Source organism: Schistocerca nitens, chromosome 9 (genome assembly GCF_023898315.1).
Source record: "Schistocerca nitens isolate TAMUIC-IGC-003100 chromosome 9, iqSchNite1.1, whole genome shotgun sequence".
Lineage (NCBI taxonomy): Eukaryota > Metazoa > Arthropoda > Insecta > Orthoptera > Acrididae > Schistocerca > Schistocerca nitens.
In genome coordinates this window covers 386311706-386383794 of record NC_064622.1, presented here as the reverse complement: position 1 = coordinate 386383794, position 72089 = coordinate 386311706, and the positions used below count along the sequence as shown (strand labels likewise).

Genomic DNA, 72089 nt, shown 5'->3' with positions numbered 1-72089 from the left:
GTACATGTACATCTACATGGATAATCTGCAAATCACATTTAAGTGCCCGGCAGAGGGTTCATCGAACCACTTTCACAATTCTCTATTATTCAAATCTCGTACAGTGCGCGGAAAGAACGAACACCTGTATCTTTCCGTGCGAGCTCTGATTTCCTTATTTTATCGTGGTTATCGTTTCTCCTGATGTAGGTCGGTGTCAGCAAAATATTTTCGCATTCGGAGGAGAAAGTTGCTGATTGTAATTTCGTTAGACGATTCCGTCGCAACGAAAAATCCCTCAGGAAGACATCCAACAACTCTATCAATCAACGCAAAGACGAGTAACGTTTTTGTAAGTTCAGAAGCGGACCATAGCGTTATTGACTTGCTCAATTTATGAAGCTCTTTCTCTCGAATAAATCATCCAATTTTTCTAAAATTACAATCATTTGTTTTTCTGTACATGTACATCACATCTACTGATTTCCGTCCCATTCAGACAATTCCTTCGCGGTGCGCCATTTTTTTCTGTCTTAGAAGTGTATTATGGTGGAGAAGAGGGCCATCTCAGAAGAGATTACAATAAAACTCGACAAGTTGAAGTGCGAATGTCGTGCATCATGTAGAATTAGGGGGGAAAGTAGTACGGTGAACCAAAATGAGTATACACTGCTTGCTAACTAAATTTTGCTTATTATGCGTGTGTAGTGTAAAGTATACAAGATCAGTATTGGAGGTGATTTCGGGAGTACGCAGAGCGCGAAAACTGGTACGCAGGGCTGCCACTACTGACAGCAACAATAGCACTTATATGTTCTTCATGATACAAATCGTGTGTCCAATGATGTCGGGAATACCATTGTCGGCGTGCTTCTCTCTCGTCAAGGGTAGCTGCAATAATTGTCGCCGTGATTAACAGTCCGTGCTGCAGAAGTCGTCGCATCTGTCCGCGTGGATATCTTTACCGCTGCAAATAAGCTCAGTTACCGGCTCAAAGTATGTTACGTGGCTGTACTACCCGTGACTCCGCACAGTGTGTCTGTTCTCTCGAGCGCTAGTCACGTGGGATTGTAGATCTGTGTGTGTGTGTGTGTGTGTGTGTGTGTGTGTGTGTGTGTGTGTGTGTGTGTGTGTGTGTGTGTGTGTGTAGCATATGGACGATCAACGGCGAGGTTATTAGCGCCCTTACGCTCATTACAACAAGCGAAAGTGAATAAAATCTAAAAAATTGTTGCACACGAATGCCCTCAAACTGACCACACAATCACTCTACCTCACATGCGCTAAACTAACGGAGAAAAACTAAAAGTAGCTATACATGAAGTAAAAAGACAAAGGAGCTAAAAGAAAGGCACAGAGAAATGTCACTGGTTGATCAACAAAATGGTTCAAAATGGCTCTGAGCACTATGGGGCTTAACATCTGAGGTCATCAGTCTCCTAGAACTACTAACTAACCTAAGGACATCACACACATAGGATTCGAACCTGCGACCGTAGCAGTCGCGCGGTTCCAGACTGAAGCGCCTAGAACCGCTCGGCCACAGCGGCCGGCACTGGTTGATCACTTACAAAAAATATGGGTGAGCCAGTCACGCTGTTAACATATTAAAACCATCTCCCTAAAATCTTGGGAAAAATGTCGGACAATTCACAAATCTTTAAAACTTTTCACAAATCCACTTGCACCTGCTTTCTGTATTCATGGCTTGGTCTCCATCTGCAATTTTTATCCCCTACACTTCTCTCCGCTACCATATTAACTATTTCTCGATGGCTCAGGATGAGTCACATCATCATATCCATTTTTAAGGGTTTCGTTCTTCAATCGGTAAAAGCGGAATCCTTCTAGCATCACTTATTGTCACTCTTTTTCTCACGAACGGGTAATCGCATCAAGTCTAAATTTATATCGTGCTAATATCTGTAGTCAATTGGTGATGTAATACATGTAAGTCAATGCAACCTAAAGATACGGATATTTATGTCACATATTTTGTACCCGCAGACTCACTCATTAGAACCCATAGGGTACTTCGCATTGACCTACACTCACGAAATTTGTCAAGAAGCAAGGTTTCGCACTACAAGTAAAGGAAAAAAAACCGAAAAATGTTAATTGAAAGCATATTACACAAAATTTTTTTGATTTGTTATCAGATTGTCTGTCCGTCCGTCTGTTAAGCTGCTTTTTCCTCAGGAATGGAAATTTGTATCACATAATGAGGTCTATAGTCCTTTGGTGATGTATAAATGTTAAACTTTTAAATCGATTTATGTCACGTATTTTGACACTCGCAAACTCTCTCATTAAAACCTATAGGGTACTTCCCTTGACGTAGAAACATGTAATTTGGCAGCAAGAAAGGTTTCACAGTATAAGTAGAAAAGGAAAAAAATCAGAAAATTGTTAATTTGTAATTATAATGCAAGGAAAAACATTTCTTTTATCATTTGTACCCAGACTTCAACCTCGAAATTAAAACATTCTCGAAAATATTGGAATCCCTGGAATGTACGTCTTCCCGGTGTCCGTGACAACAAGAGGCGAAAACCATGGAAATTCACGATTCCTGGAATGGATGAACTGTTTGTACACGTGGTTAAATTTGCACGAGACCCTCAGTGCGCGGGTCCTACTCGCACCTGGCCAATCTTTTTTTTTAACCTAATTGGGCCATAAGATTCCTTTCTTTACAGTTTTTTTCAGTCTTCATTAGCCACTCTATATATCTGCCTAATTTCTGTTCTCTTCTTTAGCGCCATATGTCAAAAGCTTCTGTTCTCTTCTTCGCTGTAGGCCTACTGTTATCGCCCACGTTTCTCTTCCATACGAGGCTGCACACCAAACAAATACTTCCAGAAAAGACATCCTAACACTCAAATTTAAATACAGTTTAATTTATTTATCTTTATCGGAGAAGGTTTTCTTCGTCTTGACCGTCGACATTTTATATCCTCTTTGCTTCTGGCATCATCAGCTGTTCCGTAGCTTAAGGATGGATATGGTGTTACGGGCGCTCAACGGTGTAGTCTTTAGCGCCCGCAGTAGCTTAACACATTGTATACAGGGTGTTACAAAAAGGTACGGCCAAACTTTCAGGGAACGACCTCACACACAAATAAAGAAAAGATGTTAAGTGGACATGTGTCCGGAAACGCTTAATTTACATGTTAGAGCTCATTTTAGTTTCGTCAGTATGTACTGTACTTCCTCGATTCACCGCCAGTTGGCCCAATTAAAGGAAGGTAATGTTGACTTCGGTGCTTGTGTTGACATGCGACTCATTGCTCTGCAGTACTAGCATCAAGCACATCAATACGTAGCATCAACAGGTTAGTGTTCATCACGAACGTGGTTTTGCAGTCAGTGCAATATTTACAAATGCGGAGTTGGCAGATGCACATTTGATGTATGGATTAGCACGGGGTAATAGCCGTGGCGCGGTACGTTTGTATCGAGACAGATTTCCAGAACGAAGGTGTCCCGACAGGAAGACGTTCGAAGCAATTGATCGGCCTCTTAGGGAGCACGGAACATTCCAGCCTATGACTCGCGACTGGGGAAGACCTAGAACGACGAGGACACCTGCAATGGACGAGGCAATTCTTCGTGCAGTTGACGATAACCCTAATGTCAGCGTCAGAGAAGTTGCTGCTGTACAAGGTAACGTTGACCACGTCACTGTATGGAGAGTGCTACGGGAGAACCAGTTGCTTCCGTACCATGTACAGCGTGTGCAGGCACTATCAGCAGCTGATTGGCCTCCACTGGTACACTTCTGCGAATGGTTCATCCAACAATGTGTCAATCCTCATTTCAGTGCAAATGTTCTCTTTACGGATGAAGCTTCATTCCAACGTGATCAAATTGTAAATTTTCACAATCAACATGTGTGGGCTGATCAGAATCCGCACGCAATTGTGCAATCACGTCATCAACACAGATTTTCTGTGAACCTTTGGGCAGGCATTGTTGGTGATGTCTTGATTGGGGCCCATGTTCTTCCACCTACGCTCAGTGGAGCACATTATCATGATTTCATACGGGATACTCTACCTGTGCTGCTAGTACACGTGCCTTTACAAGTACGACACAATATGTGGTTCATGCACGATGGAGCTCCTGAGCATTTCAGTCGAAGTGTTCGTACGCTTCTCAACAGATTCGGTGACCGATGGATTGGTAGAGGCGGACCAATTCCATGGTCTCCACGCTCTCCTGACCTCAACCCTCTTGACTTTCATTTATGGGGGCATTTGAAAGCTCTTGTCTACGCAACCCCGGTACCAAATGTAGAGACTCTTCATGCTCATATTGTGGACGGCTGTGATACAACACGCCATTCTACAGGGCTGCATCAGGGATTCCATGCGACGGAGGGTGGATGCATGTATCCTCGCTAACGGAGGACTTTTTGAACATTTCCTGTAACGAAGTGTTGAAGTCACGCTGGTACGTTCTGTTGCTGTGTGTTTCCGCTCCGTGATTAATGTGATTTGAAGAGAAGTAATAAAATGAGCTCTAACATGGAAAGTAAGCGTTCCGGACACATGCCCACATAACATATTTTCTTTCTTTGTGTGTGAGGAATGTTTCCTGAAAGTTTGGCCGTACCTTTTTGTAACACCCTGTATAGAAAGGAGGCAGATAACCATAGCTGGCCACGAGACCGTTAATCCGTTAGTTAACGAAGTCTCTTGAAACGGATTAACAATTAATTTAAAAAACTTTAAAGGTTTCTCTCTAACTTCCGTTAACCTCCTTTTAATCCGTTAATCGCTAATTAGGTTCCTGGTATTTATCACTAAAAATACGCCACGCCACCCGCGTGCGAGCAAGAATAACTGGATGTTCGCTGTAAATTGTTGTTTATTGAGTTCCCATTTAGTACTATTTTTTGTTAGTGCATTACCTGTGGAAACAAAATCATGGAATCTGATTTTAACTCTGCAACCGATGAAAACCCGTGGCCACATTTGATTACGTTGAATTTGTATCCAGATCGGGCGAACAAATACTTTACGATTACAAACCGTGCTTGCCTACAAAATCAACTGTTACGGTTCACACTTCCAGCCTTAACAGTTTGAAACATCACATAGGGGAACGTAAAGTTGAAGAAACAGTGAAAGCAGGGTCCGGTCGAGGAGAGCCAAAAAGAAAAATCAATCCTGGGTATTCAGATATCGTTAGCAGAGCCAGTAGCAGTAATCCGGTTAAATGAATGCATAAAATTTGCTATTACGAGTACGTACGATATTTAGAACTGAAATAAATACGCAACAGAAAGACAGCATCGCATTTTAAAATGATGGCAAAATGAATGGGACTTCCAGCAGAGGCAGAAGAACGCACGAAATTCTCCCAAATATCAACAAGAAGTAAGGGTGAAATTCCTTCACTCTACTAACTGACTGGTCATGGCCAATGTCTAACGCGTTTGCGTATAAAAGCAGAACATAGTTGTGGCTTTGGGGCACTGCTGAACACACGTTTAGTGGGCTTGTGCGCTATACAGAGATACAGCGGATCGTGGTATGCAGGCATTGGGGGAGAGCTAGATTCTAAAGCACCACATTTTAGGCGATACTGTAGCTGCACTAACCAGGAGGGCCACCGAGGACTTCACAAGACATTCCACCACGTTACAGTATACTTCCTTCTCTGTCAACCAATGTTCCATGTACATGGATGGATGACAGTTGAGGATGTAACTACCGAAAGAACCGTATTACAAAGCCTAAACGGTGTGAATAAGGAATGTGGTTTCTTCGATACCTGTTCATTCAGAAATTGTAAAAAGAAAGTGAGAGTCATTAATTCGGTGAATATTGCTAACAACGCGATTCGGATTTCGGAGAAATACACGAAAAGTCCGGGTTTTTCTTAACGATGGATAACAAAATATATAAGTGCAATTGTTACTTTTCCGAACACAAAGACTTCAATGGAGCCAATATAAAGGCATTGCCAATTTCTAATAATGAAATAAAAAGGATGCGTTTTCTGCTTTGTCAAGTGTTTACAGGTCTTTTTGCTTTTGTGTTGGAGACGATTTTTTGGTTGGCTACGAAAACCCCTCGCCTTAATCATTCACATTTGAATAAAAACTACCAGTTTTGTTTTACAGACCATACAACTGCCTTTCAGAATTAATCTGTAGTGTAAGTATTATGCAGCATTTACGTTTAATAAAATTAACTGGCAATTGCACCACGAAGAATAAGAAGAAAAGAAGGAAGACTAGGGTTCAGCGTACTGCCGACATCGAAGTCATTAGAGAAGATGCACAAGTTCGGATTCCTTCTAGGATGGGGAAGGAAATCGACCGTGCTCTTTCAAAGGAACCGTCCCGGCATCTGCCTGGAGCAATATAGGCAGCTCACACAAAACCTAAATCAGGAGGGTCGGAAGCGAGTTTGAATAGTCGTCCTCTCGAATGCGAATCCATTGTGCTAAACACTGCACCGCCTCGTTCGGTTTGCACCAGGAACGAGACAACTTCCTCAACCTAGAAGTTCGTAAATCTTTTCAAGTCTTCAGAACTTGTTTCCAGATTGTGCGTGATTCGTTTCGTTTTCCATGGTTATTGTTAAAGTGCCAAGACAAATTACGGTCAAGCTAGCAGGCCGCAAGCATCAAACTTAAGACAATGCTAGCTTGAAACTTCCTTTCTCTGCAGTGGTCAGTGTAAAAGAAACTGAAAGGCATGTTATTCCGCTTAGAATCGTTGAAAATAAAGCATTTTGCCTCCATTAAAAAGACACTAGGCGGCCAAATAACCCCTCTGACTAATGATGAAGAAGAGAGCCTCAAAACAAGTCCTTGTCGTGTCTGTGGAAGCGGAGACTTCGAGATTTCATATAGTGAACAACTGACATAAGTTTTATTTCTCCAGCATATCTGGTGAAGATTTGCTCAACGTGCCAGACGTTGCATGTATAATTGATCCTCCTTACCGTGAAATAGGATTTTCTTTTAAGTTTGAAGTGTGTGAATTTAAAATAGCCTATTTTAATGTTTTGCATGTTTGTATGTACGCATCTTTTAAATAAAAAGTTTTTATAGAGTAAGTAATTTCTCTCTTGAATTTTTTTTATTTTAACCTCGTTAACATAGTTGCCTCATTCCTGAGGTAACTTTGCCATCGCCATGTTTAATATTTATAATGGAGAAATGTTTAATAATTTGTTGTTTCCACAAATTGTAAATCTCGAGATCAAGACTAATGGCCGTGAAGCATTTTCGTCGCATTTGAAAGAAAGGAAAGCAGTGACGATGTTGTTCCTGTTGCCGGTGTGCAGTTTAATGCCTGCCATAAAAGAAAGTCTTTCGCAATAATCGCGAGTCTTCCGACGGTGTTCCTTGTACAATACCTATGTATAGTACAGCACTGTTTGGCGTAAATGTCTCGAATTGTAACAGCGCAGCTCCTCTACCGCTTACTCAAATCACTATGAAAATGTGCGAATCTTTTTGAAGCATATGACGCTACGAACAAGTCTGTAGCGCGCTTTTAGTATTTAGCGATAAAAACCAGCGACTCTTCCCATGAAATAGCGATACTATTATAAAAAACTATACTATACTATTATAAGAAACATATGGACGTTTTCTTCGTCTGTTACTCGAACTACATCGGCAACAAACACGACCGCACATACACCGTGACCCAAAGTTGAGTAGAAAAGGAAGGCAGTATGGCTTATCTATTCCAAACGCTCTTCTTGCCGACAGCGGAATTAGTTTACGCGGCCTGCTGTGATTGGTCCGTTGGGCCACGTGGCTTTAACTGTTAAGACTCGCTGTAATCTCTTGTATAGCTCGTGAACATGTATCTCGTAGCTTTCCTTGGGTGACGCTATTTGCCGTAAGCCAAGACCATCATTTACGAATATGTACATCGTTACGATAAGATAAACGAAAGTCGTTTACTCGAGAGAGCATCTCCGTACAACGAAAGCTCTATTCCAACGTCTTCCCAACATCAAAATTACTGTTAATAAACGCCCTTACATTTAATACAACCGAGATTGAATGGGGAAACACTTCACTGCAATCACATAATAGCCAAGCCATTTAAAAATATTTCAAAACATTCACTGTCTGTTATCCAGCCGCTATGAATGCAGTAGATTCCACGAGACAGTTTTAAAAAACTAACTTACAATAGTATGGCTGTTTCATGTGAAGAGTCACTGAATACTGAAGGCACACTGCAAACTTCCCAAAAAGGCTTCATTTACCAGAGGTTGTGAACTAAGGATGGGAGTACTGAGCAAAAGGCATGAGAGATATCTTCTGCCCCCCCCCCTCCCCCCCCTTTCCCTCGCCGTTGCAAAAATTATCATAGCGAACCAAATTCACACTGTGCTCTACCACACAGACATACTAATTTATTGTCAGAACGAAGACAACAAGTACATGGCTAATGGCTGAGAGTATGTACCCCAAAACCATTTGTCATGAAATGTCAAAAAACTAGTTCACCATTCACTACTATTCTTTCTGCAACTGAAAATGCAAGGTGGGTCTTGATTCTTAAAGGTTCCAGGAGCAAGGAGCATTGTATCTTCAATTAACAGTGTTTTCTCTTTCTCATCAACCAATATCAAAATGTAATAGAAATATGAAAATATGTAGGCCCTATTTGAAAGATACCTGTCTGATCAAGGCTGGTTCGACAACAGCCCTCCTCCCCCAACTGACATACGGTTTACTTCCTCCCTCGGACTTTACATAATCACCTTTCCTTGTGGTCTTGACAAGAATTTTATAAATAAATCTACTAGTGTGTGAGGAAGTCGGTTGTTTTTTCTCTTAAAATAAGCAATACACAAACATTTCTCTCCCAAACAAATACATTTTTAAATCTTATTCCAGTGCTAAATATTAATAGAAGAACAAATTCATATCTCTTTAAGGTAATTTCTGGGATCATTGAAAGCTGTTAGTGAGAAAAACTGTAATTTTATCAAGTGGCTCTGGGCACTATGGGACTTAACATCTATGGTCATCAGTCCCCTAGAACTTAGAATTACTTAAACCTAACTAACCTAAGGACATCACACAACACCCAGTCATCATGAGGCAGACAAAATCCGTGACCCCGTCGGGAATCAAACCCGGGAACCCGGGCACGGGAAGCGAGAACGCTACTGCACGACCACAAGCTGCGGACTGTAATTTTATATGCAGGGTTGATCACAAATAACAACAAAAACTATCATCATGAAAATACGTGATAACGGAAACAGAATGCTGCAGTACACACCGATCTGCAAACACATCACCTACAAGTTACAAATTTGAGATTATGGGTGGCTAATGACTTCAACATGAAATATTCTCATAGTTAGTACAAATTTAGCTGAAATGAAAACTTTCTAAGTCAAATTTCACGTACAGCCTACATTACCTAGTGCAATGTTGATGAATGTGGTACACACACAATGGGAGAAAGGCACATTTTTCTGCTGATATAAGATGACATCTAATGCAACAGTATAGTCCAAGGTGGACAGATCAAACACAGCATGGATCTTGGCTTTCAATGTAACTTGAGCTCAATGCTTTGGATCTTTCTGATTTGGGCACAGGTGTTTGAAAAAATGTGTAATTTATTGCACAGACGAAAGCAGTATTTCTTCCAAATGTGGCAATGGCATGTGGAAAATTTCCTTTAACAGGTAAGAGTTGGGGTTGTTTTGGGGGAAGAGACCAAACAGCGAGGTCATCGGTCTCATCGGGTGAGGGAAGGAACTCAGCCATGCCCTTTCAAAGGAACCATCCTGGCATTTACCTGGAGCAATTTAGGGAAATCACAAAAAACCTAAATCAGGACGGCCGGACGTGGGATTGAACCATCTTCCTCCCGAATGCGAGTCCAGTGTACAGGTAAGAGTTAACAGTAATTTGTAACACACAACATGCTGAAACAGTATTTTATTTCTTGTCGACGTAGGCCTTGGGTGAAATTTTAGCCCAATTAGATGGGGATTTGATCAGAAATTTTCATTTTAGATAAATTTGTACTAACTAGAACAATTTTTAATACTGAAGGCAGCAGCATCTCACAATCACACATTCACAGTCGTCTCATTGCTACTAATTATTTTTCACTCTGAATACAATATCAGCACTTGGAGACTTCTGGTACCCCTCTCAGCTTGCTATCCCAAATGGCCATTTGTATCGCTTGGGCCTTAAAACAGCACTGTAACTGACAGCAAAATTATAAGTACAAACCTCACATGAAATATTCTTTTAGTTAAGAACATTGTCAGTAGTTATTATAAAGTGATAGCATTAACATGTTTCAGAAGTTTTATAAGACATTGTTTTTTATGTCCTACACCTCTCCCTTCTTCCACAAAACTGATATTATGAGGTGTCTGTCAGCCCCATCCTCGACTCCCCATCAAAGCTCAGATTCTGAGTACACTCTTGGACACAGTTACAATAAAAGTGGTCTCTCCTATTGCAAAATTTTTTAGTAGCTACATTTTAATGTCTTATTGATGATGAAGTCAAAAGAGATTTCACTGCTGCACTGAAAGTATAGTTCTTCACTTCTGGAATGAACACACATTTTCTATATGATAAGCTTTAATATGAAAGGAAATCCTAAAAATGCCCCTTTGTTGACTGCAAGCCAATTCATGCTGTGTGACCAACCAAAAGAAAGCAAATTTAGATATGCTGATATACAGAGTTAAAACTGTGTCTAAGTAGAACCACCAAGATTCAGAGATCAGATACCTATCTGATAAAGGTGTTCAATAAGAACAGTTATTTCTAAAAAAAAATGGAAACAAGGAGATTCTCAGTCATCACAACATAATCAGCCTGTAGCACCCCATCATTTCTTCAGAGCTGTGTCAAATAAAATAGACAGATCCTGGGCAGATAATGATTCAATTCATTTTCCTGCCATCCCTGAAAATTAAAAAGCTTATGTGGTCAGTAAAATACAGTCTACAGTGTGCCTGGAAACTTCTTGTGAAAGTGGTAGCAATTATGTCAATCAATCTATTTGTACAATGTCAGAACACTGGACAGAGCACCGATGCAACATTAAATATTGTAATTTTGAAAAATCTGCTACTGCAAACAAACACATGAGCAGCCAGAGACAGAAGTCATGTATGTGCTTGTTAGTCTGCATGTGTGTGTGTTTTTTTTTTTCCTTTCTGATGAAGGCTTTGGTTGAAAGCTTAATGTGTAACAGTATTTTCATTGTGCCTATCTGCAACTATATGTCATCTTTATGGTGAGTAGCAATCTATCCGTTCTATTATTGTTGATGTTCCAGCCTGGACTTTCCATTGTTTGGAACATATGATTATGCTTGATGATATGAAAATCTTGCCTTCTGCATCTGACTACTGTGATACTGTCAATAAAGAAGCTGCTTAGATCAGTATATGTAACAACTTTAATCAGGGCAGCAGCTATTACCCTCAGCTGTGTATGGAAACTGATATTTGATGCTGAAGGTCTATAATGAAATAAACTGCATTATCTGATATCTAATGGAATCAGCTTCGATACTAACGTACTTCCATCACAGACACTGGCGTAATATTTGGTAGCATACAGAAATTCCACAACCATTCGATGTCACCACGCAGCCTACTAGTAGAACAATTAACTCCTGACGATGACGGGAGGATGTCAACCTTGGGTATACAGCTACACCTGATGTGTCACGAAAACAAAGAAGCATATTACCCAAGAATGTCAGGCCAAAAAACTTCAAACAGTTGACATCTGTCCCACCTCATTTGCCATCAATCTTCTGACTGGTGTAATGCGAATCACCACACATTTTGCTTGTGTATCTATACCTTTGTTTCAGAAAAGCATCTACACCCAACAGCATCAATTACACATAATATACATCCTACTCTATGAGTTCCTCTCATTTTTACCCCTCTACAGTTTACTATAGTGTAAAGGAAATTTTCCCTGATGTCTTGACACATATTCTATTCTTCTGTCCTTTCTTATAGCTGCCAATTAACAAATATTCCTTTTGCTGGTGAATTTCATCACATCACAGCATGCTACAAATAACACCTGAGCTCTGGAAATCTGCTGACAAATTTTATAGCTGATGCCAGGAGCAGCAGTAAGAAAGAAATGGAAATCACACATTTCTATCTGTATAAAAACTGTGATGTTCAAACAAAGCAATTTTATTCCAACAAGGTGCAAAAACCATATTTTCCCATGGTTTTTTGTCTTTCACAAAATATTAGTCAGTTTCTTTTCTGTATGGTTGGTTATCCCTAAGACTGGAGAACCATGTAAATTATATTACTCTATAAATATCCATCATTAAATGTTGGCTCATGTCACAGCAAAGTCTCACAATAACACTAGTGCAAGATTACACTCTCCGGAATTTGAAATAAACACCCCCTGAACCTAAGTGGTGATGGCAGTGAATAACAAAATAATATGAAGTAATTAATCACAAACATGTGGTAAACCAAACAGTTATGTCTACACACACACACACACACACACACACACACACACACACTTAACCGATTTGTTGTTTCCCTTCTGTTGATATATTAATTTGTTGGGTGTTCAAATTACCACCAGCTACAGTGACATAGTCTTTAGAGCACACAGAAAATGCAGTACAGCAATATTTTATGCTGCTGAATATGAAGTTTCTATAAACACAATGAATAAAATAATGATTTCCAAAGTGCACTTGAACCAATTATGCTCGAATATGAGAAACAGTGTATTGAGTATATCAGTATATGTAATAGAACTTGTCTAGAAATGAAGATAAAATAAGTTGTACTTACCAACTGGTAGCGAATATGGCCGCATAAAGAAGTACAAAAACTTCTGGAGATAGGAATTTGGTCATCTGACAAAGGTTGGAAGAAATGGAATAAATGACAAAAATCAGGGATTAATCATGGAAGATATACAGGCCACTGGGTCAAGGGACAAAAGAGAAATCACTTATAAAAAGTTAGCAACACACATAATCTGAGCATTTATGTCTTCTGAAGTGTAAGAGATGGCAGCTGTCAAGTCAAAAAAGAATACTCAAAGTAGAAGCATAGATGACACAATAAAGAACAACTGAATAAGAAAGGGAAAGAAGAAATAAACTGGGGAAAGAATTCAGGAACAGATAAATATAAAAAGACAACATACACTCCTGGAAATTGAAATAAGAACACCGTGAATTCATTGTCCCAGGAAGGGGAAACTTTATTGACACATTCCTGGGGTCAGATACATCACATGATCACACTGACAGAACCACAGGCACATAGACACAGGCAACAGAGCATGCACAATGTCGGCACTAGTACAGTGTGTATCCACCTTTCGCAGCAATGCAGGCTGCTATTCTCCCATGGAGACGATCGTAGAGATGCTGGATGTAGTCCTGTGGAATGGCTTGCCATGCCATTTCCACCTGGCGCCTCAGTTGGACCAGCGTTCGTGCTGGATGTGCAGACCGCGTGAGACGACGCTTCATCCAGTCCCAAACATGCTCAATGGGGGACAGATCCGGAGATCTTGCTGGCCAGGGTAGTTGACTTACACCTTCTAGAGCACGTTGGGTGGCACGGGATACATGCGGACGTGCATTGTCCTGTTGGAACAGCAAGTTCCCTTGCCGGTCTAGGAATGGTAGAACGATGGGTTCGATGACGGTTTGGATGTACCGTGCACTATTCAGTGTCCCCTCGACGATCACCAGTGGTGTACGGCCAGTGTAGGAGATCGCTCCCCACACCATGATGCCGGGTGTTGGCCCTGTGTGCCTCGGTCGTATACAGTCCCGATTGTGGCGCTCACCTGCACGGCGCCAAACACGCATACGACCATCATTGGCACCAAGGCAGAAGCGACTCTCATCGCTGAAGACGACACGTCTCCATTCGTCCCTCCATTCACGCCTGTCGCGACACCACTGGAGGCGGGCTGCACGATGTTGGGGCGTGAGCGGAAGACGGCCTAACGGTGTGCGGGACCGTAGCCCAGCTTCATGGAGACGGTTGCGAATGGTCCTCGCCGATACCCCAGGAGCAACAGTGTCCCTAATTTGCTGGGAAGTGGCGGTGCGGTCCCCTACGGCACTGCGTAGGATCCTACGGTCTTGGCGTGCATCCGTGCGTCGCTGCGGTCCGGTCCCAGGTCGACGGGCACGTGCACCTTCCGCCGACCACTGGCGACAACATCGATGTACTGTGGAGACCTCACGCCCCACGTGTTGAGCAATTCGGCGGTACGTCCACCCGGCCTCCCGCATGCCCACTATACGCCCTCGCTCAAAGTCCGTCAACTGAACATACGGTTCACGTCCACGCTGTCGCGGCATGCTACCAGTGTTAAAGACTGCGATGGAGCTCCGTATGCCACGGCAAACTGGCTGACACTGACGGCGGCGGTGCACAAATGCTGCGCAGCTAGCGCCATTTGACGGCCAACACCGCGGTTCCTGGTGTGTCCGTTGTGCCGTGCGTGTGATCATTGCTTGTACAGCCCTCTCGCAGTGTCCGGAGCAAGTATGGTGGGTCTGACACACCGGTGTCAATGTGTTCTTTTTTCCATTTCCAGGAGTGTATATTACCACTTCAGGTCCTGTTGACAACAAATCAATAGAGACAGAGCAGAATCTCAGGATGGAGTGAAAATGCCATGAACCAGTCCAATGTAAAATACATCTTTATTAAAAGTATGTACAATAAATACATATTTACACTGTCTTCCTTAAGAATTAATTACTCACAGTCATCATTCATGAATTCCTCTTCAAATTCTTCCTCTGTTATCTGCAGGAAAACAAAGAATCAATATCATATGTTACAGTTACCTTAAATTGTAAATATGTAGGCTTAATTCACTGCACACTTACCTTCTTTTTCCGAAGCTTTTTAAGAAGAGCCACATCTCTGGCAAGTTCCTCCATCTCCTCCGAACTTAAAGTTTTTCTTTTCTTTTTTGTTTTAACTTTACCTTCTTGTTGTTTCAGCTTTCGTTTTTCAGCTCGCTTACTCCTTTTCTCCTTTCTTTCAGCCTTTAGCTGTTTAGTGAGTGACCAGGCTTCAGTTTGCTTCTGTTTCCTTTTAAAGTTCTTTGACCCTGGCCAGACACCAGTTTCTTTGTACTGTTCCAACTTTTTCTGGCGAGCTTCCTCTCTCACTGGATCTCTGAAATATAGAATGAAAGATAAATCATAAAATGAAAGTTACATCAGTTTTCTTGTCAAAATTGTCCCACCAAATTATCGTTGACTGCGGGCGATATGCTATTACCTCAAACAAATCTAAAAATACTTATAGTATATTAGAAACATTAGACATGCTAATTCTAAAAGTATATCTGTGGAACATGCAAAGCTGACTGTCCACCAAGTCATCCTCTGTCACATGAAGTCATTTGTACGTAGTATGGGGGCAGCAAGGAATCAGCACATGACTGCTTGCAACTGTCAGCTTTTCAGATTTGAAGCCACTACTCCGCATTCAGGTAGCTTCTAAAATGGTTTCACAAGACTGAGCACACACTATTCTATTCCTCCCACCAGACAAAAATCCTGGCAGTATCAGGAAATGAACTCAAATACTTTGAAATACTTTCATTTGGTGACGAAAAGTCGATTGTGCTGTCTGTGATAGACCTGTGTACTGCAAATCTTGTGCCAAAAAGCCATAGATTTTTCAGTTGTCTCAATGGTTTTCCTTTGTATATTCTGAAGTTCACCATGTTGAAATGGCCTTCATCTGTGAATTGTGTTTCTTGCAATGCACATATTTTGATTTGAAATTTTTCGAGAGTGTCTGTGAGTTGTTTCATCTTTCCTGTCTTCATCAGTGTGTTCACGTTGAGTGTGCTGATGTAGTGTTTGAGTTTGGTCTTGAGGGAGTTTGAGAATCTCCCTGAGTCCCCGGAAATCAATGCTCACAATGATCCCAGTCTATTGACTGGGGCCTGGGGTAATGAGATTTTTTTCGTTGTACCATCATGATGTTTAGTAGTTGGATATATGGCATGCTGCCAAGTACAACCTGACTTTCCAGATCAGGAGGTTGGTTGAGGCCGCCACTGACATGTGGAGCATGAGCTAACCATCACCCAACTTACTCTTATTAACTATATCATTCTCATACAAAATACAAAGATGTTTATGGATGTTCACCAAGGTTTCTTTCCCGACAACCAAGAATTTAAGTACAGTACATTGCTTGTAATGAGGGTCTTGTGAAGACTCTTATTTTAATGGTTCACTTTGGCTCTGCCATCTGTTGGAATTGTTCAAAATTCACACACACGTAGAAGAAACATCAAAATTGAAGCACTTAAAAGGATGTTTTGCTGTATACCAGATGGTTATAATTAAACTTTCCCTATTTAATGCATTATGACATGGAAAGTAATTACTGTATGAGGACCAAACTTGGTAGCATTAATGTCAAGGCAAGGGAAAGGGAAAGAGAAATAATGCAGAATCAATTTAACTGAAACACTTTTAATATGCTGCTACAGTACATCTTACCATTACATACCGGTACCATTACTGCTACAAAGGAGCTCAATATGGCGCCCCTCAGTGTTCGGAAGGGTCTGAAAGTGCAGGATTGCATTCTGCATGGCAGAATGAAGCATGTCTGTAAGTAGGATGGCTACCTCTCTTGATACGCTGTGCTTCAGATCAGCACATGTGTGAATGTTCCCCTGGTAAACGCTGTCCTTCAGGTAGCCCCACAACCAGAAATCACAGATAGAGAGGTCAGGTGATCACACTGGTCAAGCATTTGGAAACAATCAGCTGATAATTTCATCATTTCCAAATGTGTTTCGGAGAAGCAAGTGAACTTCACGAGTGATATGCACTTGGCCCCATTTTGCATGAAAACTGTTGAGTTCAATGCACCTCTCTCCTATAGCGCAGGTGTGACATGCTGGAGTAGCATATTGCAGTAATGCTGGCCAGTCACACTGCATGTCTTTGGTCCTAGAGCACCAACCTGTTCAAAAAAGGAATGGGACAATGATGAATGTTGCCATGAAGCCACACCATACGGTGATGTGTTCACCATACAGAGGAACTTAACGCACACTTGCCAGTTCTGTGTGTTTACCTCGGCTTCCTCTCTCTATAGGATGGTCCAGGGTCAGCCTTCGTCAGCTCCAATCCTAGCGGGAAAGTGGAGAGTGAAGTCGACAATTCGTGGTGCATCCTGTGGTGCAAGTTGCTGTATATATGGATCATGTGCAGATAACTTTTGAGAATGGTTCAAAGCAGCTTCCATACAGTGGACCACGGGAAGTTCATCTGTGATAACATAGCACATGCATTGCCTGATGATTGGGAATTGCATGTAGCATTGTCTGCCATAACTTATCAACCACCTGTGGTGCAACCAGTCACTGGCCTCTTCCAGGTGTAATTCTCCAGTTGATTTGAACTTCTTTATCATGCTCTGCACGGCAGGTGGAGAAAGAGGACCCTTCCATAATCCTTTCAGCCGGCGATGTTCTCGAACCGCAGCTGCAGTATTATTGTTGTTTTGATAATATAGCTTCACCAATACTGCTCTGCTCCTTTTGTCCAAGTTCATGTTGACACATGAACAAGTGCACTGTGACTGGTCAGGTGTGTGAGGCTACAAATCATGATGACTGATCACTGCACCTACTAACCATAGTTGGAAATGGATGGTGGTGCTGTGATGTGTGGAAATCATGCATCCCATACTCTGGATATTAATGCTACCAAGTTTGATACTCATACGGTATTTAGTTTCCATGTTATAATGTGATAAATAGGGAAGGTTTAATTATAACCAGCCGGTATATTAACAGCTGTAAAAAGAAGTATGTGACGCTTTATTTATTGATTGATTATAATTAAAGTTAAACTTTCAAACCACTGTAGAAATAACACCACCGGTCAGAATGACGTCAAATTGAAATGGAATACTACTGGAGAAGCGCGAAAACGTATGGCAGAAGAAAAATAAATAGTCCCAAGATGTAGCAATAGATGGAGCTGTAAGCATCATATTTTAATAGTGATCAATTACAAATGACAAATGAATCATACAACAATGCCAAAGGTGTATGTTTGACATTAAACAAACTGTACTACTCAGTGTGCATGGGTGTAAAGGTGTGATAACTGTTAGGTACTAAGCCCATCCACCATGGCAAGGTCGTATCACATCAGATGGGAAAAACTGGTTTTTAATTGTCCTGAGGCCAAAAACCACAAAAAAAGCATCAATCAAAATCAAATTGAATTATTAATTTCTCTGTGACTGGCACTAAACTTGTTCAGTAAGCTGTCCACCATTTTCTGCAACAAGTTGAAATTGAGAAACGGCATGTTCCACAACTGACTGAAGTGTTTCCAGGGTCATGTTCAGAATGTGTTGGACAATGCGTGCCTCCAATGCAGCTAAGTCTGTTCAATCAGAACACTGAACACAACATCTTTCAGATAGCCCCACAGCCATAAGTCACACGGATTAAGATCAGGTGATCGGGATGGCCACGCTGTAGGGAAATGGTGGCTGATAATCCTAGCATTTCTAAAATGGCACTTTAGCAGCTGGTTAACTAGATTTGCAATGTGCGGGGATGTGACATCTTGCATCAAAATGATCCCATCCACACTACTGGAGATCTGGAATGACATGGTTGCGCAAAAGACACCCATAGCACTTACCAGTGATGGTACAGGTACCAGGACTGGAAGCACCTGTTTCTTTGAAAAGATATGGCCCTATTATAAGTGATGCTGTAAACCCGCATCGCACAGTGACCTTTCCAAAATGAAGTGGTACTGTTTAACTTACATGTGGATTTTCCGTTGCCCAGATTCGACATTTCTGTGTACTGACATATCCTGTCAGATGGAAGAGGGCTTCATGTGTCCACAAAATCTTTCATAGCCAATCACTGTCCACTTCCATGCGAGCAAGAAATTCTAAAGCAAAGGCCTCTCTGGCTGGCAAGTTAACAGGAAGCAACTCATGCACATGGGTAATTTTGAATGGATAGCAAAGAAGGATGTTTTGTGGTATTTTACGCACTGTGCTCACGCATATGTCCACTGTTTGGGCAATTCTCTGTGCACTACATGTTTGCACACCACCACTTGTCTCTTCCTGCACTGCTGCAGCCACTGCTTCCACTGACGTCAAATCAATTCGTTTCCTCCCTCTAACAGGTTGCACTCCAAAAAACCCGTAATTTCGAATTTCTGAATCATTTTCTCCAGACCCACGGCAGTCATTGGACCAATGCCTTTTTTCAAACTGAAGTGTGCGGAACTTCTGCAGAGTGATGTGTGCACAGTTATAATTCTTGTAATAAAGCTTTACAAGCAGAGTGTGATCCTGCATTGAGACAGTTATGGCAAACATCGCAGACGCGAAAGGAGGAAAAACCGTGTACCCGGCGTGTTTATACCAACTTCAATGGGTTGTGTGCATGACAGGTGTTTTCATTTATGTATTCTGACACATACAGTGCCATCTATTGATCAGTTTTCACAGTACTGAAATCTTCCATATGTTTCTCCCCTTCTCCGATAATATTCCATTGCAATTTGACATCATTCTGATCAGTGGTGTTATTTCTACAGTGTTTTGAAAGTTTAACTTTAATTATAATCACCCTATATATTGATATGCCACTTGCAAATGTTAGAAGCTAAGATTTCAAGTAACAGCTAAGAAATCAGTTAAACAAGGCCAACACTGCAAGGAGAACACAATTTTACCTCTGCTGTCTACATAATATATCACAAAATGAGGCTGTAAATGCATGGTGTGGCAAACCTGGCACATAATGCACTTATAAAACTTTATCTATTTTTGAAAATGGGACACAAGCATTAAAAGTTGTAACACTATAAAAATATTTTAAAAGGTTATTAAATGCCCATAAAACAACAGGCCATTTTAAAGAAAATTAGTTGTTCCACTACCTCATTAGATAAACACTGTTATCTATTTATTGGTTCAAACATTACTGTTCCAATGCCCCTATGTAACTGTATAATTTACTTAGACATTTAACAACCTAACTATGTAGCCACAGTCTGGAAGATACATTCAAAAGCAGGCCAACCTACAGAATCTGAATACAATAAATATCCATCTGAAGGAGGATACAGACCCTGTACTGAAATATCATGGCAAGGAGTTATTTATGTCCTGTACTTCTCCCGATATTTACAGCACAAGATCCATATTCTCTCTCCCTAATCAGGAATTTCCATTTACTGTTTGGAAATAGGTACACATTGCCACAATGAATCACATGTTATGAGTTTCTTAGAGGCCAAAAGTTTATAATTTACCTGTATGGAATTGAATTGAAGTCTATTTTCTCTTCTTCAAAGCCTGCAATATTTCTGTTTTTAAGTTCAGGCATCTTTGGCATTTTAAGAAGACAAAATCCCATTGCTACCAAGCTGAAATCCAGATCTACAACAAAAGACATTTATGTTTTAATTGTTAATAACAATTTTTTTTAAAAAAGTAGTCATTGCCTTACTACATACCTTGAAGCCTTAGGATAACATTGCACTCATGTTTGGCATATGCTTGAATGTATGATACAAATGCCCTAAGAGCTTTGTCAAGAATGTCACGGTCCAGTTTCTGCAGTTTCCTCACTTTGCTCAAAGTGTCAGGCAGAATGGGCGATGGTTCTATATCTTCCAGAACAACCTAATACAGAGGACACAATTGCATAAGCATTCAGAACATTCTCTATCAGTTTCTACAATAATTTCAGTTTTTTTGTTCCATACAAAAATGTCTTGTTTTTTATCACAATTACCTCAGCATCAGCTGATTTAATTAAATCACATTACATTATCCTAGTTTCACTTTTGTTGATGTTCATATTATAATCTCTTTTCATGATGTTAGCCTTTCAAATCGACTAATCTTCCAAGTCCTTTGCCATCTCTGATGGGCTTACAATGTGAATGACATTAAGCTACTTTAGATTAGCTAGCTACCTTCAAACAAGTTTTAACATGTCAAACAATGAAAGAATATTAGCTTTTCATTGCTTGTTTGCCTCTCAAGCAATTACAGATTTTCTGTGAATACCCTGATTTTGTATCACATATGAACTATTAGTGTTCAGCAGTGACATTCTGGGTAACAGCACCCAATCTGTTGACCTGCATAATGACTGCTTGTCACAGACAAAGTTTACAACAGGAAAAATATTCTTCTTTATGTGGATAAACAATGTATTGGCTGGGTGGGCCTGTTGTGTAAAGGCAAGTATAGTTACTGAGTGATTGCTGATGAATTCTGAATGGCTTGTAGAGAAATTTCTATTTAGTGTGACAAATGGCAAATTGTGTTCAATGTGGATATACATATTTTAAAATGGATAGGTAGGAGAAATAATCCTAAAAAGTTCAAATATACTATGTATGGTATGCAGCTTAACTAATTTATGTCATACTTGAAAAAGAGACAGCATTGGTCGTATATTTTTTACTATTGCAAAATCGATTTTCTGTCACTGAGTGACCATCTTCAGTGCTATATTGTATAACTTAAATTGGGATGGACAACAGGCAGATACAATATTCCTCGATTCCCTGTAAGCATTCGAGATGATGTCCTACTTCAGACTGCTGACAAATATCTGAGCACACAGTTTAGATTCCCAGATATAAGAGTGGCTCAAAGACTTTTTAAATAATAGAACTCAATACGTGGTACTCGATGGCGACTATTGACCAGAGACAGGGGTGTCGCTGGGAGTGCCCCAAGGAAGTGGATAGGGCTGCTTTTATTCTCTATATACATAACTGGCCTAATGGACAGTGTGAACAGCAATTTACCCCTGCCTGCTTATGATGCTGTGGTGTATGGGATGGTGTTATTATTGAGTGACTGTAGGGATACACAAAATGACATGGGCAAAATTTCTAGTTGGTGTGATGAATGTCAGCTTACTAAGTGTAGAAAACTGTAAGTTCATGCTGGTGAATAAGGAGAACAGTCCTGTAACATTCGGATACAGCATTAGCACCTTGAGCAATTGGTTAGAAAACCAACTCGAGAAGGGAACATATTAGATATTTTAGTTACAAATCGACCTGATCTTTTTGAGGAAGTTAATCTAGCAGAAGGTACTAGCATCCATAACAGCATTGTGGCTTCTATGTCAGTGGAAGTAGCAAAAAAAAGTGTTTTCTTGTTTGGGAAAGCAAATAAAAGTGTCATTAATGAATATCTTCATAGCCAGCTCCGAGCATTCACTGGGAGACACAAAGACATTGAGCATCTTTGGTCAGAATTTAAAGGTATTGTCAACCATGTGCTATAGAAGTATGTGCCTAGCAGAAATGTAGGGGAGGGAAAGGATCCACCATGGTGCAACAAATATATTAGGAAGTTGCCGAGAAAGCAGAGAATTTTGCAAAGTCATTTTAAATGTAGTCACTGCCCCGCTGACAAACAGAAATTATGCGAAATGAAAGTAGCTGTCAAACGATCAATGAGAGATTCTTTTAACGAATTTGAAAGCAATATTTTATCTGCAGATTCTAAAAATAGCTCCAAAAAATTTTGGTCGTTCGTAAAATCTATGAAAGCTACAAATAATTCAATACCTTCTCTTGCTGACAGTACGGGTAATGTAATGGATGATGATAAACAGAAGGCTGAAATTCTAAATCTAGCTTTCAAAAACTCATTTACAGTAGAAGACTGCAGCACCATTCTCCCTTTCAATTATCAAACAAACGCAAGGATGGCTGACATAGTGTTTAGTGTATCTGGGATTGTAAAACACTAAAGATCCTTAGATGACAGGAAGGCATCTAGCCCATACAGTATCCCTGTAAGATTATGTGTTGACTAGATGCACATAATTACTGGCCAATTTCACTGACATCGACTTGTTGTATAGTCATGGAACATATTTTGTGTTCAGACATAATGACCTTTCTAGACTCTAAGAAGCTCATATGCAGAAATCAGCATTGTTTTAGGAAACAGCAGTCATGTGAGACACAGCTGGCCTTTTTGTGCATGACAGACAACGGGCTCTAGATACCGGCTCCCAGGTTGATGCCATATTTCTCGACTTCTGAAAGGCGTTCGACTCAGTTCTGCACTGTCAGTTGCTCCAAAAAGCGTGCACTTACGGTCTATCTGATGACATATGCGATTGGATAGAAAGTTTTCTAATAGACAGAGAGAAGTACGTCATCCTGAATGGGGTGACTTCAACAGAAACAAGCGTAACTTCAGGTGTGCCACAGGGAAGCGTAATAGGACTGCTGCTTTTTACAATTTAAATAAACAATCTGGTTGATGGTATTGACAGCTGTATCAGACTGTTTGCCGATGATGTTGCAGTCTACAGGAAAGTAGTATCACACAAAAGTTGTGAACAAACCAATGAGGATTTGCAGAAAATAAATGCTTGATGTAATGACTGGCAGCTATCTCTCAATATTAATAAGTGCAACCTTCTGCATATAACAAGGTGAAAATCCCCATTAATGTATGAGTACAAAATAAATGCCCAGTCTTGGAAGTGGTAACATCTGTCAAGTATCTGGGTGTGACTGTTTGAAATGATCTCAAATGGAATGATCAGATTACACAAGTGACGGGCAACACAAACTCTAGATTGTGGTTTATTGGCAGAATCCTGAAGCGATGCAGTCCTTCAACAAAGGAAATGGCTTACAATACGTTAGTTCGTCCAGTCTTAGAGTACTGTTCGTCTATATGGGACCCTTACTAGTTGGGTCTGATTCTAGAGATTGAGAAGGTCCAAAGAAGAGCAGCAAGATTCGTGAGTGGTACATTTCGCCATCGTGAAAGCATTACAAATCTCATAGAGAGTTTGAAGTGGGCACACTTGCAGATAGACAAAGCACTAAACAGAAGGGACTGCTCACTAAATTCTGAAATCCGATCTTCACCGAGGATGTAGAGCATATATTATTACCACCAACTTTCAAATCACGCAATGATCACCATTTAAAGATAAGGGAAATTAGAGCTCGTACTGAGGCATTCAGACAGTCATTTTTCCCTTGCGCGATCCCCGAGTGGAACAGAGGGGGGGGGGGGATATGACTTTGGCGCACATTGTGCCCTCCGCCACATACTGCTTGGTGACTAGCGGAGCATATATGTAGATGTAGGTGACACAGTCACTTCGTTTAAATATCTAGGCATAATGTTGCAATGGAATACAAAATGGAATAAGTCAACATATTTATGCCAATGACATCAAGTGTTTCTGGAATAGCAGTGATGTAATATAACACCCATAAGTGTAAGAGCAAGGTGATTATTTGAAGATAAATCTGGAGAACGTGTCTTCTAAAACTCATCAAGTTTAAAACAGTTCAGTAGAAGCCATGGTGGAGATCTACTCAAACTCTGGCATGAAACTCTGCAGTTCTCTAAAAGACTGATGTATGCATGGATACTAAAAGGCTTCACTACTTTCAGTCACTTAACTACTTGCAGCGACTTAATCAAATTGAGGAATGAGCAACAGTATGGAGTACAGATGTTTGTAGCACAGATATTGTCTTATAGGTTTGCTGCACCATGATGAGTCACTGCCTGATGTTAAGTGGCAGCTCAGTGAAATTAGCACAGAGGCCTGGATAGGGCTGGTCCTTAATGCCCCTGTAGCCCACCTAATCCCCTCATGGGGCACCACGTCCAACATTTCTGAATAGGTCAGTCTTACAGATCCAAACACCATGCACCCACTAAGCAAGCTAGAATCACATGAAGACACTCTAAAATTAGAGCATGAAGGATCTACCGGCTCTCCATGAACTACAAAATGCTTTTTACAGTATCCACTATCTTTAGGGACCATGCTTTCATGTTCCAAAAGAGTGACAACCAGTTAAGCATAAAATCAGATATGACCATATGAGAAGAACTAAGACCATACTAAATAACAAAAATAGCCAGAAGCATTATGGGACTCAATGCATATACAGTTTTTATCCAAACATGACTCAACCTTTTTCTGATTTTTGTGGTCCAGAAATGCACCTGCAGCTTGTACTCAGGGGCAAGGCCTAAGGGAGTTCCAAAAAGTGCTGCTAGAAGCCACCATAGCAGTTATTTCGTCACAGATTCTGTTGTGTTAGTGTTCCGAGTGCTGAATGTTAAACATGTTTATCATGAGGAAAATTCAAATTTAATATTGTTCATCTTCAAATTTAACAGTTTTCCAAATATTCATAGCAAAAATAAATCTCTCTACATACATACCATCAAAATGGATGTTTTTAAGAAACTTGTAGAAGTTGGTAAGCGTAGTAAGTATGGTTATACATTTCAGTAAATCCAGCTCTGTTCATAAGCTGTAAGTACATGTCAATGTGAGTCTGCGCAAACTATTCATAACGTAACACTTGGTGCAACTGCAGATGGGAGCAAGAGCAAAGGCATTTCTTATGTACAGCCGTTTTTATCAGCCACTGTGCAGACTGTGAACTTTGTTTGTGCTGTCAGTACATTTGGCCATTTCTCAATGCTACCAATACTGATGATGTAACCATAATAAGTATTCACTGCCTTCATTTATGCCCTGTTGAAAGAACCATCCTGGCATTTGCATTAACAGATTTGGGGAAATGACAGAAAACCTTAATCAGGCTGGCTGAATGGGAATTTCAACTGTTGTCCTCCCAAATGGGAGGCCAATGTGCTAAGCACTGTGCCACCTGACTCAAGAGATGTTTCTTGACAAGGCAAAACGATATGCACACTCAGTGCCAAAGAAAACAAAGCTGGAAATTACTGCTGTCTCAAGTGGGAACAGAGAAATTGAAACTTAATGGTCCATCAAGACATATACAAATGAGTCAGCATTTGAGGTTCTGGTTCATCCAAGCAATACATTGTCCTCAGTTCCCATGGGGTAGCACTCACACATTATGATGCTTTGTTGTTGGGTACATTTCCAGGGAGACTGGGATGGAATTTAAACAGACAAGACTATAATGTCTTTTAATGGCATTCACAAAAATGTATGAGTGGTTTGCTGAATTTGAAAGTGGCGATTTGTTGGTTAATGACAACCTTGTTCTGGATGTCCATCAACTGCCCGAACTGATGAAAATATTGAAAAAAATTGAGAGCATGTGCTCAAAGACCATTGACAATTGTTTGAAAGTTTTAAGAAGATTGCACAATAGTGTTCATCAAAGACAGGAGACTGGCTCTTCCACCATAACACACCTGCACACACAGCTATCTCTGTTACATAGTTTTTGGCTAAAAATGGCATAGTTTCATGGCAACACACACCTTAATTGCCTAACTTGGCTCCATGTAACTTTTTCTTATTTTCACACATGAAAAGGGGCATGAAAGGACACCGATTTCACAACACTAAAGAGGTCACGAAAAAAATGAGGGAGGAGCTGTCAGCCATTCCCAAAAATGACTACAAAACATGTTTCGAACAGTGGAAGCACTGGTGGTGCAAATGTATTAGTTGTAATGGAGAATATTTTGAAGGGGATAAGGTTATTTTGTAAACAATTTGAAAATGTATAGCTTTTAAAAAATAATACCTTTGTTTCTGTGTATCCCCTTGCATAAAATTATAGTGTGTATTCCATGTGTGTTCACTTTTATGGATGACTCTACTCATTATATGATTTTCAATTATTCTGCACAAATTATGAACAAGAACTGAGTAATTAATTTCCTTCCTATGGCACTAATTTTTTTGGGTGTAGGCATACTCTTGTTAGCATCTCAAATGTGTAAAAAGAGTTCATTAGCAAGCCTCGCTAATTCACGATATGTTAATGAGAAGGAAGAGTTTTGATGTACTGTCTCTAAGCCTCATTTGGCCTGGTTATACAGACAGAATAAAATTGCAAAACAAGCAATACATACAAGACCAACAATACATTTTTAAGCTTATCAGTATAAAAGAGTTAATATCAAATGAGTGTATACTAGATATATGGATACACTGAACTACTTCAAAAATGCAAAATTGTCAGTTCTTTATTATTATTACATATCAAATTTTTCTTATGAGAAACAGTAGATTAGTCTCTACAGGGAATGAACTCAACTGAATGCCAGCACTGTAGTTAGTGAACTGATGTAAAATCTGAGGAAAATTTAAAAATACCTTCTGGTTTCTTAATATAAAATCCACATAGGCATCTTCTGTAGGCATCAGCATCACTATCGCAGAGCCCTCATTTCCAATTCTTGCAGTTCTTCCACAACGATGAACAAAAGCTGCAGCAGAAGATGGTGGGTCATACTGAATCACCCAGTGGACATCTGGTATGTCAACACCTCTGGCCATTACATCTGTGCATGCTAGAATTCCTTCAGTATGAGAGAACAAATTGCCATAATTAATCTTGATTACTTGTATCTGAAAATACATTAAATGTAAAACAAATGAGAAGCAAAGATGAAGTAAAATCTTGGCTCACCTGAGTCAGAGTTCCGAAAATTGGTAAACACTTTGCCTCTTGCGTGCTTCATTTTCCCATGTATACTGAACACTTTGAAATCTTTTAGTAACCTGAAATCATGTCACAAAAGAATTCATGAAATTTATTAGTTGTCATCGGTGTTCAGCAAACAGGACAATAATGTTAAAAGACAACTGAACTATCATATGCCAAAACCAGCATTTATACATTTATTTGATGTTATTTGATTAACAACAATCAAAATTCTGCAGTACATCATTTGCAATGGACACCCATTTAATGCTCAGGTTAAAGCCACACTGACCAAATGCAAGGATGCAGCTGATGGCTTGAGTATAAGCTGCCATTCCATATTAGTGTCATATAGACTGTCTGACCTACCACTGTGCTTAGCAACAATCTTCAGATGTTATTTGTACTCTCACTGCTCTTTCTGTTGACAATGAGAAGGCTGACTGAAAAGTCCTCGGTCTCACCCAGAGATCACAACACTACTCGTGTGATTTTTCCACCTTATGTCGGTACAGGTGTTAGTGAATGTTGCGTAAAATTGCAAGTCATTCCAGGTTGAACACTGATCAAAAGTCATTTGCAGTTTGTACATGTGCATGGTGGCTCTTCACTTTCAATTTCCACTTAAAGAAATGGGTGGTTTAAATGTGGCCATGAAAGCATCCAAGATGATCCACATGAAGGACGTCCAAAAAGTGTAAGCACACTAAAAATCACCAAGAAAGTGCATCATATGATTTAGGAAGATCAGTGTACAAAGATGTGTAAAACTGCTACATGCTAGGAATATCAAAGGAATGTGTTGGTCACATTATGCACCAGGTATTAAACATGAGAAAGCTTTATGCAAGATGTGTGCTGTGTGTGCTCACTGTGGATCACAAAACATATTCACAAGACACTTTCCGAAAAATACTTGGTGCATTTTAAGAAAAACAGAAGTGACTTTTTGCATCAATATATGGCAGTGGATGAAACATGGATTCATTACTACACATCATAACCCAAACAGCAGTCTATACAGTGGATAGAAGCTGGTTCTTCAGTTCAGAAAATGCCTAGGAAAGTGCAATTGGTGGGGAATATCATGGCATACATGTTTTGGGATGTGAAAGGAACTGTATTGAATGACTATCTCGTGAAAGGTAAAACCATAACTGGAGAATACTACCCTCAATTTCTAACAAAACTGGATTTAAGTATCTGTGAAAACAGACCCAGCTTAAAGACGAATAAAAATCACCTTCCACAAGGACAATGCACCTACCTGCAAAAGTATCTTGGCAACAGGGAAACTGACGGACTAGCATCCACACTATTCCTTGGATTTGGGTCCCTCAGACTTCCATCTATTTTCAAAACTGAAGAAATTCCTTGCTGGTCAGCACTTTTCATCCAATCAAGAAGCCATTGTCGCTGTAGATGGCTACTTTGCAGCACTTTCAGAGTAGAACTACAGAGTGACTATAATGGCACTGGAAAACCACTGGATAAATGTATTGATATTAGAGGAGATTATGCTGGAAAAAAACTTCTTTGAAAGCATAAATAGTCATTTTCACTATCAGGCTGTGAACATCTCAGACCACCATTATAAGGATGTAGTACATAAACTTTTGTTTGTTTCTAGTGCAATACTTGGACACTACGTATACCATTTTGCGAAGACTACTGCTGTATTTGCATTGTGTGAAACATACTGCACTGAGATAACTTTTTAAGTCTTCTTAACATCTTCTCCCCCTCCGCTGTTATTAATCATCATGATAACAGTTACGGTAAGCTTGAACTACTTGTCCTCTGCACGTCTCAATACTGCATACTGAGAAACTCAGCTCACTCTGTTCCTCCATGAGGTCCACTGTAAGTAAACAAGAGAGCTCAGGCTGATACTGCTTTCCTTGACTTCAAAAAGCACCTGACATCGTTCCGCACTGCCATCTAGTGAAAGAAGTACAAGTTTACTGAGAATCAGAGCAGATATGCAACTGGATACTGGACTTCCTTGCAGATAGAACTCAATGTGCCACCCATAATGTAACAAAATTGACAGATGTAAAGATAATTTTCAGAGTATCCCAAGACTGTTACTGCTTACAATGTATATAAATGACCTAGTAGGATCTGTTCAACTATCAAGAGTGACCTTAAGTGGAATGACCACATTAGACAAATAGTTGGAAAAGACGACGCCAGACAGACTCATAGGAAGAATCTAAAGGAGATGTACCACAGCCACAAAACTAGTGGCTTACACAGAGTTTGTTTGACCTACTATTGAGTACTGGCAGAAATGAAGCTGTGAAGACGGGTCATGAGTTGTGCTTGGGTAGGTCAGTTGGTAGAGCACTTGCCGCGCAAGGCGTAGGTCCCGAGTTCGAGTCTCGGTCCGGCACACAGTTTTAATCTGCCAGGAAGTTTCATATCAGGGCACACTCAGTGAAAATCTCATTCTGGAACTATTGAGTATTGTTTATCAATCTGGGACCTTTAACAGGTAGGACTAATAGAAGAGATAAAGAAGATCCAATGAAGAGTGGCACAATTCATCATGGGATTGTTTAGTTGGCAAGAGAGTGTTACAGAGATGCCAAACAAACCCCAGTGGAAGACACTAAAAAAGTGGTGTTGTGGATTACAGAGAGCTTTGCTATTGAAATTTCGAGAGTACTTCCTGGGAAGGGTCGGACAACATATTACTTCTTCCCACGTATCTTTCGTGAAATGACTACAATGAAAAAATTCAAGAAATTAGAGCTAATACACAGGCTTACCAACAGTCATTCTTCCCACATGGCATTCACCAGTGGAACAGAAAAAAGGAGACCAGTTAGTGGTATCAGAAGTATCCTCCGTCACACACTGTTATTTGGCTTGTGGAGTATGAAGAAGGTTACAGCTGACTAAAAATGGAGATTAAGTAAAATTACTGCTTCCATTTATCTTGAAAACACATTCTCTTTCTCAAGCACGTACACATGTATGCAAAACAAAACCACACACACACACACACACACACACACACACAAAGATGGATTCAAAGAAACAGGGTAACAAAAGAGAGTAACAATATGTAGCCATAATCACTAAAATACTCTAAGAGCCTTCTAAGTATATCCCTATATGTTTATTTTGTCATTTACCATGAGCTGATAATTTAATTTAAAAATGAAGTGGACTGGCAGTTTTGACAGCAGTAATTTAACAATTCCTGTAATATAGACATCCACAACTGTGAGAGGAGGGGAGGGGGGGGGGGGGGGAAGTGGAAGGAGTTATAATTATTATACTAGTGATATGAAACCAAGGTGCGCTGCTTGCTTTCTAAACCCAGGGAAGAACAAATTTTTAAATATGAAGTGTTTTTTCAGAGATATAAATTTGTCAAATGTGTTTTGGTAAATTTGAGCTCCAAACAACATCAATGAATTTTTAAAAATTGTTTCCCTCTTCTTTAGCCCACATAAAACCAGAAATAATTAAAGAAAGCAACTAAACAAACAGTTCAAACGCCTAAAAAGTTTTTGTGATGGAGTCCTTGAATAAAAAGTTGAAATGACACACTCATCAAAAGGGATTTTATCCAAATCTGACACAGCAAGTAAACTGAGAATTTTTTATGTAAAAAGTTCAAATGGACACACACACACACACACACACACACACACACACAGTTTTTTCAACAAAAAATAGTACAATTTTGTTTAAATGACCAACAGCCCAGCCTCTCAACCGTTAAATACAACTGGCAAGGCATTGTGGAGAAAAAAGTTATACTGAAAAGCTTGACACATGTAAAACACTGCTCTTTTGGTCAAAACGAAGTGAAAAGCCTGCAGAGGAGAGAGAGAGAGATATACACAATGTACTTTTTGTCTCAGAAACTTTCACAATGGTCATTGGACCAACCGCAAATCACATCAAGGTGAGTATCCTCGTAACTGCACTGCAGCACATTACAATCTTTGTATTCAAAGTCTTGCAAATTTGTATGTAGAGACGAAACAATAGCGTTATCTTTTATATATTTTCATAATTTCAAGTAACTAGGAGTAAGGTCCAGGATTAATTCATTTCAAGTCACTCATGCAGAGGAAAGTTTTTAATCCCCATTTCACCAATCAATTACTAATTTTATCAGACAGAAAACCCGAATGAGGATAGACGTAAGACAAAATTTCTAGTACTGCAGATAGAAACATTTAAGGCAGAATACTAATCCTAGCTTTTGTAACTTACACTCCTGGAAATTGAAATAAGAACACCGTGAATTCATTGTCCCAGGAAGGGGAAACCTTATTGACACATTCCTGGGGTCAGATACATCACATGATCACACTGACAGAACCACAGGCACATAGACACAGGCAACAGAGCATGCACAATGCCGGCACTAGTACAGTGTATATCCACCTTTCGCAGCAATGCAGGCTGCTATTCTCCCATGGAGACGATCGTAGAGATGCTGGATGTAGTCATGTGGAACGGCTTGCCATGCCATTTCCACCTGGCGCCTCAGTTGGACCAGCGTTCGTGCTGGACGTGCAGACCGCGTGAGACGACGCTTCATCCAGTCCCAAACATGCTCAATGGGGGACAGATCCGGAGATCTTGCTGGCCAGGGTAGTTGACTTACACCTTCTAGAGCACGTTGGGTGGCACGGGATACATGCGGACGTGCATTGTCCTGTTGGAACAGCAAGTTCCCTTGCCGGTCTAGGAATGGTAGAACGATGGGTTCGATGACGGTTTGGATGTACCGTGCACTATTCAGTGTCCCCTCGACGATCACCAGTGGTGTACGGCCAGTGTAGGAGATCGCTCCCCACACCATGATGCCGGGTGTTGGCCCTGTGTGCCTCGGTCGTATGCAGTCCCGATTGTGGCGCTCACCTGCACGGCGCCAAACACGCATACGACCATCATTGGCACCAAGGCAGAAGCGACTCTCATCGCTGAAGACGACACGTCTCCATTCGTCCCTCCATTCACGCCTGTCGCGACACGACTGGAGGCGGGCTGCACGATGTTGGGGCGTGAGCGGAGGACGGCCTAACGGTGTGCGGGACCGTAGCCCAGCTTCATGGAGACGGTTGCGAATGGTCCTCGCCGATACCCCAGGAGCAACAGTGTCCCTAATTTGCTAGGAAGTGGCGGTGCGGTCCCCTACGGCACTGCGTAGGATCCTACGGTCTTGGCGTGCATCCGTGCGTCACTGCGGTCCGGTCCCAGGTCGACGGGCACGTGCACCTTCCGCCGACCACTGGCGACAACATCGATGTACTGTGGAGACCTCACGCCCCACGTGTTGAGCAATTCGGCGGTACGTCCACCCGGCCTCCCGCATGCCCACTATACGCCCTCGCTCAAAGTCCGTCAACTGCACATACGGTTCACGTCCACGCTGTCGCGGCATGCTACCAGTGTTAAAGACTGCGATGGAGCTCCGTATGCCACGGCAAACTGGCTGACACTGACGGCGGCGGTGCACAAATGCTGCACAGCTAGCGCCATTCGACGGCCAACACCGAGGTTCCTGGTGTGTCCGCTGTGCCGTGCGTGTGATCATTGCTTGTACAGCCCTCTCGCAGTGTCCGGAGCAAGTATGGTGGGTCTGACACACCGGTGTCAATGTGTTCTTTTTTCCATTTCCAGGAGTGTATATGCTCCCTCTTCTGGGAAGGAAGCCTGTTTGGTGAAAGTTGGAAGGAGCAAGCAAAGACAAAGAAGAAGGCAATGTAAAGAGTACATAAAACATACAAAATGAGAAGTACAGATGGACCAAAAGAGGAAGATAAGTGAAAAATGGAAAGAACAGTGCAGTTAATAAATATGATGAAAGGGGAAAAGAGAGAGGAATGTAAAATCATTAAAAGGGGGCAGATTGTGAGAGGGCAAAAAATCAAGCAATGGGGTCTGTGTTAAACCACAGGAAGGTAGTGGAGTAATTGGACACGCTGGAGAGCAACTGTAATTTTAACAGCCCATTCAAGAAGGCACTTAGCTATCCCAGCTTAAGCAGTTGATCTTAATGGACAATGAAGATAAAGTACCATAAACCATGTTGTTATACAAAGATAAAATACATTTATTTGTTAGTGGTATGATGGTCGACATGGCTAACAGGGAGAAAGGTTGTTTCAGCATTAAAAATTACATGTTTCATCTCAATTCCATTGTTCTTGGCAATGCTTCACAAAATTGCACCCACTTCATGATTATATTATGGGCAAGTGCCTTCAGGACTGTTTTCGAGAGGACATTGGACAGACAAGCAAAGAACTCATCGACCACATGAGAGATATGGACTTCTGTGGACTCCACGTAACACCTCTAAAATTCTTCCCCCATAATGATTAGGAACACAAAACTGGATAGTTTTGACACACATAGTGCTTTATAATTACAAATCTCTGTTGAATGTGCTTTGAAAAATGCCCTGGTTTCCATGTGTTTATGAATGCAGAAAATGCTCTGCTGAGGTGTCAGCCATTATGAGTCTCATGAGAAGACTCTGCAACCAACTGGCAACTGTTGAGGAGGGGAAAGGGGCACCACCTACAGCTTGGGCAATGTCAACACTTGAAGATCAAACCATAGGATTATTTTGAATACTTAAAGGCACAGTATAGCACTTTTTTCGACATAATACTTATTCACAATATCAGTTAATACTTTCTGAACCATTTGGTGATAAGGAGAAAGCAGGACCTTATAGCGATCAGGTGACATCTGTAATTACTAATTTAAAGGCTTGGGTTTAATCTCAACTAATATTAAGCTCTTGATTTTGGTGACCAAAGAGTCACTCCAACAAAGACTTGTTCAGCAGAGTGTGGAAGAGTGGCTAGAGCTCAAGCACTATCTCACCCTTGATGTGAGCAGCTTTCCATAAAAACATAAGCATCATCCATAGTTCAAGTCTGGGGCAGTAATGAAGATGGGTGGGAGAAGTGCATTCTGCACAGAGAGAAGGAGAGTCAATTCAATGTGATGTCGACAATTTGCAGACTGACAGCCAACTATGTGCCACTGTACACATTACACTGTGAACTGCATTCTCAGTTAAGCCTTCTTTACATCAGAGCTAACAAGCAATGAGCATCAGTGACGCATTGCTATCATTGTCTATAAATCTCTCAATTTTCCCCTGAATAATGAACTGTGTAGCTTTTTAAGTTTCCTCGGAGGAGTAAAAGTAAATTTTGTTCATTTCTACGAAGAAGATAATAATGTAGTATCATAGCTAGAGCAGATCTGAAGAGAATGTCTGAATGGTTGTCCTTAAGAACAGAACATGTAAATATTAAAACCCCATACAGCTGCAGGATTACATGCACCAGTGTCACTGTTACTTTTTTTAATAGAAGAAACAATTTATTATTTACAATATAGCACTCACTGAATCTTTTCACCGAAATGAGCTCATTGCTCAGATCCATATTTTAAGTGTGTTATTGTTTATCTTCATACTTGTAGAATCAAAGAGAGACAATTTTAATATTAAATTTCCATTAAAAAGTCCATACTTACTCATTGAGGACCACAGTAAAGTACTGGACACAGGCACATGTGGACAAGAATAACATGTATTTCTTGTCACTTCCTTTTTCCTTGAAAAATCCAAGAAGTGAAGCCATTTTATTTTCTGGTTCACATATCATGTAATAATTCTTGAGGGAAGCTGGTGTAGAAACATCACTATATGCATAAAAGAAATAAGGGTTATGAGAAGTAAGTTTCCAATAAAATTTGTATTGTATCATCAATTGTACACAATATGAAAACATGACAATAAAACAAAAGTATAAATAACATAACTATTTGTAAATGTATCACACATTCTACATCAGAACAAGGACCACAACACTCTCCTTACATTTAATTATTGCTTCAAACTTAAGGATTCAAAAGTTGCATAAATATGTCCTAATTTTGGTAAACATTTTTGGAAAGCAGTGATCAATTAATTGTTATATTTTAACTAAAGTTCAGTCTTGATCACATCATGTATGTTTTAATAATATAGGTAACCGGTTTCGGTTCTTTCTACAAAACCATCATCAGACCTGTGGATAAATTTTAAGAAATACTAGATACCAATCTTTAAATATAATGAAAGTGTCTAATGATGTCAAAATTTAACAAGATAAAATAAAATTAATTATACCCATGGCTCCCTTAGGATGGTAGGCGGAGCTCTCCTCGCTGCTACGCAGTCAACTGATGGTTATGAGTGCTGAGCACGAGCTTAAATATGCAGAGGCTCCGCCTACTTCCTGTCTCACTACTTCACAACTGCCAATCAGCATTCATAATATGACGCCATCATCAAAGTATAAAAGTAGGAAATACACTAATAACATAAAATTGATTCATTTAAATGTCTGATTAACAGATAGTTAGTATGTCTACAGCTTATTTAAATTTTGGATGAAAACAGTGAACTACGATGTGTAATAGTTGTGCCCTCTATGGGCAACCTTAATACTATTACAGTGCCAGTCACATCAAAGATGTGAAAGTCCTTGGCGTTGTGGTATATATCGATTATACCGAGTCGCCTACATCACAATTGCATCTTTGTTGGATGCTGCAGAATCGTCTTATTTTAACTGTAGTTTTTATAGCAATATTCTTTATAGCAGTAGGGTAGCAGCCACGAGTACATTCCACATTATGTATATCTGAATAACTGATGAGACTGCTGATTAAATTTTTTTAAAATCATCGATCTAATAGTTTTTATAATAATCAATGTCAATTTAATAATTTTTTTTATGTTGTGCAGCATATTTTACATACATTGCTTTTGCCATGTGTATAACTAGTCTTATATTTTTAAAAAACAAAAGAGTAGATGCTTTTATTATAAAATTTCGTCAAAAAGGTCGTAATAATATTTTTCGCGAAAATCTAATTGTTCATTGAGCAGCATTGATGATTTGGTTTTCAAATGAGCATATATCTCAATTTCTTCTAGGATATTCATAAGTAAGCCTTTATTTGCATAATGAAGAACTTGTAAATTCTGTTCTACTGTCCCCTCAGCATGATTATTGAATGCTATATGATGGCCAAATATAGACTTTGTTCGTGAGGTACCCGACGTATGTTCTTTGTACCATACTGCAAAATTTCGACCTGTTTGGCCGATATATATTTTCTCACAGTCTCTACATTGGATCTTGTACACTCCTGATCTGGTAGATTTTCCATTATCTTTACTTACGATATGTCTTAATTTTTGTTGTAAAGTATTGTCAGTTGTAAATGCTATTGTTATTCCAGAATTTTTGAATAAATTAGTAATTCTATCTGATATGTTTCCCATATATGTCATCTTCATATATTTTGGATTACCTATTAGTGGAGTACTTTGTGATTGTTGTACTTTATTAAAAATGATATCTACCTGTCGTGTGTCGAAAGAGTTGGTTTTTGCAATTTGTTTTAAGATGGTCATTTCCTTTTTGATCTCATTAGCTTCTAGCGGTAATTTTAGTATTCGGTGTATCATATACGGTGTATAAGGTTGCCCATAGAGGGCACAACTATTACACATCGTAGTTCACTGTTTTCATCCAAAATTTAAATAAGCTGTAGACATACTAACTATCTGTTAATCAGACATTTAAATGAATCAATTTTATGTTATTAGTGTATTTCCTACTTTTATACTTTGACGATGGCGTCATATTATGAATGCTGATTGGCAGTTGTGAAGTAGTGTGACAGGAAGTAGGCGGAGCCTCTGCATATTTAAGCTCGTGCTCAGCACTCATAACCATCAGTTGACTGCGTAGCAGCGAGGAGAGCTCCGCCTACCATCCTAAGGGAGCCATGGGTATAATTAATTTTATTTTATCATGTTAAATTTTGACATCATTAGACACTTTCATTTTATTTAAAGATTGGTATCTAGTATTTCTTAAAATTTATCCACAGGTCTGATGATGGTTTTGTAGAAAGAACCGAAACCGGTTACCTATATTATTAAAACATACATGATGTGATCAAGACTGAACTTTAGTCAAAATATGTCCTAATTCATTAAAGAGATATTTGACTGAAGAGCTATGCTTCTTAAGGATATTTAAGTTATTAAGAAGATTTTAAAGGAGCCACTAACCTTTGTTTCCCCTTCTCTTTGACAGAGACAAGTACTGGATTTCTCATTCCAGCACGTACTAACTGCTCTAATTCACGAGTTTGAGTGGCAGAGAACAATGCAGTACGTCGCTGCCGTGGTAAGTACTGCAGTATTACAGATATAGTCTTCTCAAAGCCCATGTCTAACAGCCTGTCAGCTTCATCCAAAACTAGTAACTCCTGTGCATAAACAATGCAAAGAATTAATAGACAAACAATACATAGAAAATGTAGGTCACAAGTAACTTTGAGATGAGCTTTAAGCAATTGTCAGTGCTGAGAGCAGAAATATCAGCCCATACACTGCAGTTTACTCTGAAACTCTATCTAATTATGACATATATTTCAGTTATTTACAATATGGGTAAAAGAAATCTACTCACCGAATGGGATCACTCGGACAAAGGCTGAAAGACATAAAATTGATAGTTTTCAGGATGAGGTACAGCTCCTGGCTGAAGAGTGGAAAGGGTTGGAGGAGGAAGCTAACAAATCAGGAAAAATCAGGCATAAACATGGATGGATGAGAGATGAAACTGCACTGTTGGCATCTGGCAAAAAGTAAAACAATTGAAAAATCAGAAGTCAGAGATGAGTGGAAGTATGCAATAAACGGGCCAAAAATTATGGGACACTAAATGCTGGAAAAATGGTAGAGAGGGAGAAAATCATAAATTACAAGAAACAGAAAGACAAAGAAAGGAATGATACAAGAAGATTAGGAGAAAACTGGTTGTAAACTGAAGACATGTTGGTGATGACAACCAGGCACACGCTGCGGACAAAGTTCCTACCTGCAAATTTCTGGAGAACTGGTATCAGAATGTAAATCCAGATACCTTGTGTGGGAAGAGAGGCACCAATATATTAACTACTGCAGCAAAGAGCAAGGTCTACAACACAGTACTATCTGTTGCCATACATATTCTCTGCTCATGTCCATTCACACTTTTCATAATTTGGTGCTTGTCATGCCACAATAAAAGGCTGGAGAATGCACATTAGTTTGTATACGATGCGACTTATTTTGCAGGTGGCTCTCCTCTTCATGTAAAATTGTAACAGGACAGGTGCAGGTAGTGGTAGGATGCACAGGACCAGTCTTACATTAGTGGTAGTCACTGGGGTCTTAACAACAATGAAAAGGAAAGGATTCAGATGGAGCACAGGATCTGATGAGGATGTTGAAAAACTTAGGGTAGGGGTGCTGACAAAAGAACATTAAGTAATATGGACTATATTTCTGCAAATCCTCTGTATTTCTGTGGTTTTCTGGCTCAATGCTATTTGGACTGTTGTTCTCGTTTTCATTTCAATTATATTTTTCTCTGTCTGTACATTTGTCTCACTCTTAATTTCCCTCACTTTTTGTCATACTCATCTCCACTCACCTCTGATCTGCCTACTAATTTATGTCACTGCTAAGTTCTCACATTTTCAGATCTTTTCCGTACTAACAACCAAGTTTTCCATGTCAGCCTGTCTGGAGAGAGAGGTGACACAGTGGTTAAGACAACGGACTCACATTTGGCAGAGTAGCAGTTCAAATCTAAATTTATCTTTTCTATGGTTTCCCTAAACAAAATAACCATCACAATAGCAGCACATGACTTCCACTTGACATCTCTTTAACATTCTATATACTGTGAATGCCTATAGTGAAGTAGGTTGCAAATGATCATTAGTTTTGGGATCACAAATACAGGGTGATTATAATTAAACTTTCAAACCACTGTAGAAATAACACCAATGGTCAGAATGACATCAAATAGCTATGGATATTAACTGAGAATGGCGAAAACATACGGCAGAAGAAAAATAAATAGTTACAAAATGTAACAGAAGATGGCACTGTAAGCATCAATTTAATAGTGGTTGAATACAAATGAATCATACAATGCCCAAGGTGTACATTTGACATTAACAAACTGTGCTACTCAGTGTGCATGGGTGTGCAGGTGTGATGCTGTTAGTAACTAAGTCCATTCACCACGGCAAGGTCATATCACATTGGATGGGAAAGATCGGTTTTTAATTGTCCTGAGGCCAAAAACTGCATAAAAAGTATCAATAACACCAGTTTCCCATTGTCCTGAGGCCAAAAACCACATAAAAAGCATCAATCACATCGGCTTTTAATTGCCCTGCGGCCAAAAACTGCATAAAAAGTATCAATCAAAATCAAATTGGATTATTAATTTCCATGTGACTGGCGCAAAACATGTTCAATATGCTGTCCACTGTTTTCTCCAGGTTGAAATTGCGAAACAGCATGTCCCACAACTGATTGAAGCGTTTCTGGAGTCACATTCAAAATGTGTTGCGCAATGCGTGCCTTCAATGCAGCTAAGTTTGCAATCGGAACACTGAACACAAGATCTTTCAGATAGCCCCACAGCAGAAGTCACATGTATTAAGGTAGGTGATTGGGATGGCCAAGCTGTACGAAAATGGTGGCTGATAACTATAGCATTTGCGAAATGGCACTTCAACAGCTGGTTAACTGGATTTGCAATGTGCGGAGGTGTACCATCTTGCATAAAAATGATCTCAAAGGCACATCCATGCTTTGGAGAGCTGGAATGACATGGTTGCACGAAAGACACTCATAGTGCTTACCAGTGACAGTACAGGTAACAGGACCGGAAGCACATGTCTCTTCGAAAAAATGTGGCGCTATTATACATGATGCCGTAAAGCCGCACCACAGAAACCTTCTCAGGATGAAGTGGTACTGGTTGAGTTGCATGTGGATTCCGTTGCCCAGATTTGACAATTCTGTGTATTGACATATCCTGCCAGATGAAAGTGGGCTTCGTGTGTCCACAAAATCTTCCCCAGCCAATCATTGTCCACTTCCATGCAAACAAGAAATTCCAAGGCAAAGGTCTTTCTTGTTCACAGGTTAACAGGAAGCAGCTCGTGCACATGGGTGATTTTAAAAGGATAGCAAAGAAGGATGTTTCATAGGATTTTACTCACCGTTCTCACGCATATGTCCACTTTTCGGTCAATTCTCCGTGCACAACACGTTTGCACACCACCACTTGTCTCCTACAGCATTGCTGTAGCCACTGCTTACACTGATGTCAAATGAATTCGTTTCCTCCTTCTACCAGGTTGCACACCAGAAGAACCCGTATTCCAGAATTTCTGAAGCATTTTCTCCAGACCTACGGCACTCATTGGACCAATGCCTCCTTTCTTCACACCCTTCTGTGTGGAACTTCTGCAGAGTGACAAGGGCACAGTCATCATTCTTGTAATACAGCTTTACAAGCAGAGCGCAATCCTGCTTTGAGACAGTCACGGCGAACGTCACAGATCCGAAAGGAGGGAAAGCCATGTACCCGGAGTGTTTATACCAAATTGAATATGTCGTGTGCATGGCAGGTGTTTTCATTTACATATTCTGACACATACAGAACCATCTATTCATCAATTTTTACACTAATTTTTTTCCTCTGTCATTCGTTTTCACCCTTCTCTGATAAAATTCCATTGCAATTTGATGCCATTCTGACCAGTGGTGTTACCGTATTTCTACAGTGTTTCTTAAAGTTTAACTTTAATTATAATCACCCTGCATATTGGCCATGGATTTGCTTAGTCACAAGGGAAGTGAAGAATACAACCACAACCTCTAAGTGATACTGCTCTCCTATTTAGTCCTCTTCTTCAGCACCTATTCCCCTAAATTTATGTATTTTAATTCTCCTCTTTCTATTCACATCACTTTTCATTTTCTCATTTTGTTATTTTGTGCCTATTTCCATCCATTACAATCTTTTCTCTCCATTTTCCAGTTTCCTTTTACAGTGACCGGTGATCTGAGAAGACAGGAAACAAGTCAAGAAGCAGCAGAAACTGGCCAACTGGCTGAGGCATCAACAGTGAGCAGCAGAGAGTAAACAGGATGGCACAATAAGAGACGGATAGACAATGGAGAGAGCATGGCGGAATAACAAGTCCAGTGGGTAAACCTTGATTGAAAATATCAGATGATGTGAATTCTGAACCGAAAAATGTCATGTAGTGGGCACAGTGAATCAGGACTGACTACCGAGCTGCTGTGGTGCTGGCTTTAAAGCACGGTCACAGATGCTGATAGGCTGACAAGGCAAGTGCATCCCCGTGGTAGCGGTGACACCAGCATCTGCTGATGTAGCAGGACTGTCTAGTAGCTGTCATCGAAAGCATATCTTCTAATGGGTCTCCAAACGTGTCAGGCCAGGATACTAGATCTTTACCTTTCATTTCTTTCAGCTACAAGTTATTCAACGGAATCTGAATAATTTGCTGTTTTGAAAGCTCAGGCCTGACAAGTTTTTGCTGCTAGCCATGAATTCACCATTTCATTGGTTAGTTGGTAAGTACTTACTATCCTTTGTGTGTGTCACAGTACTTACCACGATTAGAAGGTTACATGTAACATGAAATCTATGAACTGGTATTAGGTTCAGTGAAGATACATAAAAGATGTGAACTGTGTTAAAACAGTTGTTTCATGCACAACAGCAAAAAAGAAATGACACTGATTTGATAAAATTTGGGTGTATTAGTACTACACCACTCTTCAAAGCATTACATCTGATTGCAAACTTACCAAAGATTTCACAGCAGCTGGAAGGTTAATGTCCTGTTGTCTAGTAAGGAGATCCTCCAGGCGACCAGGAGTAGCAATGATGATGTTGGCACCATTACTACAAAATTTCTCCACATCTGACACAATGGTGGTGCCACCAACAACAAGAATCTGTGTAAGGTTACTGACATACTTCAGAAAATGTGAGAGGACTTCATTAGTTTGTGTGGCTAATTCACGTGTTGGAGAAATTACTATTGCACCAACTTCATGCCGTTTCAGTTTATCTGGACGCTTCTGCAACAAAGAAATCACTGGAAGAGACTGTTTCGTGTTGCAAGCATAAAACAAAAGAAAGAAAAAGGTAAAGACAGATGTGTGGAGTACTTTTGTTGTTATAAGTAATATTTCACAAATAAAAAGAACTGTTGAGTCATCGAAAGGCATATAAAAGAGAACGAAAACTGTTAGCTTTCTGATAATGAGCTAAAGTACACACACTTACATACACCTGTGCAGTTACACTTAACAGCTGGACAAACAGTACTGGGATTGCAGTTCGGCATGTGGACTAGGTTGAAGAATTGTGTGGGACTGGGTGATCAGGGGAAGAAAGAGGTGGGGAGTGAGAGGAGAGGTTGAAGAGGAGTAGCTGACAGCTTGGAGAAAGGCTGCAAGTGCCTGGGGTAGGAATGCAAGAGGGTGAGGTGGCTGGTGAATGGGCTAGAAATGTTACACATGGGCACACAGCTGGTGAGTTCATGCAGTGTACCAGCATCGTAATGTCGAGGTGTGGAAAGGAAGGGGGTGATAGGACAGGTAAAGGGGAGATTATTGGATACAGGATGTGGGTACATTAAGTTAACGGTGCCTGAAGTCAGGAGAATTGTGGGAGTAAAGGCTGTACTGCAAGGATTACTCCGACATGCATAGAGCAGAATAGCTGGTGACAGAGGAGAGGGTCCAGATGGCATGGGTTATGAAGCAGCCATGGAACTCAAGCATGTTGTGCTCAGCATCGTGTTCTGTCTCTAGATGGTCAAGAGAAAACAGTTTGGCAGAGACCATTCATTCTGGTGAACAGCTGGTTGGTAGTCATGTCCACACAACATGCTGTGCACAAATGTGGTATGAGGCATGATTGCTTTCACAAGCAGCCCAGTCTCTAGTGGGATAGGATAAGCCAGTGACAGCACCAGAATAGAATGTGCTGCATGGGTGAATCGAGTGGATCTTACACCTGGGTCTTTCACAGGGATATGACCCCTGTGGCAAGGGATTGGGGATGGGATTGGCACTGGGATGGAGCAGGGTGTTCTGAAGGTTGGGTGGGTGGTAGAATACCATATTAGGAGGGGTAGAAAGGATCACTGGTAGGATGTCCTCATTTCTGGGCACGATGAGGGACATCATTAGTTATTTTGCTACCCAAATAGTAAAACTTGTATACTATATTTAGTGTCTCATTTTCTAATCTAGTTTCTTGGCATCAACTGAGCTAATTCATTTACATTTGATTACCCTTTTATTACTTTTTTTGACGTACATCTCTTTAATATTTATTCAAGAAATACCCACTGCATTCAGCTACTCTTCCAAGTCCTCTGCCAGCTCTGAAAGAATTACAGTGCCATCAGCAAATCTTAAAAGTTTTTATTTCTCATTCCTGAAATTTAATTTCCTATCTGCATTTCTTCCTGTTGTCCTTCACGGCTTGCTCTCTGATAGGCATTTAACCCAATACTGCATGAATATCTGCCCCTGCCAGCCATGCCAAATGTGTGTACATCTAATGTTGGATGCCCTCTGAGGTCTTTATGTGGCATATTCTGGGATGACTTTCAGAGTCATCTGAAGTTTGTTTGAATTATTATTGGTATCGAAAGGGCATGCTGCGGTCACATGCAACTCTCCACATGCAGACGATATTCTTAAAGCAGTTAACAGGAATTCTAGAGCTCTTTCTGTGACTCAATAATTGTATGAACGCAACAAGCTGAGGACTGCTGCAAACAAAAGTGTTTATATTTTATTGAAAGGTAAGTTGTCAAGAACTACAAATCTTTCTGTTTCTATTTACAAATCTTTCTATTTCCAATTAGTAAGAAAGAGGGAAACTGGCAGCTTTGGGGATATACACTGAAGAGGGAAAGGGTGTAAAACACTAATATTTCTAAGGTCTGTGAGAAATCCTTCAAACTGATGCAAAAATGAACTACAATAGCACCAAAAATTTGGCAAAAGTCTATATCAGAGACAGTGGCAACCACAGCGGTCATTCTCTACTGTTCATAGGCTGGTAATGCGACAGTTTTGCATAGCCAATGGGATTCTACTTCCATGTGATCAATGGGAGGTGAGAAAAGAGGCAATGCACTTCTAGTGCTGAGACTGAAACTATTCTCTTCCTCACTGTTGCCACAAATATTTGACTGTATTTTCTGAATATGTCAAGAATCGTGAGATTGTGTTCCGGTTGAGACCTAATAGCTCAACCTGAATTAAATTAATAATCCTAGTTGTCCAAATGTTTGCCAGTTTCTGCTGAATGTGTAATAATTTTGTAGGTTGTGGTATACTGACTAGAGACTGTCACTATTTTCCTTCACCTCTTGGTTTCGTATTGTCTGCATAGAACCAGCAGCTAACACACTCTCTTTCTTTCCCATCGTACATCACTGTGAGTGCTAGCAGAAGTACGGAATGCTTCGGCTGACTTGCATCTCCAGTACTTACTGGGTGACACTATCAGCAGGCAAATTAGAGATACTTGGAATTCCCTAATCCACTCACAAATCAAGAGGAGGTGTGTAGATTATTGGTTCTGCAAATGCAAGCTCAAAAAAGTAAATTTCTTACTAAAACATTAGGGGCTTAGGATACTGATGACAAATGAATGGGAATTCATCTGGTACAATAACAGTATTTGAAAAAAATATCAGCATTAGAGAATGTGTAGAAAGGAGTCAATTAATTCCTTCAAAGGGGGCAATTATCATGTTAATGAAAACACACACACACACACACACACACACACACACACACACACACACACACACACAAATCCAGATTACGATTGCAGGCTCAATCAGAGTAGCAATGAGAGATTAGTTTGTGAAGAAACAGGGAAACTTGAACAAGGAGAGATAAGAAATAAGCATTTTTAAGCAAAACTTAGGCAACCGATTTGATGAAAAATTCGAGCATTTATCTTACATAAAGTTAGTCAATGGATCAAAATAATACAGTGTTGTTCAGTGGTCATTTTGGCACCATAATGGAAAATTATCGAAAGAAGACTAAAAGTCAATTTTCATAAATTTTTATTATGGAAAATTGTTATGTTTCCTACTTTCAAACATTATATGAATGCTGAATGATGTATTTTGAGATAAGTGATCACAAAAATGACTAAAATCATTCACCAGGGAAATCTTGCCCAACATAAATCTGCGACAGAACAGAAGATCACCCATTTTTCAAGCTTACACAATATACTGACTATGATATCATTCATTACAACACATATGAACGGACTCAAATAATACAGAATATATTTAATTGCACAAATAACATGATTTTAATGGGTCAACTACAGAAATTTGGGTCTTTTTTAGGTTGGAGAAAAAAAAATAAATACAACAATCCTAATATTGACAACATACCAAAAAAGAAAGATTGTCAGTGAACAATAAAACCACATTAAAAGAATTGTTATCAGAAATTTTACTTGAACACCATTACAGAAGTGTCTGATTCCATGCATCTGCTTTGACCCGTGATGTCAATATGGCGGAAATGGCTACTTTCAGCATATACAAATGGCAATGATGTCACTATATACACATGCTAACGAACACGAACAAAAATACAACTGACACAATATTGTCTTACTCTAAAAATAAAATGAAACCAACAGGACAACCGCGGACAATTGGGGGATTACGACAGGGACAAGCTAAATATACAGCAATAAAAAACACTGCACCATTCCAAAACAAACAATATCCAAAAAAATTTAAATTACAGCATTCCACTACACCAACAAAACAAAATGAATTGGACATTTCCCTTGACCTATGTAGCTCAACCACAGCCACCAATACAAAAAAAACCAACACCTACAACCCAGAAAAGGGGGAGTGGACATTTCCCTTGACCTATATAGTTCAAATGCAAATCTACAACCCCAAAAAGTGGAATTGGACATTTCTCTTTACCTTTACAGCTCAACCACAGCTATCGATACCAAAGAACCGACACCTACAATTCTGAAAATGGAACCAAAACCTCAACAACTCAAAAACCCAAATACCCATATTCACTACATCAATTAAACACACAAAACATCACAATTACTACAGAGACAAACAATGCCACATATACATGTCCCTGGCCCAAGCTGCCTGAACTCTTTACCAACCTCATGTTGTTACCACAAACATGACATCTAACATATTAAGAAATCAGACTGAACATCTGCAGAAACTGTATGCCAGATATCATATCACCACCTATCTCAGAATGTAATGATACACTAGTGGACTTGACCAGCATATCCTAACCTATCGCTTGAGCCTTTGTCCCACAATCTGCACAGGGTCGGCATTGTTTCAATCGGACTTGGCATGGTTAGTGCGAAGGAGTGGCCACATGCCCTTCCTGCTGCCACCTCGTACCCCCGTGACAGCATCAGTATACCCCAGCTGTCTGTGTCTAGTAGAAATCATGAAACAGTGGGAACGCGTTTCAAATGTCTGCGAGTTGTGTAACTGAGGCGGGTCGTGGGGACCAACACAGTATTCACCTAGTAGGGTATAGGAAACCGCCTAAAAACCACATCCAGGCTGGTCAGCACACTGGCCCTCGTCGTCAATCCGCCAGGCGGATATGATTCAAGATAGGCGCACCTACATGAGTCCGGGAAGCAGCGCATTAGTGCTCTCGGCTAACCTGGCAGGTTACTTCACCATCATATCCATACCTAACAAATAAGTAACAAAAAAATTAGACTTCTTTCTGCACAACAAACATCAAATTGAACAGACCTAAAAAATACTTTAATAACTCACTGAAGAAACTTCCACAACCCACGTTACCTCACTACCTACACTCAGAACCGCATTAGCGCCATGACAACCAAAACTCAAATGAATCCAATACCACCAGAGGGCACCACTAACTACAATAACATGACATCTACTAACATAACCAACTTAAAAACTCTGCGTCATAGTGACATCACATGTCACAACACCATTTCGACACAGGTCAAAGCAGACAAGTGGAATCGGACGCTTCTGTTAACCCAGCTCAAATGAAGTCTATGATGCCACAAACCCACACATAGCTTCAAAATGCAGTATACCACAAAGCCACACACATAAACAAACTTCAGCTTACCTACATCACTAAAACGAAGTCTATGGTACCAACACTATCTCTAGAATGGCCAGCCTGGACTTCTCAAACCATGAATCCCTAAGGATAATATTGGTCCCTGGAGCATGATTCAGCAACTTTGGTTCATCTCATATCCTCCCCATGTACGTAACACTTCACTTCCTCCACAGTTAAACTGAATAACTGTACGAAATCAGTCGTGGTCAACATGTCGTCCCCTGTTGAGACACACAGCAATCTACTCATGAACTGTGTTTGTCTTCTCTATGACTCCGGTCCAGATTGTATACCAGTCAGGTTCCTCTTAGAGTATGCTGATAAAATAGCTCCATATTTAGCAATTTTATACAACCACTCTCTCACAGAAGGTTCCGTACCTAAAGACTGGAAAATTGCTCAAGTCACACCAATACCCAAAAAGGGAAGTAGGAGTAATCCGCTAAATTACAGGCCTATATCACTAACGTTGATTTGCAGTAGGGTTTTGGAACATATACTGTATTTAAACATTATGAAGTACCTCGAAGAAAACGTTTTATTGACACATAGTCAGCACGGTTTCAGAAAATGTCGTTCTTGTAAAACACAACTAGCTCTTTTTACTCATGAAGTAATAAATGCTTTCGACAGGGGATGTCAAATTGATTCCATATTTTTAGATTTCCAGAAGGCTTTCAACATTGTTCCTCACAAGCGTTTTCTAACCAAACTGCGTGCCTACGGAGTATCGCCCCAGTTGTGTGACTGGATTCGTGATTTCCTGTCAGAAAGGTCACAATTCGTAGTAATAGACGGAAAGTCATCGAGTAAAACAGAAGTAATATCCGGTGTTCCCCAAGGAAGTGTTATAGGCCCTCTATTGTTCCTGATCTATATTAACGGCATAGGAGACAATCTGAGTAGGCGTCTTAGACTGTTTGCAGATGATGCTGTCATCTGTTCTGTTGGCACCCACCTACTTAGGGAGAAATGATCATCAAGATAAAATAAATCAGGATGAATAGCAGAGTAATCACGTAGATAGATAGAAAATCAAACCATAAAATTAAATTTCCAATCATAAACAACACACCACTCTAATAATTTCAAACCTGAAAACAAAGGTATTGCCCATAACTGCCAATATCAAAATAACTAACTAACAAACCGCAACAAATTCTTTCAACATTATTTTCAGAAGCAGCACTCAAGAAAATCCAATGAATCAGTAAGAGCACTCATAAACAATTCAGAAAGAAACAACCACACTACAGTGTGTCACCACATACGCCAACATGCCCTCTGCAAATGCAATCTGTGGGTGGCACCACAGACTTCGGTTGATTGAAATCAAGATAACCTGATGTGGACTTGAGCTCCACTCCTCCTAGATGTGAGTCCTCATTACAGTTTAGAGGTCCTAATGCGATTCTTTAAATCACACGGAGTGAAATTCTTGTCTAATGTAATTCAATTAACATAACTGAAAAGATACTTGCTGAAATATCTTGAAGTATTGATGATAAATAAAACTACTCACTGCTCACAACTGAGGAGTCAAGTGTAGAGCAAATTTTAACATACCTGAAGCATTTCCAAAAGGGGAACTAGGAATGCCAATGTTTTACCACTTCCAGTGACTGCTTCAGCTGCGACATCCTTATTTTTCAACAGTAATGGAATGCAGGCAGCCTACAAAAAAAAGTACATGACAGTAGCAAACATAATATTCGATAACAAACTGAGGCTTACTAATATTCAGAGCCATAACTTTTACCATTGGCTGCCTTCAAAAGATTTATACAAACTAGGAAGGAACTTGACAAGAATATTCACATAACATGCCCAATGATGGCTCTACTGTTCTTGAACACCATCTTTTCATGCACAAACACAGTGAGCTGTTTTGAGGAGTTAACAATGTGGCAATTCAAATGGCAGGATATTTTGCATACCACGTCTTACATATCATTCGAAGCGAATGCCAAAAGCATTACATCATAAAACCTGTCTAAAAAGAATAAGTGCTCTTCTTTTCTTCTTGCCCGAATGCACAAATGAGTCTGTTTCTGGGGTCAACGGAGGCGTCTGATTCCCACCCGTCGGCTTTGACCCCTGACGTAAGGGTATTGTGGTGTGTGACGTCATGACAGTGTGGAGTTTAGTTTATGAGTGTGCTGTGGTTGATGGTGTCCTCTGGTGATGTGTGTATGGTCCGCATGTTATGTGGTGTATTGGGTTCATTTGGGTGTTGGTGCTTGAAGTGTGCATTTATTGGTCGTGACTGTTATAGAAGAATAGAAATGAGGGTTAAGGTTCTGCACCTTTTTGGGCTTGTGGCAGAGATAGTGAAATGCGGCGTATGCAAGCAGAATATGTGAGTTGTGTGTGTGTGTGTGTCATTGGGATGGCTGACCTAGTGTGTAATGCTGGAACTTTTTTGTGGGTTTATTGTTCGTGTGTTATAATGTTCGGTGGGTTTTTTATGTGTTGTTGCGTCGGTGGTATTTGCTGCATGTGTTGGTGGTAGATGTTTTGGTAACGGTACTTGTGGTTGATTTATGTATCTTAGGGGAAGTACTCGATTTCAATTTTTTTGGGTATCGTCAGTTGTATTTTAAATATATAGGTCATGGGAAGTGACCAATTCAATTTGTGTGTTTTGGTGTCATGAGCTGCTGTTGACCTACATAGGTCAAGGGAAGTGTCCGATTCCAATGTGTCGTAGCTCTTTGTGGTTTGGTATCCTGGGCTGCTGTTGACCTATATAGGTCAAGGGAAGTGTCCAATTCCAAATTTTTATTTCTGTTGTTGGTTTTGTTGTATCGATAGTTGCGGTGTGATTATAATTTTTGGGAGTAGTTGCTTTTTATTTTGTAGTATCGACAATTGCCGTTGGGCTATGTAGGTGAAGGGAACTGACTGATTGCTGTCGATATTGTAAGTGTAGCGGAATTTGGGAATTTTGTGGTGTTTTTATGCCGTCGTTTTGTATGGTTTGGGATCGTGGTTTGTGACTGTATGTTATTCTATTTAGTTTGTTCCCACCCAAAAACCCCCAATTTCCCGCACTGTTGAGGGAGATGTGTTTGTTGTCGTGTTTATGTAATGACGTCATACGCGCCATATTGGAGACGTTGAGAATTGTCGTTTCCGCCATATTGGTGACGTCACGGTTCAATGATGGATGGAATCAGACACTTCTGCAATCCACCGTTTCTTTTACCAGGAGCAATCAAAGCACTTTATGATTTCCTTACTCATGTGTTAAATTACCAGAGCATTAACTCAGATATCATCAAGGCGGATTGCAACAAAAATTTGCAACCATTTCTGGAATTTAATTTTTGAATCACTGACTCTATTCTTAACTGATGATGATGATGATGCAACAGTAGTTAACTCAAATATAGAACAAGCAATACTGCAAGTAAACAAAGGTGGAAAAAAAAAACATCGACTGCAGCAACACCAGAGTTATTTCTCTTCATTTGCAGATTTTCTATCAGCACTAACATCCTCGAAACCCATTCAAAAAATGACTAAATTACTAAATAATGTTTAAAAAAAATAAGGTTCAAAGGTTTTTCACTCATATCAAGTTTTGATTCTGTAGACATTGTTTACAGAAACAAGTTTATTTTGTGCAAATTGTGTTCCTCATTAAGGAAAACCTAGGTTTTCTTAAGTTTGTCATGATTTTCGGGATCGTTTGGAACATTTTGTTTTGAATGCTAGTATGGTTTGGCCGTGTCACCAAAGTTCTCACTTAGAATATAAAAAAAAGGTGGAAATGGGGAGAAGTATATCAGTTTTTATGGAATTAACCATTGATAAACAATATTTAACTTCAAGGCACTTTGAGATCATCTACTAGTTGTCCAATTTCAGCAGAAGTTTTTTACAGTATGTTTTTTGTTGACTGGAATAGGACTACGGAACCTAAAAACTTCAGCTCTTGGAAAACTACTTGTAGTTAAGGACCACCCCATGCAACATCCAGTTCTTAGGCAATCCTTCAATGGGAGGGGGGCAGTAAAGGTGATAAGGGTTTAATATCCTATCGATGATGAGGTCATTAGAGACAGAGCATATGCTCAGATTGCCTAGGGAAGCAGAGTCCCGTGTGATACTATGCAACTAGATACAGAAGTGAAAGACAGGGAGGCGGCCCAAAGTGTCTCTGCGACAATCCTCATAAATGATAAATTGTCATTCATTATCTATAGTGATTTATTGTCCCGTATACACACAAGCATCCTCCTACTAGTATCCAAAGAAAACAGATTTAATAAGTCATTATTGGGATCCTTACATCACTCAATTATGTGAATTGGTAAACACACAATGCATTAAAAAGAAACAGAAATATTGGTAGAAAAAAGATAGGTTATCAAGACGTCATTTGCCAGTGAAGGTCATTGGCAGAAGTGGGAATATGGAGCACATTCAGCAAACAAAGTTTGTACTAGTGATTGCTCCAAATTTGCTATGTGCACAGAGATTCTCACAAAGACAGAATAACCTGAATAGCAAACTCACAAATAATAATAATAATAATTTCAGGAACGCAGGAAAATGTAAGTATTCCTCTTCATGCTCTCACTTCTTCCATAAGTGGAATGATAAGAACATGTAATACATTGCACAATGAAAATTCATTTGTGTCATCAACTAATCCTGATATACTGGGCTCATACGCCTGTTAGGAAACCGGTATTACAAACCTTTAAAGATAAACACATACTCATCTGTTCCCCTCCTTTCTCAGCAAAAACAGTGCAATAAATCTTCTAAAATATTCTGTACATAGTGGAGGTAAGGTAAAACAGACGTGCGGCATATCTACACATATTTTCCAAATGGTATCCTCTTTAAAGAACTTCGCTGTTCCCTTGTTGACATCTTCACTTGGATTTCAACGAGCGTCGAGAAAGATTATTTTCCCCAATTTGTCAGGATACGCTATATCCCGGGGTGTAATTAGATAGTTGTGGGCCACAAAATTAATTATCGCATTGAAGCTTAATTACTTTACATTGTAAAAGCTTTGCTACTTGCAAGAGAATAGCGTTTAACTTACGCGCTAGAAAATGAAAATAATAAAAAAATCGAATTCCGTCTTAAATAACTACGTAATTTACACGGCTAATTTCAAGCAGATAACACCACATTAATAATAAAAAAAGGTTCGCAACACATTTATGATTCACTTTATAATTTGTACCTGCACTGGTGTCATGTATTTAAACCCAAGATCCTTGATTGCTTTCAGAACAGGAGCTGAAAGTCTGACTTCTAACTTTTCCCATGCTGTTTCCATTGTCCGTAATTTTGTTTAAGTCTCACTCAATTCAATAACTTGACGATTGGTGGACTTTGCTAAACATGTTTATGTTTACATAACAGTTCACACACGTGCTTTTTGGTCCAAAGATGTTACAGTTTCAATACTGCCAACCTTTAACATGGCACGATCAACTACAGTCGGTTAATACACCCAACATAAGCGTCACCAAAGCTAGTGGAACAGTGCACTTGCAATGTAGTTGTATATGTGAACTCCCAGTTTATAGTGGCGCAACTTAAGAGGCGCAACTTTTGTTGTGCCACATAAAGTTCAACTTGGTTATACTTTGTTGCGCCACTTTTCTTCCACCACTGCTTCCTGGTGGTAATATTTCGAAACACGATCTTTGTGTCGCAGTTATCGTGGAGCAATTGCTGCTCTATTCCATTCGATTTCAGTGTGGTTTCACTTCACTGAAGAAAGCGAAAACAGTGGTCGGGAGGCACACTTCGGCAACTTGTGGAACTACAAGGACTGCAGCCTATGTTTGGTTTTCTGCAGCAGTATGTGCGATTCTGTGTGTGTGTGTGTGTGTGGGGGGGGGGGGGTATATTTGCAAACAAATGACGTAACCCACAATCTCATAATCTTATAAGATTTTTGGATGAACTAATAAATAAACTTAATATATATATAACCAAAATATTTGTTCTTTCACGAAATTTATTTTCGGATGAAACATACCGGTTTCGGTTTCCTTGCATTTGACTCTTGCTACAGATCTAATGCCGTAACCTGCTCTATAACATTCATACCCACCCAAATGATTTCAATTGACGCCATACTGAAAACTGTGCTACTATGTAGAATTTGTAGCGTCCTTCCTTTAACACTAGATCATGGAGTCACTACAGGAAGCCACAAGCTGTGGTTTCACATTAGCTGCATGTGTGAACCTGACCTATGATTTGCTTGAGACATTATGCCCATAAAGATACAGTTCATGCAGTAGTGGCGTGGCGCGGACGTCCGGCGGGGACTTGGCGCTGTTTTCCATCTCCTTCATGTTAACAAATAGAGCAATTCACATACAGATGGGGTGGCATCGCTTCAGGCTCCGCACCACGTCTGATTGTCGTCACAATTGGTGCGCCGAAGTGACGTGTGGCAAGATGCTCAGGTGCATGCTGCTGTTTTCATTAATTTTATGTCATCTGATGTTCAATAAAAGAGTTGTTTTATGTAGATAAAGAAAAGCTATATCTGTTTCTATAGATAGTTTGTAGGTAAATCAACTTTTCGTGTTAATTAAAAACCATTGTTTTGGGATTCGTGCACATTCCGCACTATGCAGGCTTTCTCATTCGATTGTGAAGGTAACTATTTGGCTGATATCACAGCTTGATAGTGGACTGGTTTCGTTTTCGTTATTGCCCATAGTTATAAATCAGCTACGAGATTATTGGACTTGGCTGTTATTGGAAACATATGTGACATTACAGGAAATTAAGGAAAACGCGTTACAGTGTCAATGCTTCCATGTCAGCTGTACATATATTTTCAACCTGATTACATGCTGACTAATGATAATATGACCAAAGCACCTTCACTCTGAGGTGCAATCGTATTGTGGTTGACTAGCATAGTGATACTTCAAAAATATGTAAACCACTGGTCACGTTTCAAAAAGTTTTCAATGAAGAATGTAGTCGCTGACTAGTTTACATTTGGTGAGTTTTAGGAGATAGGTTGCCATGTACGAAATATAGTGAACATATCGAAATTGTTTTTGATCATGGAAGGAGAAAGATACCTCTTTCACTCCTAAGTAAATAAGTGATATACAGGTGAAGTAAAAACGCTGCACTTGGAGGTCGGCATGCAATACCTCATCCAGATTCAACAGAAAAGCTTGTCTAACAAAATAGATTGGCTGCATTTGAAAACACGTGCTTGAAAACAAATCTGTCATATCATGCAACACACTGGAATGTATAGCAGCACTACCATACCAGCTAAGGTAGGTCAGTGAGTAGACTGCTGGCGTATCAAAACCATTTCGAAGCCTTATCAGGTTCCTTTTTATTTTTTAGGTGTCCCTGTCCTAGTTCTTGTCGTTTTTAACGAAGAAAATTTTGCTACAAGACATAGCCCATGACATGATAGTGGGATCCATTAACTGGATTCATGTGTTTAGTAACCATGCAGTGCACAACCATAACTGGTCCTATCACGTTCCTGTAGGGTAGCTCCTCGGTGGAGTATAAAATTTTGAATACATCAAAATGCTTTTAGTGTTGGGTGCACCCGGTAACCAATCTGCTGCTGCTGCTCGTGTCCAATCTGCTGCTGCTGCTCGTGTGTATGCTGTGTGGTCCCCTCAAAGGGGCCATCCTGATTATATCTATAGTTGGAGTTGAACGATGGCAGTCGATTTTAGGCTTGTTTCGTGCACAGACGTCACACTTTCTGTGATAGCCAAGCAATGTTCAGTAGTATCCTGGGCGTCCTGCTGTGAATTTTGTATGCAATGTGAGCATTTTATGCTACTGTAGCGAGTTATTTAGTGAATTTTTATTTCATTTGTTGCGAGTTGTCGTGGCTGATGGCGGCAGTGAACGACAAATTCTACACAAGCAAGCGAGAGACATTATTTGCAGTATAAGCACTTTCATCAAGGGCGAAGCATGTGTACGTGCATACCATAAGTGCCTCTTGGGAGCGGCGAAATGCAGTCTGCGTCCTTGTGTCGACCTGCACGAACCACCATCGTTTCTGGATCGGACTATAGTAGTCTTCATTCACAAGTAATGGGCAGATGTCGTCCAAGCACTAGATGTGCTCCACAAACAGAGGACGCGATTATGGAAACTGTCCACCAGTCACTCTGGTAAATTAACCATGACATTATAAGGCAGTTCCAGATATCTGAAAGACTGGTTGTTGAAGTGTTACACGATAAAGAACGGCATCCATGTTATTACAAACTAACTCAACACCTGTGGCCAGAAGACTGCGTTCAGTGAGTAAAGTTTTGGGAATGGCTTTTGTACCAAGTAGAAGATAATGAACATTTTATAAATAATGTGACATGTACTGACAAATCGTCCTTCCTCATGAAGGTATTTTCAAATTCCACAACTTCCATTATTGATGAGAACACAACACATATGTCCTCCATGAATAAGGCTTTCAGTCATGCTTTGGCATAAACCTGTGGGCTGCAATCGTGGAAGATGTGCCCTTGGACCCTTACCTGTTGCCAGACAAGTTGAATGCACCCCTATTTCGCACATTTCTTTGCAATACTTTGCCTGACGCATTAGAAAACATACTACTTGGTGTTCGGTTACAGCTACGGTTTCAGCATGATAGTGCACCACCACACTTTGGAATTAATGTGGATAACTATTTAAATGAAGCGTTTCCATTGAAATGGATTGGTTGTGGAGATCTAATGTTATGGTCTCCACGTTCCCTGGACCTTAATCCACTAGATTTGTATTTTTGGTGACAAAGGAATAAGTTCATAGTACTCCATCCATGATTATATACAACCTAATAGCTTGTGGGCATGCCACTTCAGCGGTTGTGGATGAGGTTGTGTTGCGTAGAGTTCAGCAAAGCATGAGCCAGTGAGTGGCGAAGATTTGCAAATGCAAGGTGATCCTTTTCAGCGTCTTCTCTAAAGTGTAAATTATTTGTAGGTATACATACTGGCTCTGTGAAGATAAGCTGCGATGATAAACATACACAATGGAATTTTAGTGCATAGCATGAAGTGCAGTCCAGTGAAGATATCATTTGTGTTTTTTGTATCTCATTGGATACAGGCTACGTTACTGTATCCGCCATTATTTTCTATTAGTTTTATTTATGTCATAGACGAAACAAAGTGGTTATTACGTCTGTAAGAAGTTCATGTTATGTCTTAATCTTTAAATAAAGGTAGCAATAACAGAAAGAAATACACAAGATACCGCATTGTGGAGGTGCGAATTGGATACAATTTGATGTTTAACTGAAAAGAAGAAGAAGAAGAAGGAAAAAAACATGTTGAGCGAATTCAGCTTGAACACTGGCAAGTCTGCATATTCTTTCCTCACAGCTTTGCTTCTTATCATTGGGCTAATGGGACAGCTCAAGCACAGCACAGAGCTAATGCTATCTGTTCTTGACCATGCAGAATACAGTTACAGTATTACCAGGGCCTCGTTTTTAAACCCACTGGTGGTACTAAGTTTTGCTAGATACACTTTTGTCTTGATTTTGTATGAGGAATTGCATGTCGCCAAGTGCAACTATTTTCAGCACCCTGTATGTTGACGTTTGGCCATGATGAGCTGTGATGCTCAGCTCTATGCAGAATTGCGGCTCATGTTTCCCATTCATATACGATTTATAAAGTGAGTTACAATCACATTTTTAAGTTAATGTTACACTAAGAATTACTTTCACATTAAAACAGGTGTAGGTAATGCCAGATCCAGTGGCAGAGTTAGCTATGTACTGTGTATGCAAATTTTTCTTGTCTATGCTAACATTTTCATACACAAAACATTCAATAACTATTTTTGTTCACATATAGTTGAATAAATGGTGTGTGTTCCAGTGAGCCATGAATGAGAAATGGAATTTTGTTATTGATATAACTGAAGTATTCTGTGTTCTGTATGTTTTATGCTTATCTATTTGCTCACCTATTTTATAGTTATGTATTTAGGCTATTTTGATGCAGACAGTGTATTTGAGGTAAACATCATTTTGCATATTTTTATAACAGTTATTACACAATTACTTATTTTATTTTTGAAAAAATAGCACTAAATTTTTTATTTTCATGGACGAACAGTGTAGTTACAATGTTGTACTGCTGAAACGCTGTGACTTTTCTGTGTTACTTATTGCATGTCAAAATACATAATGTTTACTGCAATACAAATCAGCATAAGCAGCAGCAGATTAAATGGAAAAATTTAACACGATTTCTGTTGCAATCACACTAAACATGTACAGTCAGCTTTAAAAGTTGTGTCCACAATCAATGCAATTTACCAGACAGACATGCAGATGAGTCATACGTGCTCATCCGTTTTTCAGCTGTGGTGTCCTGTTACATGTCATGTCAGCCTTTCTACATGAATTTATTATTGGCAGAATTTTATCACACAAGACAGGGAAAACTATAATGTCTATTAGTGGCAGAACTAGGCACTAAATCTGGAGTTTACAAAACTACTGCCCCAACTATTATGTTGGGCAGACAGGTAGACTCATTAAAGTAAGATATAAAGAACACATGCTAGGTAAAAATGGGGAAAACGAGTGCAGTTCCACGTTTGCTGAACATCTATTGCTCTTACAACATACGCCACGTAAATTGGATGATGTACAATTACTACACGAAGTGAGTGAAGGTTACAAACTGGATCTGTTTGAGGAATTACAAATTTTCAAACACCTATCTCGAAAAATGGATTTATTCTTAATGAACAGGTGCAGCTTAGAAACAAAAATTTTATGGATAGTTTCAAACCCCTTCTTTCTCTGACATAACATAGTGTGGCTGACTAGAAGCTAGTTTTCTTGTCTGTTGACGCTGGTGGAATGCTCCTTTCCTGGCTTGTTGGGATGTTACGTATTTTTGATGGTTGTTGTTCACAGTTTTTGATGTGTGTTTGTGGTTTAAATGATTCTGTTATGTTTTTTATTCATGACGACAGATGGTTTCGATTTACTACAACATTTTGTTCGTATTCGCTGGTATGTATCCTAGCCTTTAATTTGTGCGAGATTCTCGCGCATAACACTAGTGCCCTCTCTCATTGGATATGTTCTTTAGCGTAAGCTTCACCTGCTTGACACTAGGACAGAGGCAAGTGGGTATTCATATTTCTATTGTATGCAGGTGTTTTAAATAGTTCTGATATGTTTTATTTTTTAAGACACAGAATATGAAGCAGCATAACCTTTACAATTTTGACGCGCATGAGTATGTATCCTGGGTTTTAATGTGTGCGAGTGTCTTGTGCATACTACAAGTGCCCTCTACCAGTGAATCTGTCTGTCCTAGTGCTTCCACACCTTTTTCACACTAATTCACAGGATAAGTACTGATAGTATACCGTCGGCCGGAGTGGCCGAGCGGTTCTAGGTGTTTCAGTCTGGAACCACGCGACCTCTACGGTTGCAGGTTCGAGTTCTGCTGTGGCGTTTGCTGGGTTATTCAGTGGTTTGGTATTTAACTAGTTTGTAAATGGAAATGATAATCTTATTTTATTACATTGAGTAGTTACTAAATAATTTTTCTCCCGGCTAAAGATTTGATCAAGTTGCTAAAGAACTCCAAGTTAACGTCGTATTAAAGTGTTGTCTGTAAGTTGTGTAAGTGTTACTAAATCACAGTTCATACAACAGATTGTATACAACTATGGATTATGATGGAAACAGTTATCTTCAGCAATATGATCATTGAAACCACCGAATATCAGCTGCGCACAACACTGACGTATGTTACCTGAACAATATTCTTTGCAACTCGTGCGTAATTAATTTCGGCTCCATACACCAGCTAGAAAAGTTTGCTATAACGATTGTGCTATGAGCACTATTTTTAAAGAACCAATCTGATTCGAATTATTCTCATTAAAATGACTTCGGAACCACCGGTGCACATTTATTTTTACACATTTATATTAGGTTCAGCATTTATGTCTGCAGAGTTGCGTAATTTGAATTTGCCACTGAGATAATTGTTAAGATGGCGGCAGACAATTGATAGAGACTTTCTACTGTCACAGAAAATAAGATAAGTATTTGAAATGCTTATTAAACTTTACTTTTGTATTGTGCACTATTTAGACTTCATCAAGCAAACATTTGATTTTTTTCTAAGGAAAACACAGACAAAAACGCGATACAAATCGCTATCATCAATGGATGCGCTCCTTGCAGCGGAAAGAAATAATCAACACAGATAATGCTTACTGAGAAAGGAATTAAAGTTACAAATAACTATTCCCTCATATTTATAATAATAATGAACTCTATTTTCAAGTAATAATTAACAAATAATTACAATTTCTTCACAGACCTCAGTTTGATATGCATCCGCAACTTCCAAAAGCCAACCAACAAAAGGTAAAAACAAAGGAAGACAATCGCAGAACATAAAAGGAATTTACAATTATCATTGTCTTTGTATGATACACATCGATATGTCCAATTACATCATAAAATATTACATAAATAATTAATATTTATCATCGTTTTCACTGTTTTTTCATATGTCGGATAGATAATGTTTATAACTGTTAGAGGCATAATTTCCTCTCATCGCACTGTAGCCAAAAATGTATCACTTGGATGTTACACTGCCTCGGGCATGGATGTGTGTGAAGTCCTTAGGTTAGTTAGGTTTAAGTAATTCTAAGTTCTAGGGGACTGATGACCTCAGATGTTAAGTCCCATAGTGCTCAGAGCCATTTGAACCATTTTTGATAGTATGCCATGTTCACATCGACCATCTCTTCATAAATATGCAGTACCGATGGAAGTGATATTTTGATTTTAACTACTGACGATGCCTTTGGCACGATTGTTTTATGCACCTCCACTATAGGATGTGATTTTAGTAAGTGACTAAAAGTTGTGCTTGTTATAGTTTGGTAATTTTTATGGTACTTAAAACTACAAGTGTTTGATTTTTCTTTTATCTCAGTTATGTTGCTAAGGTTTTTGATAATGAAGGTGTCTCCTTGTTCAGGTGTAATTTTGCTTCTGATGAAAGTATATTTAGATTTATCGAAACTGTGGTGAAGGCGTTCAATAAATCTTTATTCTGGAACTGTTTGGCTGTTTTCATTTGCCGTGAAGAACTAATTTTTATACTAATACATTTAATGTTTGTTCACTTTTGTATTTATTATGTTTTTTGCATAGAGCCACCAGCTAACTGTTTTTACAAATGTCATAGCAATTTTTTATAATTTTTTTCCAACAGAGAGTAGCTACATTTTATATATGTGTAAGTGATTGCTTATACTTACACCTGATATAGTTATCAGTGTAATATACTTAATAAGGCAGCAAAATTGAATGTTACATCACAATTATTATTACATATATTCAAATATTTCAGAACAAAATCAGAAAGATTTAAATCTAATTTAATTTGAAATTAATATTCATTCAAACAGTATAAGCACATCAATAAAGAATGATTTCAGTTTCACTTTGAGTGAGTTTTCTTTGTAACACCTAACAAAGCTTGGCAGTTTGTTATACCATAGTCAGCAATGTGTGGTCTATGGTCTTTTGCTTTTAGTTTAGTTCTTTGTCCAGAGCACCATTCTGTCTTTCTTATACTGCAGACATGCATCTCAGAGAATTTGTCTGCTTTGTTTAAATGTGTCACAAAAAATAATTAATTTGAAAAGATATAAGGAGTAATTAGTGTAACAAAAGCGTTAAGCTTGTTCAAATGCTAGAACTCCTTCTTTCTTACAACGTTTTCGCATTTTTTTCTGAGTCATGAGTCTTTTGACTGGTTTGTTGTGACCTTCCACAAATTCCTCCCTGTGCTAACCTTTCCATCTCACAGTAGCACTTATGACCTACTTTGTCAATTATTTGCTGGATTTATTCCAATCTCTTTCTCCCTCTACAGTTTTTACCCTCTACAGCTATCTCTAATAACACTGAAATCATTCCATGATATCTCAACAGATGCCCTGTCATCCTGTCCCTTCTTCTTGTCAGTGTTTTCCATATATGTCTTTCCTTGCTGATTCTCCCATGAACCTACTCATTCCTTACCTTAGCAGTCGACCTATTTTTCAACATTCTTCAATCGCACCACATCTCATGCATCCATGCTACCTGCAAGAATAATTGATCATTGCTGATTCTTCTGCCCTTGAGGGCAGTTTCACTCCCCAAGGACAAGATAGAGCCCTCAAACTCTATCCGCTCCTCTGCCGTCTTTGATAAGGCTGTAGGCAGTATGATGGTGACTTCTTATGCCAAAAGTGTTTGGCTGCCATAGCTGATGACTTTTATTCAAAATTTAAGCAGTGGTGAGGTTCGAATCCGAGATTGAGGATGTTTTGATTGCTACCTGTCTTCACAGCATATAATAAAATATATTATTATATAATAAATACGTTATTATACAATAAAATATATTCTCAACAACAAAACCTCGTAGTGGGCAATAGCCATACTGGCTCACTGGCCGATGTTTTTATTAAGGGGCTCCGGAAAGGCTCAAAATCATGAAAAGTTCAATTTTTACTTTTTTGCGTTTTCTGAATCTGCAGACTATTACCTTTTAATAGATATATAATTTATTGAATTCCGAAGACTACAACTATTTTTAAATTTTTTTAAAATGTGTTCTACATGGGCGTGACCCACTGTGGCGCTGTTAAACTGTTGTCAAATGGTGTTATTATTAACGTCCGTGTTCATCAGGTACATTTTAGTGATGTGAGATAAAGTATGTGTTGTGGCTAACCTGTGATGGTTCAATATATATCGCTGGTGTGATTGTCGTTTGTTTCATATTTATTTACTCTGTCGTTATCTCGAAAATATTCGTAATTAATTCTGTTTCTTGAGTCTCTGTTTTGTTGAAGTATAATAATGAGTAAAAGTAAAGTTATTAGAAATCCTCTGAAGGCTTTTAAGAAAAGGAGAAATGTTGGAAAGCCAAAGGTATGTGTTATTACTGTAAACAATAAAGACGATGAAAATCCCCAACATAGCTTGTGTCCCAAAGAAGAAGACAGTTGGTGTAAATATAACAAAGGATTGCTAACTGGTGAAGTGTACACTCATAAGCATAGTCTGCCTCATGCAATACTGGAGGTGGTAAAACCTATTTTCAGAGACTTAGCAGCACCTGAACTGTTGAAAAAGTGTATTCATGGAAAAACTCAAAACCCCAATGAAAGTGTAAATAGTGTTATATGGTCGAGAATCCCCAAGACTGTATTTGTTGGAATAGAAACACTTCACTTTGGTGTGTACGATGCTGTTGCGACTTTCAATGATGGCAACATTGTAAGGTGCAAGGTATTTAGAAATATGGGAATGAAGATAGGTTCTAACATGGTACGAGCGATGCTTGCTTTAGACAAGGAACGCCTTTGGGCTGCAGACAGGGCTGTAAAGTGTCTAGAAATACAAGCAAGAGTAAACAGGAGGAGGAACAAGAGGAAGCTGGAGGAGGAGTTTGCAGAGGATGAAGATAATCCATCCTATGGACCTGGAATGCACTAAAAAGTTAATCCAATCTTTGTCGCTCCATTCCCAAAACTTTTATTTTCTCATACTAATTACATGTTTTCTAAGGATCTTCCAAACATATTTGTTTCAAACTTTCAATAAATGTTACACACTACCTTCTGCATAATTTAACACAGCCTTTTTCCAAAAAACTGTATATTTTTGAATATATAAATAAAAAATTGCAAAAAAATGTTGTGAATTTTCATTAGAATTGAAAAAAAATCATCTTTAATAACTGAACTAAAATTTTGTAAAATCCCTGTGTTAAGTTGTAGCCCATATTCCAATAAATAATCTGTAAAAAGTTCAACTTCCTACCTCAAATACTTTGTGAGGAAAGATGTAATTTATAAGCGTTATTTTAACATTGCAAGTATAGGGCATTCCGGAGCCCCTTAATGGAGTAGAACTAATTCATTATTAAGTTTCTGCACTTTAAAAATAAAATTATGTGCTATTACTGACTCACTAGCTGCTATATTTTATTAATATGATGTAAATAAATTTTTAATTAAATTTTCAAAGTTGATTTAACTTCTGAAATTGAGAATAATAATTCTATAATATATTTGTATCTATCAGAAAGACAAAAAGTATATTAAGACTTAAACATATTAAACAAATAACTAGTAAATAGATGGACAGGGAACTACAACATACGACCATATAATAAAAGAAAAAGGAACAACACAAGCATCCAAGAATGCTAGTGACAATAAAGAACAACTAGAACTTTGTTTGGATTTCATGTAACGGATTGAGTTCTCAACAAATAAAGAAAAAATTTAAGGAGGCAACATTGAGATATAGCTTCCAAATGAACTTCAAATTGGGCTTAAGATGGACAACAAATATAATCAGTTTTGAAATCATATGCCTACAAAATGAATTTCAGAAACTGTTAAATTTTATTTTGGCCAGAAAGGCGAAGAAAAATGGCTGCTGAAGGTCTTAGATGAAGTAGGAGTCGATGGATGCAAGAAACATCATCCAAGTAAAATTGAGATGAATCCAAAGGAAATGCTTATCTTCCTGGATATAGCAGGATATTTTAATCAAAGCATACTTTGTCTTTCTTGTCCAGTTTCTTATAACTCCAACTGCATGCTACCCACATCTTTGTCAATCACTTAAGCGTGCAGCATTCTCTGATACCAGCAATGCCGGATTTTATGGCGCCTTATTGGCTTTGTTAGCATGTACTCATTATGTCCAGAGATTCTTTTGATGGTTGGTGTGCTGCTTCCAAAGCATTTTATGATATACTGTATGTGTTGTAAAGACATCTATGCCAGCTGGTAATTTAAAATTCTAGGCAGTATTTTATCACAGGCCTAAAATATTGTCCTTGCTTTTTTAATATCAATACAAGATATATTTACTCACATGGAATTTCACTATTCATGTCAATGTTGTTGTAATATACAGAGGTAAACTGTGCATGCAAGGGTCATCTGGCAGCCAAGATTCTTCAGTTACTTGTGCTGCAAATGCAAGCACAGCATACAGGCAGTGACCTTCACTAGGGATCAATTCTGTTTCATTATTTTTATAGCTACTGATGGCATCCACCTTAACGGGACATTGTATGTCCTATGTCGTCAATGTTAAATAACCGAATTTTGTAACCCATTATCTTGGAAACTTTTTTGGACACCATTTTACAATTTTCCATAATTATTGAATGCACCTTTCTAGATACACTGAACTAGAATTATTACTAAAACTGTATTGTGGAGCATGTTATCATTTTTTTTTCGAACACTCAACTTTTTGACAGAATTTTGTGAATAAATGAACATAAAACCACGCAGTATATTTCAATTATTCTAGTTCCATATGTGTTGAATCTCACACTTGGCATGCTGTGAAAATTTCATGTCTCTACCATCAGTACTTTTTTAGAAAATGGGTCATTTACTGCAAAATTGTAGTTAAGAGATATTGAGGTTTAAACCTTTTTATTACAAATTCCTATACAGATTTACATTTCTGCGTCTTTTATGCGCTAGTATTGCCCTGGCCCATAGTATGTGTTTCTTCAGTGTCACAACAGCCCAGTGCTTGCCTCCTCCTTTTGATTCTTGCTTCTTTTGTCATTTGCTGAGCAGCTAAATCTGCTTCACGTACACGAAGCTCATCCAGTTCCTGCAACCCTTTGGATGTGTTCTGTCAAAATCTTACCCCTAACTTCTCCAGGACCTTAAGTCTTTCATAGTTCCCACCATTAAAAGTTATTACGGCATCAGACATATTCGATAAAGAAAGTGCTCCTCACAGCTCTTTTCATCTTCTATGAATTGTCACAGTTATCTCTAATGGCCTTCCCATAATATTCCTGTAATTCATCAATTACTTTTTCCATTAGTCTTCCAGTGTTTCCAGCTGAAACCATTTTTGATGAAAGTATATCTCCAGAACACTATAAGAACTACATTTGAAAGTAGGTTATCCTACATTTTATGTCTTGAATGTATGGACTGTTTTACCATACATTCAGTAGGCACAAAACAAAGCAATTCACAGCCTTCTAGACAGTGTAGTTCCCAAGATATGATTGCTCAACTGTGGCAGTATATGCGTAGCCGCGAAATTTGACAGTCACATGTCAACATTCAAAATATGATTTGAATTGTCTGATTTTAATACATTACATACCAAAATGCTCAGGAAAGTCCAAAGTCCATTATGGAGTAGAAAACAGAAAATGTCAAATTTCAACGAATTTCATGTACAATGTCCCCTTAACTAAAAACTTTTTTGTTTTGCGAAAGAGATTAAAATGATAGGGGTGTTACCTTTTAGGTGCTTCTTATATAAATTAAATACATTCTTTTTACAGCAGTGTAATGCTCTCTCTTAAATTTGTAATTTTTTTTGTCTTTTTCTAGAGATATCTAATGGTGACCACATAGACTGAAACCGATTATCAAATAAAAGAAAAATTTTGTGTTCTAATCCTTCTTTTCAAACTGTCTCATCTTACCACCAGCTCTACTTCTGTGTACATTTAGCAAATTAGTGATGTTCTGGCGCAATCACAAATGCTGGAAGAAAAAGGCAGAAAGCAAGTCAGAGAAGGCAGTGAGGAAATGGCGGCCAATTGTGCACAGAATTGGACCATGCTGCGCCAGGCGCCCCCCTGCAGCAAGTACATATAAATGACGCTCCTGCTAGCCTCGGCTATGCAGATCGGCCCGAGTATGCAATGTGATTAATACTATGCTGTCAGATTGTCATAATCTATATCAAGTGCTTCCTTGGACTCTGTGTATAGCAAGAACTGTACTGTTTTCATGTTGTCTCTTGCTAGCGACATTTGCTATAGTTAAGTATTGTCAATTTGCTTTCTGGAAATAAAGCTACTAATTTATTAGACTGAACTGTTGCATAGCATTCTAAGAACACTGCATTCTGTAGGCATCCCGTTAGAGATGAGTGGGCAAGACCCTGCAAGTGATATTTCTTTAACTACAACACATCACGGCGAAAGATGACAATTTGTCTCTCTTCAAATGGCATGTTAGTCCTACTGCGCACTTGTTGTCTATGTGGTGGTCAGCAGACAGGGATAAACACAAACTGTGTGCATTTATGCCAGGCAAGTCAAAACATGCTCATACACGACTGAATCTTAAAAGGTCATTCCATTACAACATCTCCAAATTAAATATTTTCAAAGATGTGTTTATTAAAATTTTGTAAGAATTCAAATAAACTATGCAATTTATGAACTCTGTCTTTACCCATCTGAAGCAACGTTGTGTATATTTGCTATGTAATCTCACAGTTGCGATAGAAAATTATTAAAAACAGTGGCCAGTTGAACATACCACCGTTAGGTAGAGGTTCTCACAAGGTGATGTGGCTGGTGATACCTGTACTAACTGGATGTGGAACTTTGGTCTCTGTATATAGGACTGCAGTGTGTCTGACAGTTCGTGTCATCTACATCATTCACCATGTTATAATTATGCAAAAAGAATACATCGACTGTACATTATCAAGATTATTTATTTGTTTCTGTTTATGCATGCATCACAACACTATTGCCATAATACATTATCTGTCACTCTGAAAGTTTATCTCTCCATGAAATTAAAACACATCTAGTATCCAGAAGTAGTTTTCCAGAAACTCGATATTAACTGTCACATTCATAGAAATACATGGATCATGGTAGACTGTGCAACACTTCAAATATGAAGTATGTAAGCGCAGTTAAAGATTTGTCTAACATAACAACACATTTATCGATTTCCATTGCATCTCATGGAATTCTTTTGCAGACAACGGAATGTATAAGTAAAACATAGGTGAATTAAAGTGGAATCAGTTGTCTGATCGGTGTGTCAATGTCCTATTCTCATTAGAGTTCTTATTGGTTCAACAGAAGTGCTATTTTTTTATTCTTGCACTGGTTTTAAAATATCTGCTTATTGTTCTTTTCCAGAAACATGGCTTATCCAATGTAATATGCTCATGTGATGCGTAATCGAAAAATATTTTCTTATGTGTGCTAGTGACATAGTGACACTTTGTGCCCGTCATGTTGTAGTTAAGCAAAATATGAAATATGAGGTTCTTCGACTGGCACTCTAAAATTGCTGCAATTTGACATACAGTTTAAATAGAGATACTGGATGTGGTGAATGGGACATGTCCACTATAATGTGCGCCATTCATGGTGGGACAATGGTGTCCGAAGTGCTGCCTGGAGTGCCATCTCGAGAATGAATGCTGACTTTACACTCAATGATGAGGAGTGATATGATCACTCTGGAGACAGGTGCGATCCAAAGGTTGACAATGTATAAAAACCACAGCAGTCTATGATCACAAGTGTTAGTTTCATACAAACTCTTGTGATAACAGACTGTTGTGTTTTTACATATTAATTACTCTGTATGAGATTACATCTAGAATGTCAATAATGTACAGTGAAAATTTATGAGTAAATTGATCTATAACTTTTGTATTGTTGTTTCAAGTGTCAACAACTGAAAGTTAATTTGTAAGAATTTAATCAAGTTAATAAGATCATCATTACCACAGAATAGGGTGAAAAGGAACACTGGAGTGAATAGGGACAAAATTCAGTAACATTACTTTTATGTGTAAAACATGTGATTGTAATATGTTTAAGTTTACCCACTATTTTTTTCCCAACAGTGACAAATTTAGTTTTTTGATTTGACTCAGTCAGTGGTCATGCTGTTGCTGTAATTTCCGCCATTTTGATATTCTGTTAGCCACCTAATACTCTAAATTCTTTGTGATAAACAATAGGTAAATATTAATTTCGTTCCATTATTGTTATCTTTTCATTTAAAGTATGATACAGTACTTAATTCCTGAAATGTTTCACTCATTACATCATTGTGATTGATTTTAACAAAGCAAAAATCGAATTTGAGGTTTTTTTGTTGTTAGTTGGGGTGAAAAGGGACAGGTAAAGGTCTGCCCCATTTTATTATTAAACTTGTATTTGTTAAAATAAAACCACATCTAATTTCGTATATTATTTATAGGTTATCTGGACTCCATATAGGACAAAATGCCTAGAATGTACAAACATAATGTAAGAGGTAAGCAGTATGTTTCACATTCAGCAGAGGAAATTTAGCAGGCCTTAAAAGCTGTTTCAAGAGGTTTGTCTTTAAGGAAAGCAGCTGAGAAATATAAAATTCCGAAGTCAGTGCTGCATAGACGTAAGAAAGGCACTAAATCAAACACAACATCTCTAAAAATTGGTGACCAGCCTGCTCTGCCCAAAGCTGTGGAGCATCGATTCATGGAATGCTTAATGACATATGCTGAATGGGGTTACCCTCTAGATGCCTATGATTAAGGTGTGCAGTTAAGGTATGTTTGGATTCCAAGGGACAAACTGTTTCTAAATTTAAGAACAATTTTCCAGGAAAAGATTTTGCATATAGTTTCCTGGAATGCCACAAAGGGAAGTTTCAGAAAGAGTGTGCCAAAACATTAAGAGATCCAGAGCTGCAGTTACCCCTGAAACATTGAAAGCTTATTACACCAGGCATGAAGACACTCTAAATGATGTGCCATCATAAAATATTTTAAACTATGATGTAACCAATTTATCAGATGATGGAAGAAGATCCTTACGAAACTTGGGACAAAATATCCTGAATGTGTAATGAACCATACTAAAGGATAGACATCAATAATGTATACTGCTTCAGGTGATGGTGTGCTTTTACCAGAATAGATTGTACACAAGGCTTTACATGTTTATGACAGATGGACAATTGGAGGACCAAAAATGCCAGATATAACCGAAGTGCAATTGATTGGTTTGACCACTAAAGTTTTCAAGACTGGCTAAAAACAGTTATCATACCATATGTTTCAAAATTATCAGGTCAGAAAATTCTTCTTGGTGATGATTTGCCATCTCATTTGTGCATAGATGCCATAGAGTTATGTGAGCAGAATGATATTGGGTTTGTCTTCTTACCTAGAAATTCTACACATCCTACTCAGCCTCTTGAGGTGGCCTCTTTGCTCCTCTAAAGTCAACATGGTGTCAAATTTTGGAGAAATGGAAAAGAGGTCCTGGAAGAAAGTAGTCCTCTCTTTCAAAAGAGACATTTTCCCAACTTCTTAGGGAGTTAAGACATCACATTATGATAAATGGAAGAGAAAAACATTGTGGCTGGATTTAGAAAATCTGGCATTATTCGATGAAATCCTCAGCATATACTAGACAGGCTTTCTGCTCCTGATGATGCAATTACAGATACGAATTTAATAAATGACTCAATTGTTCCACTATTGAAAGAGCTGAGATATGATGGCCCCAAGGCGAGAGCCCCAAGAAGAGAATAAATGTGGAACCTGGGAAGGGTTTTTCTGATGTTGATCTGTGTCCAAATGTCAGTGGTGAAGAATCAGAAGATGAATGCCAGGCATTAGGAAATGAAATGAGCATTTCTTCAGATTCAGATTCTATACCTGAGCAAGAAATTGTTGAAGAAAGCAATTATGTGAAGCGGAATGGCCTGCCAGTTACAGGAGTTTATCAGTTGTGACAAGAAAAAATCTTAAAAGAAAACACTGGATTGTGATGGACTTCAGTGAATGGTATGCTACTAAAAAGGCCCCTCACTCCTGGTTCACAGGTATGACAGATGTAAAAAATGAAAAAGACGTTGAAGCATCATTTGTTAAATTCACTGAAACCAGAATCAATTCAGGATAAATTTTTAAGTCTCCAGAGAAAGAAGACTGCTGCCTAATCAAGAGACACTGGGTTGTAGGAGGTCTACTTCACCCACAACTCCTTTGAAGAGGGCTAATGAAGTTTTGTGTTAATTTCCATGAGTGGCAGTAGGTGTTGTACCTGTTTCATCCTTCCTGAATTTTAGAGACATTTGCTTTCTTTGAGTTTTGTGTTATTATTGTAAACTGCAGTCTAATGCCACATTATAAGGTACTGTAAGCTTAAAAATAAACTTTATTCAGTTTGATATATTTACAACTTATTTTAAATCTTTCTCTGGTGTCCCTATTCACTCTCCTAAGTGATTTATTGGGACAAGGAATAAAATAACACAGTAAGATATATGCTGTCCCTACTCACCCCACCTGTGTGGTGAAAAGAGACATCCACTATTTTTAAAAATTTATGTTGTGTTCTTTGAATTAAAATTTATACAACTATATAAGTAAGTGCCTTATACTGATGGACATCACATGGATGGAACATTAACTCAAATTTTATTCCCAATGTGTGATTATTAATTAAAGACAACAAAAGTGTCCCTATTCACCCCCTTCTACAGTGTTAGAACAAATTAATAGGTTTAAGACATTGTGAAATCTTATGGTACATCAGGTTGTTGAGAGAAACCGGAAAGCAAAACACGTGAGGTGGTCAAGAGCAGATGGCTAGAAAGGAGTGTATCAGGCACTCTGATGAGGAAGAAAGAATTCCAGAACTGTTTTCTGTCACTTGTCACCAACCACATGATAGGTGGGAAGCTTGGTGGAACAAGTAATTATTTATGTACTTGGACAATGCTGTCCCTCTGAAACCAGTGTGTTGTGAGATCGTATGGTATTATGAAAACACAGAAAGACCATTTCAAGCATGGATTTGTATCTGAAACTAAAATTTCGTTTAAAACGAATGTGTCATTACATTATAGCAGAAAAACCTCAGTAAGGAGTATAGCTACACAAAGCAGTGATAATGTGCATGCCATGTTGTGTGCTGCTGTTCATGAAGATTTGTATAGGAACCAAATGAAATGCCTGACATTCTGCTTATGAAGTTGTTCATTATATTGGAATATCGAGATCGCTACTTTATATGCTGAGCCTTCAGTGACTGAACTCTGACGTCTTGTAGGATGAGGGTATGAATTTGTCCATACATACTGGAGTATCTTGGTGCTTACTTTATGTGCTAAGCCTTCAATGATTGAACTCTGACATATTGTAGGATGAGGGCGCCACCTATATGGAACATATATAAATGTACATCAGTAGTGTTGATCAGTGTAAAAGTTGACACTTAAGAACTTATTGGAATAAGCTGTTGTTACACTGTATTGGGGTTTCAGAAACCAGTCAGGATATATCCCAATGTCCAGTCCATGACGTATAAGTCAAAACCTATGACTTTCTTGAATGCAATAATTAATGAGTCATACAAAGACTGAATGACTGCTAAATAACAATACTTATATCAGACACAAGAGGCCAGTGTGCGTTTGATAAACACACATTCAGTTTTTGTGTTGATCCCAGGCTCTGAGACTTAGAAGCACACTTGTATGTGCTAGACTACTCTGAGCATACACCCATCAGGGTTCCAGCATCTTGCAAAATTCTTTAGACCTTTGTAAGTCTATTAT

The 72089-nt window shown here is 39.0% G+C and overlaps 1 protein-coding gene across 1 annotated transcript; it reads right to left on the bottom strand.

Annotated features, from left to right (window-relative positions):
• Positions 1–14673: 14673 nt before the first annotated feature.
• Positions 14674–53041, bottom strand: LOC126203800 (ATP-dependent RNA helicase DDX55). The gene is made up of 11 exons (XM_049938167.1): positions 52846–53041; positions 49203–49310; positions 42258–42533; positions 37632–37831; positions 35033–35200; positions 27485–27576; positions 27169–27374; positions 20549–20717; positions 20345–20471; positions 14888–15182; positions 14674–14804 (listed from the first exon to the last, which is right to left on the bottom strand). Exons 1-11 carry the CDS (start codon positions 52939–52941, stop codon positions 14754–14756), a joined length of 1788 nt encoding a protein of 595 aa, XP_049794124.1. The 5' UTR covers positions 52942–53041; the 3' UTR covers positions 14674–14753.
• Between the last annotated feature and the right edge of the window lie 19048 nt (positions 53042–72089).

Coding starts and splice junctions, on each gene's coding strand:
- LOC126203800 (XM_049938167.1), bottom strand. CDS start 52,941: ATGGAAACAGCATGGGAAAAGTTAGAAGTCAGACTTTCAGCTCCTGTT. Junction 27,577..35,032: donor TTTACTGTGGTCCTCAATGA/GTAAGTATGGAC, acceptor ACATGATTTCAG/GTTACTAAAAGATTTCAAAG. Junction 20,718..27,168: donor TTATATTAAGAAACCAGAAG/GTATTTTTAAAT, acceptor CCTCTGTATTAG/GTTGTTCTGGAAGATATAGA.